Source organism: Coptis chinensis, chromosome 4, assembly GCF_015680905.1.
Source record: "Coptis chinensis isolate HL-2020 chromosome 4, ASM1568090v1, whole genome shotgun sequence".
Classification (NCBI taxonomy): Eukaryota; Viridiplantae; Streptophyta; class Magnoliopsida; order Ranunculales; family Ranunculaceae; genus Coptis; species Coptis chinensis.
This window is the reverse complement of record NC_141459.1, coordinates 23,824,161-23,896,249: the sequence shown is the minus strand read 5'-3', so window position 1 is coordinate 23,896,249 and position 72,089 is coordinate 23,824,161. Positions and strand designations below refer to the sequence as shown.

Sequence of the window (72,089 nt, the reverse complement as noted above, 5' to 3'; positions counted from 1 at the left end):
CGTTCAAATTTGGCTAGATCTAGTTTTTAGAAGATATATATTGAAGGAGTTGGGGTTTTCGGTTTTGTAAATGTTGTGGGGTTTTCCCCGAGCATTTTCGAGTAGATTAGGAGGGAGTGGCGATCGGATTTGGTGGTGGTCGGTTTTGGTGGTGGTGGAGAACCTGTGGGAAGGAGATGATGAAATAAAAGTTCGGTTTTGGGCCTTGGGCCAAACCTTTGGTTTTGTTGGGCCGATCTTGTTTTGTTTTGTTTGGGCCCTAGTTTGTTTAGTTGGTTGGGCGAAATTTCATTTTATTGTTTGGGCCAAATTCTTTTAGTGGCTTGGCGAAATTTCAGGGGTGGTTGGCGAAATTTCATTTAGTTTTATGTGGGCGAAATATAATTTAAGTGGTTGGGCCTTTTCTATTTGTTTTGTAATCTTTGGACCAGGTTTAATTAAGTTTTGTTTGGGCCTTCTCCAAATTATGTTTTTTGGCGATTCGATTATAAGTTTTGGGCCCGTTTCTAATATTGCTTGGGCGGACTCCATATAATTTAATATAGATCCAATTGGGTCGAATTAGAATAAATAAATGGACTTTTAGACTTAGGGTTCTAAGGTTTGTTTGGCCAGCGGTTAGGTCAAAACCATTACCTTAGTCACGGCAAATGAACCATGCACCTTAGCCATGAACCATGGCTATGACTCTGAACCCGCAAACAAGTAAACGCCCGTTTGACTTTGACTAGGACAGTTTGACTTTGACCATCGACCGTTGACTTTGACCTTTGACCATGGACGGTTGACTTTCACCTTTGACTTTGACTTGGACAGTTTGACTTTGACTAGGACAGTTTGACTTTGACCATGACATGTTGAGTTTGACCTTGACCATGAGGTGTTGACCTTTGACCGTTGACTTTGACTGTTGACCGTTGACTTTGACCGTTGACTGTGAATGTTGACTTTTCCAGTTTTTTTCATATGTTTGTTTATATGGATATATATATAGTAATAAAATACTGTCGGATATTGTATAACTTGGTTGGTAAATTATCTAATTTAGATTTGACGTGAGTAGTGTGTAAAGCATATTGGGCTTTGATTGTGGACTGTGGATTGTTTAATTGTACTACGTTTTATGTGTATATTATATGGACACATATAGTAATAAAATGCTGTGGAAGCTTGTATAACTTTGGTTGTCATTATCTAAGAAAGATTTGACCTTGATGATTGGGTATCTTTGTAAAACATAAGAAAGTAAGTTATGTGTGTTAGCTTTTTAACGCAAAAAGCCTTGATGCATTTGGACACCTGTGGAAAGCGTTGTGTCATTCGGAAGATAGTCTGTCAGAAATCTAGTTTGCTGAATATTAGGATTTTTACCGTTTTCGACCTAAGTTTTCTTCTAGATGGGCTGAGGTTGGGACTTCGAGTTCTACATAAAAAAAAGTATGTATATATACCTTAGTTTCTAAATAATTAAATTACATGTCATTTGAATGAATGTAGAAAAAAAATTATAGCCTTGACTATGTGGCTGTTAAGAACTACGAAGGCTTGATTCCAATCTTAAAAGATTTGGATACGTAGGCAGCTTTGAGCAAAAGTGCAGCCACTACACTATACTATATTAAATATTATATATTAGTTATTGTGGTAACTATATGTGAACGTGATTGTGTACGTGATTGTGGTTAATTAAAATGTATTCACGAAACATTTAACTAATGTGTTATTCCTGATTGAACCTTTTGATATCTATGATTTATATAATTGATAATGAGGTGAGTTGATTAGTTATTGTGTTTGGAATATTTAGTAATGAATTATTGTTTGAGACGATGTTTGTTTTGTAATAAAAATATTATAATAAAATGAGAACTCATGAGTGTTAAAAATCCGGTGTAAAAGTGTCCGGTGAAAGTTTAATGTGTCGCCCACATCTTTAGAACTCTCCACGCCTCAGGATTTGGTAATGAGATATTATGACTTGTGATGTCATGTGATAGATGGGTATTCATTGAATGTGCCATGAATGACCTTATTCATTGAATGTGCCATGAATGACCCAATCGTTTGGGCCCTAGAGAGGAACTAAGGTATTAAGCCTTGGGGTTGGTCGTATTCCTTGAATGTACGGGAATGTAGGTTTGGGTATTCCTTGAATGTGGCGGGAATGACTCAGGGCATTCATTGAATGTGCCATGAATGGCCCGTTAGTGTTATGATGGGTATTCCTTGAATGTGGCGGGAATGACCCAAGGTATTCATTGAATGTGCCATGAATGACCTGATATTTGTTATGCCCAAAGAGGCTTTGTGATTATGTGTATGGAAAGCCCAGAGATGGCTGTGACTCACAAGTTACGAGTTTACAAGATGAAAGTATGTTTCCTGGAGGCGATATCCCGCTTGGGACGTATGTCTTGTAGTGGTACTCGGTGTGAGTGAAAAATACGGATATGTGTGATTTGGCAAATGTGTGTAGTGCAAATCGTGGAGTAGGAACTAAAGGTTGGGCTGTGTCTTTGAATAAAGGAGTCAACAAGATAATTAATAAGCAAAGTAAAAATATTGATTTTACGTGTGATGGAGTTATGGCATATGATGTCTATGATTTCTTATGAGAAATGTTTACGTGGTTTGTATGAGTTGATACTCACAAGGGATGAATGTACTCCTTGGTTGTGACTTTTCCTCGTTCTCATAAGTAGACGAGTGATACTAAAGTAAAAGTATATGAATTGTGTGATGTTATGGATATGAAGTGTGACGGTGAATAATACTAGTAAATGATTGTGAGTTCTATGTGACTGTGAATTGACTATAACTTGATATGTTATTACGAAACTATTAATGACTTGTGATAGTTTGAGATCTATGATTATACACGCAGAAACTTTATGACGTAATGATGTCATATGAATGACTACCCTTGATATAGGTATTATGATAAGTGGTATTCCCCGAATATGCGGGACGAACCAGGTTATATCAATTAGACTTAAATGTCTTAAATGAGGTTGGGTCATGAATAGAATTTTGACTGGCTGAGATAAATCAATTTATTGTGATGACTAACTCTGTTTTGCAGGAGGGTAGGATCTATTAATCTTTTCTGCAGGGACGTAAATATCCTACCCTAAGACGACGTGTCGGCTTAAAGGTAAGGTATACCAAACTCATATTTAATTAGGTTATCAGATGTGCAGTTAATAAATGAAATGTAAGTGGTATTGTATTGTGAGTTAGTTTGGAAAGTGGGAATGACGAGTAATATTATATGAGATTCTTGGAATTTGTATGTTGGGGGTGAAATCTTACTTGGGAAGAAACTACACGCCGTTTTTGGAAAACGGAACTATATTGTCTTCCAAGTTGAAATTGTTTGTAATGTTATGTTATTCATTTGAAAGATTATTATATATATTTTGTTGTTAGTCTACTCATACCAGCAAATTCAATTTGCTGACCCATGTTTGCTTTGTTTTGCAACGTGGGTGTGTTCTTGGGAACATAGATGGTGGAGTCACGATGGATGAAGACCGTGACTTGGATTTGCTCTTGGAGTCTTCCGGTTTAAGTTTTTTAGAAAGTGTATAGTTTTGAATTGAAACAAAGGTAATAGAATTGGTTAGTAAAAAATTTTATTTGTAAATGAAGCGTTGTTCTTTCAGTTTTAATTTGATCACAGTTTTTAAATATTGTAGTTGATAATATGTTAGTGGGTTTTGTTTCACCCTGGGTTTCCAGATGATTGAATATCAGTTTTAATTTTTCTGGAAATTTGGGGTGTGACAGCTGTGTAAGTACCCTCCGTTCCACACTACAGTACACGTGTCCACATACCAGGTCGTCCTCCTCTAGCTCGTCCCACACAATCAGATCGTACCCACAACCCAACACCCAGATCATCCACAGCATCAGTTACAGCCATTTAAGGAAGCTAATCAACTAGCGCAATCTTGGAGCTCAATCAATGCAACAATCAAGGAGACATTTACTTTGTAACATCAGAGTAATGGTAAATCTGCAAAGATAGCACACAAGGTGGATCTACACTTCATAACGGCCTAGAGCAAATTGAAGGTCAGCTCAAACATCTATAAATAGAAAGAGATGAACTACGTAAGGCTTGATTCAAGTTTACCCCCAAGAGACTTGATACGCAGACAACTCTTATCCCAAGAAGAGTGCTGCCATTCCCTATCACCCAAATCATCAGGTCGTTATCTAGTAAACACAAACATCTACAGACATTATAAAAAATGGTTACTCTTCTGTAAAATGAAATTAATTGAGTTCGACGAACTGACAAGTATTTGTGGTATGTAGCAGTTTGGCTTCGATGGATTACAAGTCGCATAACAATTTCAACTCTGGTGAGCATTGTTAAAGGCTAAAAGCATCTGTTATCTGTAATAGGACTCGTTAAAATGTTGAGACCTCTCGTAGACTATACTCAGCATTCAAAGACCGTAGTTTGCAATTTTGCATAGTTGTTTGGTCTTGGTGCACTGCATAGACAAAAATCTTTTAGTCTACAGGGCTAGACTTATTGGAATAAAATTAAGGTATAGAAACTGCTGCTACTAAGGTTAAGTTACACCTCCCTGTTTGGTGGTACTTTTGGAAAGGCTAATTGCTACTTAGAGGATTTAAGCCATTTACTTCGACCTAGGTAGGCTCAATGAAGCTAGCTTTACATCGGATGCTCTAATGGTGGGGTTTTGACTTTCTAGGCTCACCAAATGTAGTAGTGCTCTAAGAGCATTCCCAATGCAAGCCACTTTTATTCACCTCCACGTCAGCTCTATTTTCCCTCTTTTTGGTGAAAAGCAAGGTGAGGCTGCCCAATGCAAATGTGACTATTATTTTCAGACTGGATGTTTGATTCCGTTTGAATGTAAAAATAAAAAAAAAAACGCCAGACGGAATGAAACATCCTGTCTGAAGTTAAAAAAAAAACAAAAAAAAAAAAGTCAAAAAAACACGCGAGACGGAATGAAAAAAAAAATCGAAAAAATTTAAAAAAACGCACGAGACGGAATAAAATATCCCGTCCGAAGTTCCCAACTCAGCTACTATCTCCGTTGAAGGTTTCACTATCGTTTTGACTTGGGAAAATAGTCACCTTGATATTCACCTTTGCATTGGGCAAAAGTTTTTGACCATTTGGAGGTGAATATTGTCACATTCCCTTGATATTCATCTGCACTAATACTCTAATATAAGTGGGTGGTTCTTTATGGTGTTGTTTTAGTGATTTGGTAAAAGGATCCCTTTGTTTTAGGGATTTGGGTAAAAGATTCTTTCTCAGTTTCTCACTACACAAACGATTATTATATGTACATTAATTATAGGGTTTATTCGATTTTGGCCCCACTTTTAATAGGGTATTCAGCGTTTGGCTCCTGTAAGTTGCTTAATTCATTTTTGGCCCTAGTTCGAGTCAACTTTAACTATTCCGTATCATATTTTTATAATGGCAATTTTACCCTTCACGTGACTTGCACATGGAACTTGTAAATTTCAGTTTCAATTTATTTTGATCTTGAATTCCAATACAATTTCATTTCGTTGATTTCGATTTAAATGACCATCTAAATTAAAAAATCGACGGCTTGGATGTTAGTTTTTACATATCACGAGACGTCAAGAAGGAGTTAGTTTATAATTAGGGTACTAAAATGACTAATTAACAATTACTCTAACAATTAGGGTTTAAGGTTACTTATAAAATCTGGGGGTTTTTTCCAATTATAATTTATTTGTAAAATTGAACATAAATTGTCCCAAATTATACTATATGAATTGGGGCTTTTGTCAAATTAGACTTCTATTGTGCATATTGTACATAAATTGGCCCCAATTACATGTACACAAATAGGGGCTTTCGTCAAATTAGGGTTATATTGTGTATATTATTGAAGATAAATTGGCCCTAATTACACGTAACAAATTAGGGGTTTTATCCAATTAGGGTTATATTTTGTAAAGTGAACACTATGAAGTCTATTGAATTGTGGGATTTTAGTATATATTTTTAAAAAAAATTCAATTTAAATATATTTTTATTTTTTACCCTTCTTTTAACAAAATTTTTAAGCTTTTAGCCCCTCCTCCATTAAAGGACTATGGGAGCAACATTCAAAACTCCAACAGTTAGGCTGTGTTTGATAGCCCCATTTGCCATGGTAAATGCAAATAAATGACACTATTCACTTGTTTGCCACTGTTTGATGTGTTTTTTGAGTCATGGCAAATTTTTTTTGGATTTGCAACAAGTTGTTATTTGCCATGATGATTTTGGTGCCAAAATTTACTGTGGGGGAGGTGAGTAAATTTTGCAACGACAATTTTGTACACAAATTTGCCGTGATTTGCCACCAATCAAAAATGAAAAAAAAAAAGCCCGATAACATTTATCTCTCTCCCCATACGGTTCGCTGATCTCTCTCTCTCTCCTTCCTCTCTCAATAATCTCTCTTTAATCGATTTGGACGGGCGAGCTATTTCATCGATTTGCACGGCTCAAGTACGTTCATCTCTCTCTCCATCTCTCATTCTTTGTTTATTCTTTTTCTTTTCTGTTTATTCTTTAGATCATTAGTTTAACAATTTAATTGGATCTATTTGTTCCCGATTAAAGTGATTGATGCGTAGGAGAGGATGAAACCCAACAAGAATCGTCGACACTGGACAAGTGGTCACTATTTGCTCCCGATTAAAGTAAAAAGTTGCTCCTGTTGTGTATGAACTTATAATTCGCTTATGCTATTTTTGATTGCTTCAAAAGTTAAAGATTATTGAGCAATTTTGTGTAAGGATGTCTAAATTGTTTCTCCTTGCTGTCTTGATTTTACAAGGTCTTCTACGCTTTCTTAACTTTAACTTGTGAACTCAGGTGGTGTGGAGGTAGGGGTGTAATACGGGGCGGGGTGGGTCAACCGCGGGTCAAATAGTGATGGGCGGGCGGGCGGGGTTAGGGGATACAAATCAATGGGTCCCGACGGGCCCAGTGGGCGCGGGTTGAAGTGTCATGTCTTAGTACCATCACCCGCCCGTTGGATCACCTTTTACGGGCGGGTTTTGGGCCCCATCCGGGTTAAAGGAAATTATCATTTTAACCCAATTTCACTAAAAAAAAAACTTTAATCTATAATTCTGCAAGTAATATATTTCCAATTCACAACATAGAGAAAAAATGGAATCAATCAATAAAAAATAAACAAAAATAAAAAAACTTGAATTTGAATCCAAAACCATATTTGTAAATTTGAAACTTATTTATCGTGATTTACCATTTGTAAATTGATTATTTTCCATAGCATGATAAAATGAAGATGGGAGCGAGGATCTATGGTACAAAACAATAAAATATAAACTAAAATAATTCAAAATGAATACAAGGATGAATGATTTATCTTCTCCAAAATTCAAAAGTTGAATTTGAATTTCTAATATTTTCCCAATATTCAAACTTGAATATGTGAAATTGATATTGAACTCATAAGTTTGTATTCATATCTCTCAAATTTCTACAAAAGTTAAAAGAAATTATAAACAAAATACAAAAATATTAGAGTTAGAGTCTTGAAATTTAATGTCAATGTCTAAATGGGTCAACGGCTTTTGACACGGTCTTGGGTTGATTTGATGGTCGGGTTTGAACATAGAACCTACACCCATAGCCCGACCGCGCATAAAAGCGATGTGGCGGGCGGGCGGTCTATTTTCGGTCGGTCTGGGGTTTGGGTGGCGGGTGAAGACCGGGTACCCTACCGGATGATGGGTCAACGGTTTTTTTTTACACTCCTATGTGGAGGAGTGGTGAAGAGTGTGCACTCAGGTGGTGTGGAGGAGTGGTGAAGAGCAACCTGTTAAGTTGAGCTGCAGTTTTCATTCCAAAGGGCATTCAAAGTTCTGTAATTGGTTTGTTAGTCTTCCCATCCTATGATCGATTGGTTTGGAGCAGTGAAACCAATTACGTCATTTCAACAATGACATTCTGTTTGATTATATGTGAAAGTCTCATTGAGAATACGGCTTCATTACCAAGAGTGCTAGTTGCCTGCATGGGAAGAGCTGTAAATGTTTGTTAATTAAAAATGTTCTCTTTAATAACCATGGTCGTGTATTATCATTGGACTAGGTTTTGTGAACCTTAGCTGGTTTAGAAATATGGATGTTAGACGGTCCGATTGATTTGAAGTTTAATCTCTATGCTGACTATCATTCCTTGATCCTTGGAGTTCCAGAGATGAATAACCTTGAGCTTTCTCTTGCCTCAAGTACTTCAAATTAATTTTTGTTGCATGAATAACTAGCTTTCTATATCAGGAAGTTAACAACTGTTCCTAAATGGCCGTGCATGAAAATTCTAGAAAGAAAACTATACTACTATAGTCATGCGAATGCTTTTGTATTGTGGACATCATCTTGATTCTTGTATTCTTTGTGGACTTATGCTTTTAGATTTGTTTATCAATAAGAGTTGTATCATTATCCTGTTCTGTTTTAATTAGTATTCCGGGGTTGGAACATGCAGAAGTTTCATAATGTGCAGTAGATCTAACTCCTAAAGTTCTTTCCTATATCCTTTCTCTAGCTTCCATTGATAACTGGGGTCTGTCATAGTTGGAACTACTTGGTGCTGTTGGCTTTTAAATTTACTTATCGTCGATTATAGCTGGGAAGTTTGTGGATTTCGTTTGCCTCTTCCTCTTCCATGCGTTTTAGCAAACTCTTTAATGTATTACCTATTAATTTTGTTTTTGTGGATATTTGGTGTCCTCTTCTCTCCATGGACACTTGCTAATATGGCTTCTTCTCGGTTTGCAGAGGGGATAAAGCCTTCTATAGTGCAGAATGTAGATGCAAACAGATTTTAAGTGATGAACGCAGACAGAAGAAATGTGTCAGGAGCACTGGAGTCATTTTATTACTCTTTATCTCCTTGCTCAGCTCCAAGGATCTTTTCAACAGGGGTGGCAGCAGCTTGATTCCCCTGTACGTCTAGTACAAATAATGGTAAATAAGACGGATAAGAGTATTTATTATAATACTCGGCAGTACAGGCACTCAGGTGGTGTGGAGGAGTGGTGAAGAGTGTGCACTCAGGTGGTGTAGAGGAGTGTCTGCTTCTTTACTTTGCTTCTTTGCTTCTAGGTGCCTTCTTTGCTTCGGTCGCAGCGTTGGTGGTGCGTGTAGGTGGTGTGTGTGTGTGTGTGTGTGTGTGTGTGTGTGTGTGTGTGTGTGTGTGTGTGTGTGTGTGTGTGTGCTGATGTGATTTTTGGTGGAGTGTGCGTGTGTGTGTGTGCTACCTCTGGTGCGGTGGTCTCTGTGGTGTTGTTGTTGTTGGGTGGAGTGTGTTGGGTGCTACTGCGGCTTTCTTCTTTGTTGCTTGTTGTCTTGTTTCTTTCTTTCTTCTTTGGGTGGAGTGTGTCTTTGGGTGTTGTTGTTGCTTTGCTCTGCTGCTGCTGTTTGGAGTGGAGTGTGTGTTGGTGTCTTTGCTTTTGGGTGGAGTGTGTCCTGGGTGCTACTGGGTGTTGCAATAGTTGCAACTAGTAGATAAGCAAACTAGTAAATTACCACATAACGGATCTTTAGCTCAAATGGTAGAGCACTTGGGAGATTGCATTTTCATGTATCCCAAGGTGGTGGTGGTTCAAATCCACCAAGATCCTTCATTCATTGGTCTTTTATTATGTAACAATGGTGTTAATGGATAAAACTATATGGTTGAATATGTTTTTAGTACTATTTTGCACAATAGTACATAAAAATTATTTAGTATTGTGTATGTTATCGTTGGTAGATTGTTGGTAGATTCTTGTTTATATATATATATATATATATATATATATATATATGTTTATATATATATATATATATTTGCTTTTTCTTATATTTCATTGAGTTTGAAAACAAAAAAAAACTAAAAGTTGAAATACTATTTGCCGTGGGAAAAAACCACACAAATAAAACCATATACAAATAAAATAAATTTACAAATAAGAGTAGCTATCATTTTTAAATCTTAAATATTTTAAAAACACAAAAAAAATGAAATATTTGCCGCGACAAATTTGGACAATCAAACAGCTGCAAATGGTTGCAAATTAGGGCAAATGATATTTACCACAGTATCATCAAACAGTGGTAATTTAAATTTGCCACAAGTTATTTGCAATTGTCACATTACAAATTTGGCAGTGGCAAATGGTGACAAAATTTGCCTTTGCCACAGCTCCAATCAAACATAGCCTTAGTAGCTAATAACCCTTGGATGCTAACCGTAAGATTTCGACATGTGTCATTTTGTTCTATTTAAAAAAAAAAGTCATGTGCGGCACATGTGAGGGGTATTTTGGCCATTTTGAAATTATGAGGAGCAAAACACACGGAACAGTTAAAGTTGACCTAGTCAACTGACAGAACTGGAGCAAAAATGAATTAAGCAACTTACAGAAGCCAAACGCTGAATACCCTATTAAAGGTGGGGCCAAAATCGAATTAACCCTTAATTATATATACTAGCATTGTGCATGCCTTATGGGCGTCAAATTGAACCAGTCTTATAAAGGCTACAAAGACATGATTGGGGCATGTTACACTGAAAAATACATATCACACTCTACAATGAACCAATTTACATTGGTAAAGCAAAGTAATTAAGACATTAAATAAACCCCAAAATAATGTTATAACATAATTACAACTATTAGCCCTCTTTTGTCTCTGCTACTCAAGAAAATCTTCTTTCTTATTTTACAATCTTTGTAGCATAGCTTTGACATCCTTGAGCAATACAATAGTAGTATGATGACGTAGTTATGTGGTCCCTCATACTTCATCCATAACTTGTATTGATCCTGCTTATATTCCTATTCCTATATACTTATACTTCTATCTGAGTCAACCTGATTAAGTGATTAACACAACTTCAAAAGGTATCCAGTGGCATCGTTTAGAGAAAGAGAAAACATATATAGCAACTTTCTTACCAGTAAAACATTAGTGCGAGTTATATATCCTGGTCCCAATATGACATTCTCAGCTCACATTCACAATTCATAAAAGACCTTGATCCGTACTCATAATTGCCCTATCTAAATATACATGAGATGGGTAAATTGCTAGCTGCAACAATAGAAAATTAGAGATAGGTCATTCCACCTAAGCCAATTGACTGAAACAAATGTATCATTTTTGCAAACACTTCACAGAATTATTCTGAAATGTTCAAACACTAATTAATCTTTAGTTAAAAAATACTTAAAACTGAACAAAATTTCATGTCATGGTATATATATATTTATTTATTTATTTTTTTTATATTGATCATGTTACAAAAGAACCAAAAATCTTAAACACTTAATGTGTCAACAATGTCAGTTGGGTGCACTAAAGTATACATACTATAGACATTTACACAAAAACTGGGTAATGGGTTACCATAGTGGACGTACTATCAACAATTTTATTATCATTGCCTGCCTCATGTCCCACTGAAATACTGTGTTAGCCCCATCAATAGATGGAGCTTACCACTTGCTTATTAGAACTAAGAGATACATGTATGTGATATTTAGAATCTTCATTTTGAATTCCATTCCAACAACTTTTAGGAGGGATTGCAACCACCGTACCAGAAATATGCAACTCTAAATCCTTATAAATATTTGTTTCACCAAATAGCCTGGTTTGCACCTCTGGAATCTCTGTGTTCTCCGAAGATGCAAAGTTCATGTTGATGTTTGTGTTATATTTCAAATTAGATATGTCTAATACTGTTAATAATATTTACTCTCAAAAACGCAATAGGGAAAAGTCAGGAAATTGACTGAGGAAGGGGACAACAACTCAATAGAAGCGCACCTCACATACAAAGATTGTACCGCATATTAGAAGTGGTTGCCACAAAGTTGTGGGCCTAACTTGCTATCTAGTACCTCTTGAAATTGAATTTCACTTGAATGACGTATCTCATTCGAATATGATTGACATTGTATATTTTGTACTCTTTGTATTGCAAACTACCCTGCAAGACATTTTCAATATAGGATGTGTATAAGAATGAGTCATATGTACCACACTACCATGGTATATATGTAGAACAAAATAGTACAGTACCTTGGGACCTCGTTACTCTTTGGGCTTTCCAAGGGGAATCTGGCACTGTTGCACCAACTCCTTTTGTGCTGCAAGAGATATCAAATGAGAAACCAACTTATCTTAATTCTCAAATAACATCAAACTATTCAGACCAAATTTCAAATATATTAAGCATTAGAGGAAAGTAGACTGCTATAATCTATTTATGCACTTAGACACTCAACCATCTAACAAAAAAGAAAATTTTGTACAGAAAAAAAGAAAGAAAAAAGGATCATGCACGATTTCAATAGATAGATATATAGTTATTAATGAAATAATTGATTGTTTAAGTGCATTAGTCAGAGTTGCGAAAGACAAATGAGCAAGAAGACGAAAGGTTGTATTACTAATTTAGATATAAATCTTAAATAATATAGTATTTGCATTCTATGAAGAAGCGTTGGAGCCTTGGAGGTAATTACAACATAGGAGCACAACATGTCAAAAAAAAAAGAATAATATCAGGGCACAACTCCAATTCTCCGAAAACAAAATGCTATTGAGGTACAAACAGAGTGATAGCAGTAAAAAGTCAAAAAAGAAAAAAGGGTTCTACAAATTTCCTGCTAACCGGCCTTAAGTTGGTCTGACAGCAATGCAGGAGATACTTTTGCAAGAATAAGTTGCAGGCTTGTTTTAAACACTATAAGTAGAGGAGCATCTCCATATATAGTCAAAGCATTCACTATAAGCAGCAAGATGAATTTTCCTGGTACTTCAATATTTACTGAGACTCAAAAGCCTTATCTTGTAATGCTTCTCACACAACTTCTGTAAGCTAGCATGGCCTTGCTCTTCAAGACAGCAATTGATGCAGGAATAACCCCTTCTGTATCTGTAACTTGCAGCCATCCTTTATACACCCATGAATAACACTTCTGCATATAAAGACAATAATAGAAAACAAAGTTATTGCATGAAGTGGATGTGTACACAGAAACAATGAATAATTAAGTAGAAAAGATAATGACCATACTTACATATAACAACTGATCATCGAATTGGGAAAGATGATGTTTACTGCCAGGAGCACATGAAAATGTAGAGTGCTTCGAAACATTCACCTACGTAGAACTTCTCTTAGAACTTCTCTGTAGACAACATTGCGTGTGTAAATGCCCTATTTGTCGTTCAAATGTCCATCTTTCACCAATATCTTGGTGTTTCTCTTTGACACCGCTCTCGTCAGAGCAACATAAAGTTGCCCATGAGTGAAAACGTGATTAGGCAGGTATATTCCAACGTGCGATATTGTCTGACCTTGGGATCTGTTTATAGTAAAACCGAAACTCAGACGTATTAGAAATTGCTTTCTCGTAAGTACAAAAGGAATTCGAGAATATTCGGAAGATCTTTGAGGTATTCGAGGCAAGAAAGTTGTCGAACCTGAAAAGTTTCCACTGACGATTTCAACAAATATAAAGTTTAAGTAGAAACCTTGACACAACAATCTTGTACCATTGCATAGTCTTTTACCCGAATTAATACACACTATCCTTATTTACAATGTCTATTAGGTTGGAATGATTTATCAGACAGCAAGTATCTGCATTGAACATATTGGGGGTTTTTCAATAAATAACCATATTGGAAGCTTTCAGCATATATTATTGGATCTATAGGGGCTAACTGTACTTTCTCAAGTAAAAAACACACCATATAGAATGTGAAAAGGTATAGTTTAAAGAATACCCACCTGCCAAGAAAAGTGGAATCCCAAAAAGTAGGATGTACAGGATTAGTCCAGCAATCCATACATCAACTTCAAGACCATATTTCTGTTTCAGGACTTCTAAAGCCATATAGTAAGGACTCCTGACTATATAATTCTATTTTAGGACCTGTGCAGCCATATAGTAAGGACTTCCAAGTATTTCGGTTAACAGCTCACCTATAAGAAGTTAAGTTTCTTATATAGTGGTAAAATAACCTACATATGCTCATAGTACATAGTTACTTTATAATATTATTTCTAGAAATTCAAGGACATAGAGAATACGTACCAGGACAGATGCACCTTGATGGAACACTCTGTTTCCCGTTAGCTAAATGGACTTACTTTATAACAACAACATTGTTCTTGAGTCATATTTTCGCGTCGATTTCTCTTTCTCTATCGCTGCCGCTCTCGATGATCATGAATTGCATTGTCATTAAGTAATAATAATGAGCTCTCTTGGGCAGAGTTCTCCATTTTGAATGCAACTGAATTATACGGTGGTCAAAAGATCACATACAACTTGATCACTAAATACAAACACCACTAAAATTATAACCAAACTAACTATCATAAAAATTAGTAAATATAAACAACACTAAAATCACAATCTTACCATTTTTGTCAAATATCTAACAGAAGGCTGGGAGTCGGTGTATAGTATAGAAAGTGGTATATAGAAAAACAAAGATTCTTAAGATACGCTGGAAACTCGCGACGCTGAAAATTAAGATGAATGAGGCAGAGACTAACACATATATTTGATATTTTTCTTTTACATTAACAGTGACCTTAACAACATCATTAAAACCTCAAATAGATTCGTATCCCCCGATACCTGACCAGGCGCATCTTGCATGAGCTTGCTAACCATGCCTCTATCTGCAAGTTTTAGCCAATTGATTATTCCGCTAGCAAGAAGGGTGAAACCCTGAAAGAATACACAATTATAGAAATCCCTTGTTTTACCGTTGTAAGTGTCTTGAAGAAATGTATGTAAAATGTAGACATGATACCATTTTGAAGCTCTTTAGGAAGTGGAAATGGACGAACCCTCGAACGTGTATATCTTGGGATTATACACTGAACCAAATCAAAATTCAAGCCAAAGTTTTCTCTTTTTCTTCTTCTTGTCTTCTCTTTTTCTGTAAGGGAAAAGATGGAGAGATTCTTAAACAATGGTTACATGCTCAAAAGGATGAGAAAAAGATCTTACCTTTTGAAAAAATCAAATGGCAACAGAGAGACTCTTTTTCAATAATCAAATCGCCAATATTTGAGAGAGAGAGAAAGGGGCGCATAAGAAGAAGAGAAAGAAAGACGTCTGGTTTATTGCATTTAAATTCGGTATAAATAGTAATAATTTGGCAATTAATGTGAGGGCTAAGTTGCGAACAATTGAATAGTAGCGAATAATTGATTTCCGATTTGAATTTACACATATGTCCTTAAGATACTATGTAATCTTAAGGGTATAAATGGTAGTAAATTTTGAAATGACTAAATAGCCATTCTTAAAGGTATTGAATAATTTGTTTGAATATTTTATCAAGGGTATTTAGTGGTAGAAGGAAGACTAGTCCAATTTAAATGTCCATGTTAATTATGATGTACTCTACTAATTGAGATATACATATACACACTTTTTGCACCTCCTCAGCTGAGTATGCGTTCAAACTTCAAATTCAACCCGTTAAACTACTTGATTTGATGAATAATCCCAATTCACAAACACTTTGTCTCTCTGAACTTCCTGGTATTCCATAAAGCCAACATTTCTCAGAAGACAAGCAGGTATTTTTAACTTCCTGGTATTCCAGAAAGGTATGATCGATTATATACAATTAAACTACAGATTTTATCTTTAGTAACACATTCAACAAAAGAATATAGACGTATAACAAGAACCATAGTATTATGGAAAGCCAGTTTGACATACAATAAGTACTAGCCATTACTAAACCTACATTAAGCCATGTTAGATATATCCTTGACCTAGAAGGTAGAAGACCAAAACCTATAGTGACAATAAAGGACATTCACAAACAAGAAGTGTGTAAAAAAGAAGAAGACTGACAGCAAATTAGCCCTGAATGCCCCAATACAAAAAATCTTATTTTCAGGACTACAACAACCAAATGTTTCGAACAATAAGCATCCATTTGAGCTGAAACACCAGGAGCTAACCTCCATAACTCAAATTACGGGGTAGAAAAAACATAAAGGCATGAATAGTTACTGTAGGGGAGCGATATCCTCATAGAGCATCGCACACGCGAGGAGCATAAGCGAACTGAAGACATCGACCTACAAAACCGACCTGCGAATAGCGCCCTGGTAAGCACACGTGTGCACAGCATAGGAGAACCCAAGGCGACCTCCAAGATCGACCTGCGAGCAGCTCCCTTCGAGTAGGTGGTGCGAACGAAGATATCTCGATCACAAACACTTTGCGGATCTGAGCGGCTTGGATAGAAACACACCCCACCAGATGTAATCATTGCCAAAATCTTATTTGTATTTCCCACCACCGGGAAATAGGGACGACCGCACCTACCCCCAATCAGAACACGGCTTATACTAAAACCAACCCAACACTCATTCGCGATCTCCACCCTACATTTGTACAAAAGAGTACACGTGTCCGAAGGATCTCCACTCCCGGAAGCCTATAAATACCACCTACTGGAACTACGTCAGACCTGATTCTTCTCTCCCAAAAGAAAAGGAAAAACGAGAGAAGATACGTAGGCAGCTCGCTCCTGAGCGACCTCGGTCACACCCAAAATCCAAACCCTTCCCATCCTTTTCTACGGTAATTAGGAGAAGATCAAAACGCTCCTTTACATTGGCGCCGTCTGTGGTTTCGATTACTTGAGAGCCACTTTAAACCAGATTCATCCATCTCTAACTCTCAAGCCCACGAAGCATGGTTAGCCTAGAAGATCAAGTCCGGACCTTGCCCACCAGTTAGAATAACGAATGAGAGCATTTCCTTGCTTTCGGGAGGAAAATGCTACTTTACGTGCTTTCGGTGGATAGTTACCGGCAACAACAAAAGTCGGCAACGGAGCGAGAACAAAGATCAATGGCGTTAATCACAGATTAATGAGTTATCCCAAAGGATTAGCGAGCGCCGCAAAGAAGGATTCGACACAGTTATTGCACAAGATGCTTAAGGCGTATCGCGCATCTCCGTTCACCCGGAGGTCCTCAATAAACCCTCTCCACAAGACTTTATCCAGCCACGCTTTCCATGTATGACGGCGACGCGCGTGCCACGGTCGACATGTGGCTCGCTATATTCGAGTTTGGCACTTTTTACTGACTCACGAGTTTGATCATCTCCACTGCAGATTATTTCCCAGCCAGCCTCAAGGATGGCGCTCTCGATTGGTTCTTTCATTGGAATCTGATTCTATAAAACCTTCAACGACTTCTTCGATTTGTTAAGCCCGGCCCGATCGTCCACAAAGCGGAAGAAGGCAGATCTTGATTCTTTGTTTCAGTTATCATTCAAGGAGGACGAAACTATTCGTGAATTCCTAGGACGGTTCAAGGCCGAACTGTTGTGCATGGAAAGTGGCTTGAAAGAATCTTTCGCCACACTGGCCTTTTCCAATGCTTGCCGAGTGCGAAACACCGACCTCTCCAGGTCGTTGATGAAGGAACGCCCAGAGACACTGTCCGAGCTCTACGCTCGCGTGGACAAGTACATCAAGTTGCAGGAAACTTTAAAACTCCACGGCTTAGAAGAGAACCAGGAGGTCGCAGCAGTCTCAGATCGTACCCCACGGGCCAAGAAGCGCGCCAGGTCGCTTGCACCCGGCCAGCTTCTCGTCCGCGATCGGACAACAACAGAGTTTTTGTCCGACGACCGACGTTCCCGATCACATCTTGGACAAGATTAAGCGCGCCTCATTTTTCCGGCCAGACGTCAGGCAGCCAGTAGATCGACCTGGCAAGCCATTTTGTGCATTTCACAAAGCGAAGTGCCATGAAACTGATGCATGCTGGGGGCTCAAGCATTATCTCCATGACCTTGTGGAAGCTGGTCATATCAAACAATACACTCGCATTCCTGATGGCGACCTGCGTCACAAACTGATGGCTCGTCGTGTACGTAGTCGATCTCCACCTCACCGTCACCACCAAAGGGTTCAGGCTCGTCCTCGCAGAAGAGGACGCTCCCGCGATCGTTCTCGTCACGAGAGAAGGCAGCACTCGTCTGATCGTGACAATGCTCGCACTATTCATGTGATTACCTTCCCGGACGATTCCGTGACCTCTTCCAGAGAGAAAAGACGTCGAGTTGGCGCTCTTCAGGAAGTCTATCATTTTACTTCACAGGCAGCCCACGTCCCGCGTGGTCCAGGTCGCAGCGCAGGCGATATCACTTTCACAGAGGCCGACTTAAGCAAAGTCTGCCTTCCTCATAATGATGCATTGGTAGTCCATGTCAAAATCAGCGACTGGACAGTCAAGCGCGTCCTGATCGACCCCGGCAGTTCCTGTGACATCTTATTTTACCACACCATGCAAGAGATGAATCTCCCCAAGTCCGTTCTCGTAGACCCAATTGCCCCCCTTTACGGGTTCAATGGCTCCAGGGCCGACCCCATTGGTGACATTATCTTGCCAGTATCGGTGGGATCTCGAGAGGATAAGATTACCTGTAATACACGGTTTTGCGTTCTCGACATCAAGTCGTCCTATAATGCCATACTAGGGCGACGCTGGATCCATCAGATGCAGGCGGTCCCGTCAACATTGCATCAAGTTCTACGTTTCCCAGGACCTCGGGGAATGATGGAGCTTAGAAGCAATCAGCTTGAAGCGTACCACTGTAACCAAATCATGTCAGCCTGTGAGACTGTCCGTGGACCGACCCCCATCATACACGAGCCCACCAGTTACACAATGGCACATGACTTAATGGCGAGTCCGACTTCGCGCCTAAGCGAAACGGCGGGAGCTCCAAAGCCGCCGACACTGCGATCGGCTCCCCAACTCATTACTTCACCAGCAAAGATATCCAACGTTGATACAAAGTCAGACGCCCCATCGGTTAGAGTATCAGAAGTCGCTTCAGATGGTGGTGGGTCACCACATGTGACAACAATAGCCGTCCCACCAGTGTGCATACCTCCAGTTCCGCATCCACAGCTCGGGGATATCCCCGTCAGCGCTGCCGCTCAGGTCGTTCTGACCCTAACTGCTAGCCAGACTAGCCCAGGGCGTGTCCAAGTCCCCCTCGAGAGCGGATCACCAAGCAGCGTTCCACCATCAGTTGCAACACCTCCGGTGGCAGAAAAAGAAAGAGTGAACTTAGGCACCGCTGACGACCCCAAATTTGTCTATGTAGGGGCCAACCTCGACCCCACAATAAAGACCCATCTTGTAAATTTTTTATCTATGAATAAAGATGTTTTTGCTTGGTCGTATATCGATGTGCCTGGAATCGATCCTAAACTCGCATGCCACAAATTAAATGTAAACCCCAATGCTAGGCCAGTCCGACAGCGACCTCGTCGACTATCCCTACGGTTTCAAAAAGCCATCAACGACGAGGTCGAAAAACTCAAGCAAGTCGGTTTCATCAGAAAGGTAGACTACCCAGAGTGGATTGCTAACATTGTCGCAGTACCCAAAAAGAATGGCACAATTCGCCTATGCGTCCATTTCACGAATGTCAACCAGGCCACGCCAAAAGACAGTTTTCCCCTACCTCGCATCGACCGACTTGTCGACCAGACCTGTGGTCATGAGCTTCTCTCCTTCATGGACGCGTACAGTGGGTACAACCAAATCCCACTCGCAGAGGAGGATCAAGAGAAGACCTCTTTCATAACAGAGCAAGGGATCTATTGCTACAACGTTCTCCCATTCGGCTTGAAAAACGCCGGAGCAACGTATCAACGCCTGGTTACTGACATGTTTCAAGACATGTTAGGTGACACCATGGAGGTTTAGTGGAGCTCGAGCTCGCTCTTTTTGCGCTTTCCTTTTTTCCCGGATTGCCGGTCCACCCTTTTCCACAAAGAAATGTGAAACCTCGGGCAACTTCGCTTGTTTTTCCACACGAGTCAGCCGGGCAAATCTTTCTATCTCCCCACGATCAGTTCGCTTTTTCGCAGAAAACTCTGCAGCCAAAGCAAAACAACGACCTGTTAGAACAAATTTCAATCGTTTAAACAGAGAAACAACACAGAGGTGTTCCTACCCACCAGATATGTTACAAATCCTAGTTTGCAATCTACACCCATTTGCACAGTAGTTGCCAACTAGCAGCAACGGCCTCTTGGTCCATCGATCACAGCAGAACGCGTAGTCATGGTTTGCAAGCTAAAGTTCAAGTTACCAGATCGCCTTACAACATAGTGCTCAACTATGTCAGATACCCTTATGTCATATTCCCCACTCGCATTCAGCAGGTCGAACACCTTAAATAATCGCCAGGTGTTACCTACGAACTGACAAGGAGACTTCCAACAAAGCGCCAAGAAGTCGCATACCGGTTCGAACGGTATGTGCATATCGCTCTCGGTAACCCTCATGAAATTATTATTCCACCATTCGGCGGGTTGTACTCCTCACTACGAACATTTTCACTCAATCGTGGTTCGTATATTTCCAGGTCAGGGACATTAATCCCATATGTTGTCCTCAGCTCGGGGAACGAGTTAGCAGCACGACAGTTTACACTTCTAAGGGGCACATCACTTGATGAAGACGTATCCCCTCGACCTGACGTACTGGCTACGTCACCTCCTGACCTAGATCGGGCATTACCCTCACCTATCCTATCCTCTTCTTCCAAATCAACCTCCGCGCCAACACTCACTGCCTCTTCACCCTCGTACTCTCCACAACTCAAGGATATCTCTCGGACCTCCTCCGACCGAGTGTCATCAGAATCAGACATTATGGCAAGTTTTTTTTTTCCCCTACCAATTACTCAAGCTGAAACCCTATACCCTTATGATGACCTACCTACTTAAAATAACGAAGGCGAACGAGAGGGAAACGAATGGAAATTGGAAAGATAACAAGAACGGGGCACTCACCGAGAAACCCTAGGCGGGCGTTTTTGCGGAAGAAGAAAACACGCAATAGCTTTTGGTATCTCAAATCTGATTTTGTATAAACCGCCCGTTCGGTTACCAAGAAGTTATGATTACACCTCTGCTATAGCCCGCATCGTGTTCCAAGCAATCATCGCTTTCGCCAGCTTCCGCATAACGCGCGACCGTTTCTTCCCAACCGCTACGATTCTGTCACGTGCAATTAAGGTAAAACTACCTTTTCCCGCCAATTCACCAGGCCACAGCATTCAAAAGTAGCGCCCTCCCAGTCGGTTCATCTACTACTGCTCGCTCATGCTCCAACACGGTCTTCCGATTCTTTTTCTCAGCAGCGCGTTTCCCCTTACATCAACGCCCTACTGAGAGGGGGCTGTGTAGGGGAGCGATATCCTCATAGAGCATCGCACACGCGAGGAGCATAAGCGAACTGAAGACATCGACCTACAAAACCGACCTGCGAATAAATACACGGTAAGCACTGCGTGTGCCGCGATAGGAGAACCTGGGCGACCTCCAAGATCGACTGCGGCGCAGCTCCGCCGAGTAGGTGGTGCGAACGAAGATATCTCGATCGAACACTTTGCGGATCTGAACGCTTCGGATAGAAACACACCCCACCAGATGTAATCATTGCCAAAATCTTATTTGTATTTCCCACCACCGGGAAATAGGGACGACCTCACCTACCCCCAATCAGAACACGGCTTATACTAAAACCAACCCAACACTCATTCGCGATCTCCACCCTACATTTGTACAAAAGAGTACACGTGTCCGAAGGATCTCCACTCCCGGAAGCCTATAAATACCACCTACTGGAACTACGTCAGACCTGATTCTTCTCTCCCAAAAGAAAAGGAAAAACGAGAGAAGATACGTAGGCAGCTCGCTCCTGAGCGACCTCGGTCACACCCAAAATCCAAACCCTTCCCATCCTTTTCTACGGTAATTAGGAGAAGATCAAAACGCTCCTTTACAGTTACATTGTGAAAGCAAGTATCTTGTGGCATCATCGGGGGACTTGTTGCAAGTTTCAAGGCGGATGGATGAGGATGACGAAACTTACGACACTAATAGATTTGATGTCTTTAAGCTGGATACAACTCGAGCCGAGTTGGTTGAAGTGAAGAACTTAGGTGGACATGTATTATTTCTTGGTGATAGTACTTCAGTGTCTCTTTCAGCTTCAAAGTTTCCTGAATGCAAACCAAATTCTATATACCTCACAGATGATTACCAAGATGGATATCATAATAGAGTATATGAGAGGGAATCATATGGACCGGGACCACATGACATTGGAGTCTTCAACTTGGAAGATGGGAGCATTCAATAACATTACCCAACGCAGTCAGAAATTATCATTCCTCCCCCTATCTGGATTGAGCCTACACTGTAAAACAGTTTCTCTGTGGTTGAGTTGAAAGTTGAACAACTTATCTTCCTCCATCAAGTCTTGATGCTGAGAACAGGTTGCTGTTGTTGGCATGTTTATCCGCTTTCTTGAAATTTCATATTATGTTGTGCCATGTCCTTCTGTCTTGGTCGAATGTTAGTTTCCGAATAATACTCGATGTTAGTATTGTACTGTCCACATACGTGGACAGACATTCTTTTGAACTGCTGCCAATATTCGAAATGGTTAGCGCTGCAGATGTTTTTAGGGCTGTGGATCATCAGCCTTATCCTATGATGTCAATGATCTCACCAAAACCAACAGATGGAGCATTATGGTGTGAATTCAAGGCAGTCTTGTCTGCAAATCCAACGTTGAATCCTAATTACGCAGTAATGGCTATCCATGGTGGACATAGAGATTTATCCTTCTGGAGGCCTGGTGACAAAGCGTGGACTACTCTCGATCTCAATGACACATCAGTCATGGATGTAATCTGTTACAGAGATCAGTTTTATGCTGTCGATCATTTGGAGTAGTGTTTGCCTTTGATGTGAATCGTCATGCTTATCCTAAAGTGTCAGTGTTCTCACCCAAAACCACGGATGGAACATTATGGTGTGAATTCAACTATCTCGTGGTAATGTGGTATCATCTGAGGACTTGTTGCAGATTTCAAGGGAGATCGATTTCCCCTCTGCATATTACCACTCCACTCTCGAATTCAAAGTCTTTAAGCTGGATTCAACTCGAATCGAGTGGGTTCAGGTAAAGAGCTTAGGAGGACATATGATAACGCTTCTATGTGTCTTTCAGCTTCAGATTATTCCGAGTGTAAGCCCAACAGTATATGCTTGACAGATGATTACCATGAAGCATATATGGAGAGAGTTTATGGTAGAAACTCATATGGAATGGGACCACATGACATGGGAGCATTCAACAGCATTACCAATTACCAAATGCAGTAGGAAATGAACATTCCACCCACCCCTATTTGGATTGAGCTGACACTGTCAAACAGTTACTCTGTAGCTTAGTTGAAGGTTGGAACAATTAATCTTTTTTGCACAGGTTGTCATGAGAATTTCTTTTCGTGGTAGCGTGCATTTGGAATGATATTAACTGGATTTAAAAGTTTGAGTGGTTTGTCTTCAGAATCAATCACTTTACACATATTGTTAAGTTTTAACCTTCCATAATTGAGTATGTCTAACTTTTTCAAATTTTAAGAATCTCGGAGTATGGATAATTCCATAGTTTACTAAATATTTTTTAATGAGATTAGACATCTTCAAAATGAATTAGATTCTTGTGAATTGATCTCTATCATGTGGAGAACATTTACACCAAAACTTCTAACTAATCATTTTTAGTTTTTTTAGAATTCGTTTTCGGTGCAGGTCTTATAACAATTCCCTAATGAAAAAACAATCAAATTAGTGGTTCAAAGAAACAAGACAATTGGTAAAATAAAAATTCCAAAGTATACTGACCTTCACTTGAATTTTGCTAAATATCTTAGTGGATTAGAATGATATTAACTTTCGCTTAAAATTTTATAGTTATATCAAATTTCCATAAATAATGTATACATTATATATTTCCATACAATTTCTATAATTTTTTTTTTATAATTACATCAAATTTTCCTAACGAAAATAGTACTATAAACCTTACATCAAATTTTGATACTTAAAAACAGCTAAATATATAAGTCATTACGCTTAAATCCTTGGTCAAGTCAAAATAGTTTCTTAAAATAAAGAGCAAAATGTTAGCAAAAACAAAAAGGTAGGGGTCATTCGTTTTTCACTTTTCCTCCAACAATCAACTAAAAGTGGCTGATTTGCCTCCACAACATGTTGCTTTAACAATATCCAAAATACAACACCACATTGGGTCCCTGCAACAGGAAAAACTAAGCACAACACCACATAAAAGACATCAAAAATTGATATCCTTAAGCACAACAAAAAATTATTTTTTTAAAGTACAACACCAAATTGATGTCCCTGCTACAGAAAAAGTTAGCCCAAAATTGGGCCACTGTAGTCTGCCACAGCCTTAAATTGGATGAGTTAAGACAGTAAAAATTGAGTTAAGACAGAAAAAATTGATGTCCTTAGGCATAACAGAAAGTTATTTTTTTAAAGAACCACTTCTTCATCTCAAAACCAGGTGCTAGATCATCAAAAAAACCCAGGTGCCAAAGACAGAGTTTGGGCTACCACAATATCCCTAAAACCTGATCCAGAGAAAATCAAAAACCAAAGACAGATTATTAAAATAATGGTATGTAACTGAAAACTCCACTTACAATAAAGGTATGTATCTTCAGCAAATCTACAATCTCTTCAGGTAATTTCAATTATTTCTTTATCAAATCTACAATCTCTTTATCAGATCTAAGCGATTTCGTTTAGATTTTAACATTTTTTAAAGATTAATTCATATAATCTTTAAACATGTAATCAGATTCGAAATTAGTTAAACAGAGTAGTATTGTAATCAGGTTCAAAATTAGTGATTCATTGATTTGTCAGCTGGTTTTGCGTTTGGTAATGAAACCTGGATGCATAATTAAAAGTTTAGAAATTAAAAATTACCAAATTCAACATTGTGATGATATTGCTGAGTATTATTTGTTTCAGTTTTCATGCCATACTCAGTTTTCACTTTTAAAATTTCAGCTTAGTATAATAGGAAATATAAAATTTCAGCTTAGTTTTTCTTCATTGCTGTAGAGGTTGTGTGCAGTGAACATTGGAGACAGTGGTTTTATCGTGATAAGGAAAAAAAGATTTATCATTCCCCTATACAACAACGCCATTTTAACTGCCCTTATCAATTAGGAAATAGCCCCGGATGTGATCGGCCACATTCAGCTCAGGTATTTAATTGGTTCACTTTCTAGCATAATTATCAAGTATACATAATTATCAATTATACTGCATCTTGTGGATGAAGATATGCCTGATATATAGCTAAACTAAGCAAGGATGTCATTTCAGGGGATTGAGTTTCAAACGAGTTGATGTATGTCTATTTGGACTACATGAGAAAAAGAGCAATGTGTGGTCCCTGCTGGAGGAAACCCTATCCTGAAATTATTTGTTACTAAAATTGAAATTGATATTCTTCTATTTCAGATAGCAGCAATCTCTGAATCAGCGGAAGAGCCTGTTAGTGGCCCTGAAGCATCATTTGTTTAAGATCTACTTCCGGGAGATACTGAAAACATACAAACTATTTTGTATATAGACTGCAGCAGGAACTGGAGCGTTTCTAGGTACGTATCAATTTAACTTCTTGTCACATTCAGATCGAGTTTTACGTGTTTTACATTCATCTTATGTATAGAATATGATTCTGATGTATTTAGTTTGACGTGGTTTGCTAAAGATTTTCTAGCTAAAGAGTTCATGCATCAGAACCAGTAGTACCACATGTGACGCATAGGATCCAAGAGTATATATATATGATCTGCTAAGCGAACGAGTCACTCACGTTCATATGTCATCTCATCACAACTCACAACCAATCTGATCTTAGCAACAAATTGCTAAGAACATCCAAATGGAATCTAAACTGATTGTCATTGACAATCTACCGCTCTCGTATGGGTTAAAGTCCCAGGCCTCCGTCTTGAATATTGGGAGGTCGTCATACTAATTGGCAGTGGGATTACAGGATGAACATTGGGCTGTCCTATAAGAGTTGTGTCAATACCAATGCCTAAAAGAAAGTTTCACTAGAGTAGATTTCACAAAATAGACAGTACTTTCATGTCTTGAGTTTATGATTTTCAATTGGCAGTAGCATCTCATTCTCAATTTGACACAATCCTATATGGTTCTATAGTTCTGTTCTGCTCTGCTCATTGTCCATCAGCTTCAAAAATCTTTTGTTCCAGTACCCCTATTATTTCAAATTAGAATCCATGGAGCACCATTTCCTCATTTGTGACAGCTAGGAGAACTTTCAGTAATTACTATTTCTGTAGCTTGGTCTTCTTTCAGTATATGTATAGTAGTAAGGTTCCACCAGGCCTAGACAAAAATAGGCATATCTTATCAGAGGTCAAAGGATGCTTGTGCCTCATAAGTGTCTCTGTTTCTTTAAAGAGTTCTGTTTTTAAAGAAACATCTTATTATCTGTTTCAGGTTCTACTGAGTTTCCATTAATGAATACACAACAAGAGGCGGGAAGTCGAGGACGCAGAATTCCATCAAGATCTGATGCATCTTGAAAGCAATTGGTACTAGAAGAATACACTATTTTCTGTTTTGTTTCTATGGATGGATATCCTGAACTTTTTAGGAACTTAGTACCATTTATCGACTAAATGTTTTGGTTGAGTTTTCTGTTTTGAGTTTTGGTTGAGTTTCTATGGATAGAATATCCTCAACTTGAATATGTTATGAGAATCAGTGGTAGTGTTAGTGGGTTGTAAAAGTACTAAAAGAAGCTGCGATGGTTTGTTAGTAGGAGCTGAGTAACTTCTTGATGGGAACCTTTATATTAACTGTTGCTATTAGGCTGAGACGCTGAGTAGGCTATAAAATTGTTTCTATTAGCCATTTCTAAAGCCACAAAAACTCCTCCCTCAAGTAAACAGAATTGTTATACTTAGGTAACCTAATAATATAAGATGACGACAAGGTATTTGTGCTCAGAATAACACATAAGAAAACACATTTAAACATCATAATACATTTTATAAATTTGTAAAAACAAATGAAAAAATAAAAATAGAAATTACCTAGTCCAACGCCCCGTGCCAATTGAACTGATGACAACACAGATCACAAATATACCCATAGCCCTTGTGACGTGAACTGTGAGATCTCATCTCATCAAGAGTATTAGCAACATTAGTACAAACGTTGCAGGTATGTTTTCCGTCAGCATTGATTGGATTTCTACTTTGGTCATCACCTATCACAGCAACCACGGGATTTTCGTAGTTTTTTATCCTCGTCATCGCTAAGCTCATCCCGATGACCTCAGGATTTTCAGGTGGAGAAGGGGGAGAGGTAGGTGGTGGAGAAGATGGTGGGGTAGGGTTTTAACTTTTCAGTTCTTTATATATTGAGACCGACCGAACTTCCCTATTGGGCCCTTTGTACCTTTTGATTCTTAATGACAGTGTTCTAAAAAAACGTTATGCATTAGTCGGGGCGGTGGGAGAGCGCCTAGCGCCTAGGCATTCAAGGCAGTGCCTAAACGTAATACACACCTATACTATAAGAAATGAAGAAAATTATTTACCACAATTCAAAAAATAAACACAAACAAAGATACTTATTACAAAAATGCGTAATAGTTGAAGAATATCGACTTCATATAAAAACATACTCTTTGTTATAGTGACATATAATTTACATTAGACTTTAGTTTTTAAACCAAGGCCCAAAATATCGATATCGGTTAATATATCGGTGTACCCAAAAACCGAGATATATCGGATATATCGGTTTTTTTGGTGACCAGTCCAAACTATTTAAAATATCGGAAATATTGGATATATCGAAATATCATAAATATATCAGAAATATCAGAAATATATCGAAAATATATTGGAAATATCGGATTTATATTTTAAAATGGTCAAAAAGTCAACCGATATATATCGATTATATCAGAAATATCAATTATATCGGCGATATAAAGTTTCATATCGGAAATTCCGATATATCTCGGAAAAAAAGGGGTTCAATATTCGGTGGATATATGTCGGAAATATCGATATCGGTGTACTAATTTACCGAGATATATCGGCGAGATATCGGATATCTCGGTGATATTTTAGGCCATGTTTTAAACTCATTCAAATCTTAAGCCTACACAGGCCTTTAATTTTCGACATTTAATCATTCAAAAAAAAAATGACTGGACCACTTAGAGCCCACCTAGACCCGCCTAGTTGGTCCACCGATTTTTTAAATGACTTGGGCCTAGGCGAGTCGGTTGGGCACCGCCTAGACCGATTTTTAGAACAGTGCTTCCAGATCACAAGTTTGTGGAAGTACCTGCGTGTGGTTCGGCCCAGCTTTAGCAAATGATAACTTGCCATGTGGGCCATTTCACTCTGTGTTGGGTTTCATCATGAGTTCAATTTGGTGTTCGAAATATTGTTGTATCTCAAAATATTGTCGATATTTGTGTTGAACTATGTATTTGAACTGTATATTGTATATGGTTAAGCAATACACAATATATCTGAACAAATATAGCAATCGATAAATTCAATATAGCAATTCAATTTGATTCTTATCATTGTGTATCTCAAATACACGGCAGCAAATTAAAGAAAATGGTGATATACATGGTAAGAGAAAAAAGGGCAAAGATATGATGTTGGAAGAGAAGGGATGAAGTCGCATGAACTGCATACCGCTTCAAGCTGGCAAATGCTCTGAGCAAGTAATATGACAGTTGGAAGTTAGAATAGTGTTATGTAGTAGAAGCACAAACTTATATATCTGACCATCACAATCCAATATGTTCAATATTTTACTTGCCAAAGCAACGACATTGATCCCAAATAGAAGAAGCACTAAGAGTCTTGCAACTGAAATACGAATTGTTGTTTTTGTTCCAAGTATACAATCATTTGGCAATTCAGCCGTACAACTGGACTGGGCCATTTTTCCAATGTGGTCTAAACTTGTATAGACAGTGGTTTCAAGTTCCAGAATACAAAAATGCATCTATAGTCTTCTAGCTGCAAAATAGTCAATCCTTCTTATCCAACAAAGTAATGGGTGAGTTTCTAAATACAAAATAATTTCAATTGCTCCCACATGCTAGAGTAACTTCTTCCTAACATATTTTTTACGAAGCTTACCAGAAAACTGTTCTGTATATTTGCTTAGGTATTGCAAAAACTTCCTCACCATCTTAGGTTCTAAAAACATCTGATAAAAATCAGACTACTGCTAGTGACTTTGTGCCCAGTTGCATCAACATATTATATTGCTTCATAGCCACATTCAAAACATTTCTGTCTAGGCTGGTCACGTTCAAAATATTATACTCGTCCGTGTGAGCTGGATACAATTTTTACTATCCATGAGCTTTTTCTCCTACTCATTTACTAAGACAGACTTAGTCTCCAAAAGAAACCTAATTATCAGAGAAAAAAGAAGAAAACTATTTATGAATGTTACCAGAAAAATATAACGACGAAGCAACAGTAGTGGTGGTGTTTCTTTAGTGACAGAGAGAGTGTTGTCAATGGCAGACCTATTGGGTATTATTATACACATAGAGTGCTTTCATGAACACATCAACATCTGGGTTAGTTGACTTAATATTTGTCGTTCTCTCTCTTCGGGATAGGTTTGATAGTATATCGGCAAATGATTCCAATTAGAAACAGATCAAGAAGTCTTTTCAATTTTCATACAAAGAAAATATTTATTGTTACTATTGCATCACTTGACATAATTATTTAGAAGTTGAAGTTACCATATCATGTTCCAACCACTTGGCATTTTGCGGAAAATGCTAAGTTTTCTCTCACTGTCGTTTCTCGAACGTGGAGATCATCCTGACTTACATAAGCAGAACTGCTCCTTGGAACAAATTCATTCATTTCATGTCCATTGTAGGTTATTATTTCTGAAACCTGCAATCAAGATAATTGAAACCAAACTTTGACACCTACAAATAAGACTGTATTTAGTAGCTTCAAATAAGTTGACAAAGGCATTACCTTAAAAAATCATCACTTATCATGAACCTCGCCCAACTACGTGTAGGATATGGACATGGTAAAATCTCAAAAGTAAATGATATCGCATCAGTACACCTGCAGAAATAACACGATGAACACAGATAAGCTAAGTTTAAGAGCTTCAAATGCGTGGCGATGTGTCATTGTTGCGTCATCCCAAATAATGAGACTCGCTTCATGTAGCAAGTGGGGAGTCTTTACCTATTCTACAGGTGGAAGTTGCAAAAGTAGGAACAGATATCTGTTAGAGTGTGTGGACCGAAAAGAGGAATAGTCCCACATTGAACAAGAAAAGAGTTTATCATGGGTTGATAAAGTGGGAAGCTCACTAACTAGTACCGAGGCCTTTTCGGATAAAACCCCACACCCATGGCCAAGATGTTACCCAAGCCCAATGGGTGGTTAAGTGGGGGACAATATTAGTACTAGTTATCCCATGGGCCCACAGCCAGAAAGGAGTTCATCATGGGTTGATAAAGTGGGAAACTCACTAACTAGTATCGAGGCCTTTTCAGATAAAACCCCACACCCATGGCCAAGATGTGGCCCAAGCCCAATGGGTGGTTAAGTAAGTGGGAGACAATATCGGTACTAGTTATCCCATGGGAGTGGAGGCCCAGACCTGGTGGGTGTGCCCAGTTCGTAACAGTATCTTGAATCTGGAGTGGGTTGTTCGGCTTCTTGGAAGCATGGTGGCAGCAAGACCTGAAATGGAGACCGCAATTGCAATGTGGCCTCTGTCCCTTAAATAAGCTAAAATAGAACGGTAGAGAAATGTCTTTCCAGTACCACCCGGGCCCTTAACAAAGTATATAGAGCTCTTGTTATGGATAACATAGTGCACAATGTCTTAAAAAGCATACATTTGGTCACTGTTTAGTCTGGCGATTGATGATATATATTCTGGTGGTATTACTACCGACCGTTCCTCAGCAATCAAATCATGGATATTGGAGTGATCATTTAAATCAGTACACAACGGCAGCAAATCATAATCAGACAACTTCTTATTATTTTCAGCCAACGATGATTCAATCTCCTTAAGTAAGTGGTTGGTTGCATGAGTCAAGCTAATATAATTGAGGATGGGTAATCCTCAATCATGTATGGGAAGAACTCCTCCCATAGATCACGAATATCTACAGGATTACAAAACACCTAAATAGAAGAAACTAGCTTTCGTAATGCGGAAGGCATGTGAAAAGCAACTGCTTCTTATAAGCAATCGTGTATAGCACTATCTTTCTCAAGAAGACCCTACTATTCAACAACTTCCTTGTAAGTGGAGTATCTGATTCCATCAACTGTTCGGAGATCTTCAAAAGAAGCAGGACCTCTTACATGGTTGAGAAGTAGTCGCAAGTAGTACGTCTCACTATCGAATGGATGCACAGTTCGCAGTCTACTAATCGCTTTGAATTTGCTTTTCCTTAGACGCCACTGCTTATCAGAATTGTTCCAAACATAATGCTCGGGAAGCTCCCTGTAGAGATACTGTCTTGCATCTAGGTCATTGCTATTTGCTCTAAAGAACTTTGTTAACATGGTTCGAGATATCTTCTCATTTGCTATAAGTTCTTTGAGATTGTCTCTGTCTGAGTAGACAACTTGATGCATTACATCAAGATGAACTTGTAATGCATAGACAACAGGGTATAGTCTGTTGAGAGAGAACTTAATTAAAGATCCTCCATAGGGATTCTTGGGGACATATCCAACGTCCGTCGAAGAACGGCTGAATTTCATCGTGGTTACTATGCGCCTTTGAAGCGACTTCCATTGATACACGATCCAAACCTTTGTACACATATTTGTACAAATACTTCACCGACACTACACCATAATAGCCTATTTGTAACGGATACACATCCATTACAAAAAATATTAGTAACGGTTATCTTGCGTTGACACAAAAGTGTGACAAATATTAGTAACGGATATTTATAACACTTATTATCCGTTACAAAATTTACTAACGGTTTTAAAGTGTTACTGAAATTAATTTCAGTAACGGATAACTAACCATTAGAATTTATTAGTAATGGTTACCAAATATGTTTAGCCTCAATTAGTAACGGATATAAGCGTCACTTTGATTTTATGTTTCTAACCGTACAGTATCCGTTACTAATGATTTTTCATTGTAAATGATTTTTCATTGTATAAAAAATATTTGTTGCTAACGGTTATGTATCCGTTACTAACAAATTTTCATTATATAAAAAAAAAAATGGTTTCTCTGGCCCTTTTATATGTGGGCCACCTGTACTGGTGCACCTAATGCATCTTGTTGATAGAGCAAAGATGAAACCAAACAATCGAATCTTTTATTATTATTCAGATTTCAGAAACACACAGATAAAACCAAAGGTTCACCCAAATACATTAGGACTAGAAACCAAAGCCAAAACATACACTATACGCTCTGTTCCTCTCCAAGCTTCAGGGGTATTTTAATAGATATCCATCTTATTAATGATGGCTTAGCAGTACCCACTTCGGCCTATTGAATCACTACAGAATCATCCATCAATAAAACAACTGTAAATGAAAGAATGACCAATGCACACTTGCATCTGTGGTATAGTGCATAGATCGGTCAACTGTTTTTGGTTTGGGGATCCTCTTAAGCTGCCAAGGCTCCTCCAGACAATGCAACGGCTCCAGAGTTGAGGATGTTCGTGTCTGGCACTGAAGTTTGGAAAATACCATAAGTTGTTGATGTTACTGAGATATACATAATAAAAATTATTTGGCAATTACGATTTTTCTGAATAAGAATTACCAAGTGGAGCTTTGAGGACGAAGAAACATGCTCCAATAATAACATAGCAGCACAGAAAAACAAAGCCTTTCAGATAGTGTGAAGTCCCATCCTACAAATAACATCGGAAAATGATGATTAACATATTAGCAACTAAGTCAAAACCAAGTAATTAATTATATTCATGGGAGGAAGCATAAGAAACTATGAAAGTATTAAAGGAAACAATGATTTGTATCACGTCCACAAGTTGCAAGATAACTTAGCATGCCACATATAATGCTCACTGTAATGTATGAAGATCCAAATAAAGGAAAAAGGAACATATACACCAGTAAAAAAGGTTTAAATATATATGAAGTGAAGCCTTCGGTGTTCCTAAAGAAAACTCATGCTAAAGAATATGGCACACACACAGAGTCCATTTTTATTGGTTGTTTAAAAAGGCATGCCAATAAATCATCATCATTTTCCATAGTCGAAAGAAATACCATAAAATGCCACCTTCCATTCTTGTCCAACCAAACAAAAATGTTTTTTGGATTGTTAAGTCAATCTACAACTATTAATCGGGTGCAGGTCTAAAAAACTCAAAAACAAAATTGTTTGCACTAAGGAAAAATCACATGCAATAAATAGTAATCAAACTGAAGAATAAACTCAGTACCCAAAAACAAAACATCCTTCTATTATCTACTTTTAATCCCAGAGAACCAACTGAGACACCAACGAATATAAAGTCCCCAAAAATGAGAAAAGAGTTTTTTTTTTTTCTAATAAGAATTAGAGATGGGGAACTTTTCATTTGAGAAAGCTTTGGAACAGGCTACAGAGATTGAACACAAGAAAACGATGGTATATATGTGAAACATAGTAAAAGTGGCATTATTTCTATGTTTTGAAAACTTAAATACCAAGATTAATATTGGCAGCCATAGTCTACTAACCCTGAGGTTAAACACTAACTGTCACATCTTTGGCGAAAACTTTGTGCTATCAATAGTAATCATATCCTGCCATCTCAAGAGCGACTACTGCTGGAACCGCATCCTCTGGCCAATGTATCATTGCACCATCCTAGTAATGATATTGAAAACAGAATATGGTATCAGCAATAACAATAGAAATAAACAAGGTGAACTAAACACTATCACTGCAAAGAAATTATATCTTAAAGTTTCTTTAGTAAGCTGCCGCCAGCAGGTTTTATCAAAATGCAATAGGTTGCTCAAATAAATTAAAACAATTACGTGAAGATCCACATAGGCTAGAATAAGTTGAAATACCAAGCACATACACACAACCCCAACTACCTCACACCCTGTGGTATATAGGTGTGACCAAAACGTTATGTACACTACATGTTGATTAACTAATGTTTTTGGATATTTATTAAACCTGCCATGACTAGAGCCTAGATTTTAAGTTTTGAACGTTCTTACTTCTCTTCCCCCAAATCCATCATGGGCTTCAGTGCTGGGCAGCCCTCTCCTGGGTACACCCCACGTATATCCCTCAATCAACATTTGAGTAAAATAACATATTTTCTTATCTGTACCCAGACTATAAGTGCCCTTGCATCTTAATATGTCTGATTATCTTCTGTTTGTTATCATTTAACTTGTAATGATAACTTGATGATATAAGGCATTCTATTTTGTTATAATGATAACTTGTTACTTGTGAACCAATTCTAATCAATCATACAGTCTATTAGTAGTAATCAAACACAGTAACCACTAACGAAACAAGAAACAAAAAGAAAGCAAGAGTTGGTTTGAAGTATGAAAATGGATAGGATTATATAAAACACAAATTACAGCGTCAGTGACAGGTGCTAAGTCACAAATTCAGGTTCAAAAGGAAACAAAATTTTTGCATGGATCATAGAAAGAAACAAAATACATGTAGCACTACTTTAGATACAAAATATCCACTGACTTACACAGCTGCGAGAACTAATATGGCGGTGAATACCCACTAGGCCAACAACAAGAATGGGTATAAGGGCATGGAATAAACTCCTAAGTCCCCATGTCCTAATCACAACCATGTAGTGTTTCTTTGCCATACAATATATTTACTGGCTATTATAAGCTCGAAATTATAAGCTCTTGATTGGTTTCTGCCAAATTACCCGAAAAAATCAAAGGGGAGAATGAAAAAAACTATGATTGATTCCATATTCAGCCCCAAGAGAAACACCTGTAATCAAATTAGAATGAATAAGAGACATAAGATATTCACCATTCATTGCTAGGTTGGCAATAGCACCAGCTGCTACTCTACGTATCATCTCATCCTCTGAGCTTTTAAGAAGCAACAACAAGGATGTCAAACCACCAACTTCAACAATCTTCTCTTGATTTGCTTCTGCAGATACACAGAAAAAATAGCACATAGAACACAGGTGAAGGTGAGCAACAAGAGTGATCTCTAGCATGTCGAGCCCGGCCTGATTTGCGAAGGTGAAAACAGGAGAAGCCTGGTACAATAAATTACATCCACATCAACTTTTACATTCGTTAAATATTTCGGCCAGACCCGGGACTTTGTCAGTTAGCTAAGGTTTATCAGTTTATGTCAGAAACAGTTGGAAGCGTAGGCAACCGTGACTCGTGCCTCTTATGTTTCTCCCTATGTCTGTTATGTTCTCTATCTCTTCTAAGGAAGTATATTTCTCAGTAACTTTATCTGCTTCGAAACACATACTCATCCACAATTTGAAGGTTAGAAAATATTAACAATTTTTCTGTAGCTGTGTCATTTGTAGTTACTATGAATGTGTACACACGTATATATGGTACATTGGTGCATATTATGAGTATCATTTCCAAGTATCAGGAGGCTGGTAAGAGTAGCATAAACTAGTTAAGTACTACATTGACACAATGTCAAACATAAACCTACATAGTAACTTTGCTACTTACTCTACACAGTGCTGCTTACTCTAGACGCATGAACCTACATTACCCAAACCACAAATGCATGTCAATGAAACATCCAGTGGTGGTGAGAAGTTATTACAAACCTGTAGCTCCTACAAATCCACCATGCTAGCGTGACAACCTTAGGAGACCCAGGCAATGATTTTGGCTGGGAGCTCAGCCTGGATGGGGAAATAGCATTCACAACTCTCTGAACAGAACCCACAATGCTCCTTACATATTGCCGAGCCATGGCTACCACACTTATCTTGATAGTGGTTCTCAAAAAGCTTAACCGAATGCAATGGTCGAAGACTAACCTTAGGCTATAGTTGTTCAATGTGGTTTCAAGAACGGGCGTCCTCCACTAGGACCCGATTCAAGGAGGAAGCCAAATCCGATTAATGGGGCGCTTGCACTATCATCCTGCAGTACCAAAAAAAAAAAGGTTAAGTAGCACAAAATATATCACAATCTGAATAACCATAAATTGAAGTTTAAGGCTGGTACTCAACTGTTTTAGGGTCCAATGGTATGACATGGAAACCTGATGGTAGCAATGTTACGTTTTCAGCAAAAGATTCATCAAAAGGTGAAAAGACAAGTTGAGCAAAGGCACCCGCTGCATTCTCATCCAATCCACTACAAAGCTGAAAAAAAATAGGAACTAATAAGACAAGGGATAGCTATGTTTCCAAACATCAGCCCGGATAGCTATGTAACGACTACCAGAGTGTTGTTGCCTGGAAAGGTTTGGAACATTCCTTCATGGGTTTCCTAGGGGAAATCTTCTAACAACTACCGAGTGTTCTTTGGCACCTTATTAGTAAAACTCTTGAGTAAACAAGGTAATGAACCAGATTATGTATTTACTTCAAACCCATAACAAATATATAATGGTACACTCCTAGATTGATATCTTGAACACTGTAATAAATACATATCTTGTAGTAGAACATCATCTTGGGGAAAAGAATGGCCTTCAAGGCGAATTTGCTCATCCAAACTTTCTGAATTTGCTCACTCATTCTACAATAAATCATGTTTATATATAGTTAAGGAATTTAAGACAAAATAAGTAAATAAGTTCCAATCATCCGATTATATGCAAACATACATGTAACACTTAAACACTCATCCAGATCATCAACTACCATACTATACTATGTAACCACAAACAAAAAAAAATGGGGTTTCTGTAATACTTAACAGTTAAAACTTTAAACATTAAGTGAGACCAGAGGGGTACTACTGCAATTGAGAAAACTTCGGAGTTTGGTTGACTTGGATCGGGACCGAATACACGCGACTCGTTATTTGGTAGTGTTAATTTATGTTGTCTTCGCTTGTACAAGGAAATCATTGACTTGGCTAAATCACCTTCAAGTGCAGGATTTTCAAGAGACAAGAAGCATATAAATATTCCTCTCAAGAATGATGGGATTTTAAGCGAAAATCTCCAAAGGAAATTGATCGAGCAAGTGCAAAGGTAGACAAAAACTTCCCATCTAACAAAAAATGAGTGTAATTTTGAATTGCCTAACTCGTCGATGAGGTCTGTGAACACAAAGTGTAACATACAGAGTCCATTTTCATTGAAGGTTGGGAGGTTTCAGAAGTTCAGCAGAGTGTGACATAAAGAGTCCATTTTTATTCACCCAAGCTTTTCATTTAAGTCGTATTTAACTTGACAAATGAAAATGCACAGAGTGCATGGTTACTGTGCTGGTGAACAAAGTTGGACTTTTCAATCAAATATAATATATCATAATAACCAGCATTTCAAAAACAAAAGGGGAATGAAACAAACAAACACACAGACATACACGCACAGAGAGAGAGGGAGAGAGACAAGTTCTGGACTCGACCACAAAGATGGTTCACTTTCATTGTATTAATAAATTTGACATGAACAAACCAAAGGGTTACTACTGTTAATTGTAAAACAAGACAAAATATTAAAACAAGTCAGATATTGCATTTAAGTTTCAAAAATAACACTATGAACCATTAATAGTGTTAGATAAAACATCGATCTAACACTAACACTGAGTAAATCAAGTCACAACACATGAGAGTAAACAAATCTAACAAAAACAAGCACCTTTTATATAAAAGATGATTCTTTTATCTCAAAATCGAAAGTTGGACAAAACCCATAAGCAAGAACCTCACTTTTTAAAAAAAAAAAAATTGATGAGTAAATTAGTTACCTTGAGCAGATCGAGTGACAAAAGCAGTGATAGCTCGTTTAATCTCTGAAATAAAAAATTTAATTAGAACCCAAAATCAATCAGGAGAGGAGGAACAAGAAGGGGAAGAACACAAGAAAAACAAGAGAGAGGAAGAAAAGACGACTTACCCAGTGAGGAATCGAAACCTTGGCCGGCAACACCACTCCACCACTCTACTGTTTTCTCTTTCTTCCTATTATTTTCCTTTTCTTTCACTTGTCATTGATTTCTTTTTAGGGCATCGTGATTTAGATGAGCGGCGAGAGCAAAAACAAATCCCGCTTAAGTTTTCGTTATATTTTTAGCAAAGTGATTTTTGTTTTTGACAATTTAATTATCTTCCCTTTTGTTTATCAACTCTGTGACGTATACACAAGCGTTATAAAATATACAACAAACGTTACATAATATTTACCAATATTTATTAACGGATATTTGTATTGCTAACGGTTATTAAAAGTTGGCAATTACCTAACGGATGTATATGTGTTGGTAATGAAAAATCCCAATGGTTGCAAAATAGCCCAAATGGTATAGTGCGACTTGATGGAGGATCAAATCTCAACGTTGATATGACAATCGTACTTCCTCAACATAAAGGTACAACCCATCGATTATCAATGGAAAGATCATCATTTAGCATAACTCTCTTACCATTATCATGCCTCTGGTAATTAAATAGCATAAAGTCATTGCCCTGGATAGTTATTGAGGCAAATTCCTTTGAAAAATTTCATTTGCATCTTCCATTTTTCATGCAGACGGAATCTGGTTTCAACTCTCCACATGGACAGTGAATCATGTCTCATGACAATGTTGTACAAATCAGGTTCATGTTGGGAGATTTCACTAGGAAGTCACACCTCAACCTAGTTATTCTTTATCCCAAATGACTTCTCTTGGAGCTCACACCAAGGAAATCACCCACCAAAGACTTTGGTAGTTATCACAATAAACTCAATAGAACAAAACTATTAATTTATCCACAAACAATCAATAGAAAACAATAAATATAAAAGTAAATGCAAAGAGACACAAGATTTAAGGTGGTTCAGTAAATGTTACCTACATCCACACAAAAGCCAAGCTTCCACGTACTATAGTAAAGATTGGATAGTTTACAAGTGTTACAAGAATCAAGAACAAGCAACCTCATTCAAACCCTAGCTCAATAGAGCTCCCACTATTCCCTTGAAAATGAATCTCTCAAAGTTATCTCAACCCTAACCATAAGTTTCCTTTTATATATGGGGAGAAAATTTAGTGAGAAAATGGGATTGGGCTTTAGACCGAAATTTCAACAAATTTCAACAAACTGTTGAAATTTCAGAATATCTCAAATAGGGGTTGGTTTTGGCCGATGCCTACAAGTCGTGGGATCAACTACGACACGGTACGGTCGTTCAAGCATGTTAGTCGGACACCGGAGGGAAGCTCGACGGTTCCATAACCCAACAATCTCCCACTTGGAACCTTCAAGATTCTACATGCACATCACATCTCAATTGTAATAACTCCATCCAATTCCAATTTACTAATAAAACACTCGGCTCATCCAACATGATCTTCAAGCAAGAAGACCTACCGAAGTTGAACACAACTACAACTTCTTCTTCACAACACCCCTACCATGACATAGACATGTCTCCGTGGTACTCCGTGAATAACAACATATCCATTTCACCACTTCCTAATGATGTTTGCCAAGATTATTAGCCATAAACCTCCAAGCAACTCCCACTGCATGAGATATATCCGGGTGCGTGTAATCCATGTACCACCGCCTAGGGACTTGGTGGAAACCATGCAAGCTCTTTCTCAGCTTGTATACCATTTTCTCTCTATCCTTCCGTAAGATACCCACCGGTTGCCGCATGTAAATCTCCTCAACATGGTCATAATGGAGGTAGGCAATTTTCATATCTAACTGCTTAAGATTTAAATATTTCGCTACAATAATACTAACCACTGACTGAAAAGTATTTGGGGAGAATATCATTACCATATATCTCTTGGAACCATCATGTTCCTTCTTGACTCGATACACCCATTTGCTACATACAGTTATGTCCTTGGGTACTTTGGCCAACTCCCAAGTGACACTAGAGACGAGGGACTTCGTCTCGTCGTGCATAACAAGCTCCCACTTGCTAGCATCACCAATCTCCAATGCTGCATCATAGCAATGGGGTTCACCATCATCAGTAAATAAATAGGTGGAGGAAGGATACTTCATGCTCGGTACAAGTTGCCTGGATAAACTCCTTAGTACACAAGGTGGAGATAGACTCGGTGGCGTAGTATCCTCATCCAAGTCACTTCTATCATCATCTGACTGTAGAACTTTCATAACACCACGACTCATATCAAAGTCTTCCAACTTAACATACTCAATGCCACTTTCTGTAACCGGCTCCACGGGCTGTACTTCATTTATGTCTTTGTACAAAACCATCTCACTGAACACAACATCTCTTTTTTGAATAACTTTCCGGTTTTGATCATCCCAAAAATGATAACTAAAATCATTACTGCCATATCTAATGAAGGTACACTTGACATCAAGCTTACGCCTAGCTTGGTCACTAGTGTGCACATAAGACACACACCCAAACACTTGCTCTCAAATGGGAAAGGTTCACATCCTTCCCGCTTCCACACTTCCTCTGGAATCCTGAAATCTAAAGGTACTGACGATCCTCGGTTGATTAGGTAAGCTGCTGTGCTAACACTCTCTACCCAGAATTACTCGGGCAAGCCTGCTAGTGTACGCATACACCTAGCCCTATCTGTCAATGTTCTAATCATCCATTTTGCGATCCCATTCTACTGAGGTGTCCTTCGCAAAGTCTTTTCCATCTTGATGCCGTTGTAAGCACAATACTTCTCAAAACCTGAATTCTCATACTCTCCACTAATATCGGATCTCAGCTTCTTAACCTTGAAGCCTGTCTCATTCTCAACCATGGTCTTCCACATCTTGAACACTTCCAATACCTCGGACTTGTGTCTCAAGAAATAGACCCACACTTTCCTAGTATGGTCATCAATGAAAGTCACAAAGCATGACTTCCGGCCAAGGGAAGAGACATTAGATGACCACCATACATCCGTAACAATAAACTCAAGTTTCCTAGCTTTCAGATTTCGATCCATCTCCTAAAAACTCACCTTTCTCTATTTTTCAAACATGCAATTCTCACAGAAGTCAAAGTTTGTCGACTCTAACGGGAGTTTATGTCCTATCTTTCAACTTGACACGGACATCACCTATGCCAACAATGGCACAAGATTGGTCATCACCAAGAAAGACCTTTCCAATGTCACCTTTGGTGTAGTTCTCAAAGAACTCTCGATTTGAGGTCACATGGAATGATGCGCTAGAATCTAAAACCCAAGACTCCTTGTTGTTCTACATCGAGCATATCAAAGCATTGTCTTCCGCTTCAACTACATTAGCTTTTAATTCTTCTTGTAGTTGTCATTCCTTGGCGTTTGGCATCGGTTACTATAGTGGCAGGCAAACCACAATTATAACATATAATGTGATAAGATAATTTAATAGATGTAAAAATAGTGTTTAAAACAGTACTAAATCATGCATATCAATATATAATGACACCCTCTAAACATTATAGAATAAAGAGGAGTAATTGTGTTCTCCACTATTCCTTGTACGTACTTGTAACGAATCTAGACTAGCTAACTATCGAACTAATGAGAAAGTAATAATATGCTAAAAACAGTAAATATAATATGTGAAAACATTAAATAATAAATACGAAACAATAGATTAAATGATGAGAAAGGGTATAGAGAAGATTCAATCCACCATGCAATTCGATTGACCATTACCTTGTCACGACATCATATCTCTCCACCCCATTTACCCACAAATTCTTCAATTCATCTATCAATGGCTGCAAATACACATCAATATCATTTCTTGGTGATTTATGACCAGGAATAAGTAAAGACATGAAGATGAAAGGCTCTTTCATAGAATTCTGATAAAATATAAAACAATAGTTTTACCTACTCTTAACTAATTAAGCTATGAATAAGTAAAACTAAAGCTAGATAGGATTCTATATTATCAAAGTTATCTACTCTCGTCTATCATGCAACATGTGGAGTAGAGAATTCGTTCCACTCTTAATTTCTTAGAATTCGTTCCACTCTTAATTCCTTAGACGCATGCAACATGTGGAGTAGAGAATTCGTTTTCACTCTTAATTCTAACAAATCGAATGAGAGTAATGGATTTAATTATACTAATACGGGGATTGTAATTATGATAAATAGATTAGACTATAACAATTAAATACTAAGGTTTGAATATGGAGAAGAGATTAGGGGATTCAATTCCACTTGATGTGTTCCTAATATGCTAGTGTAGATTATTATAATCCTAATCAATTAAGATTAAGTGTTTGATCCCTAATTATTCATAGCAATCTCTGCCAACTAATAATTAGCATGTGAGGAAGTTCTACCCATTCTCATGGCGAATCAACTAACCTACTAGAGTAAACTCTTAAATGCAATAAATCTAATTAATTAGCACATCAAGTCTTCATCAAGCTTCATCAAACCCCTCTAAGGGAGGTTTAACTAGAAGTCATTAGACTATCATGAATATAGAGATAAGAAGAAGACATAATGAAGAACAAATACTTTCTTTTATTAATCTAACTGAAGAATGAAGAACAACAACTAACTTAAAACTAATGAAAGAGTTATATCAATTAAAACTAAATTATTCTAGGATTTAAAAGTAAGTAATAACTAATTATTCTAACTATTCTAGGGTTTCTTAAGAAAGCCTTAGTCCTCTTTATATAAGAGAAGGCTAGGTTTACAATTTTGTGCATGGGCTTTGGAGCCATGTTTTGGGAAGCCCAAAACCTAATTACTTAAGTCCAAAAAGGGTTTCTCTATTGAAAATTACTTCAACATCCTTTTCGTCCACTTTTGCTCCAAGGTGGGTTAGGTTCGCTATTAATGGAACAAGCATTATTCGACTGAGTGGGTGGTTGTTCATAGAGGAGAGGACAATAGGAGTCAGAATGCTCCAGGCCATAACAGAAATTACATGGAAGAGTGTTGACGTTAATAACAGGAGTAGGCTTGTGTTGGACAGAAATGGCTTCTACCTTTTTAGTGAGAGATTCGATTAGAGGTCTAAGCTCGGGATCATATTTAACCTCAAACATACTGACAGCCTTAAATGTGGAAGAAGTATTATTGGACTGGGGGACGTCATTACCCCCCAGTTATTTTGACGTTTAGATTGATCTTCCAAAAACGTATAAGCCTCTGAGGCACCTTTACTAAGGAAACTTCCCCCAGTCATTATATCAAGCACCTCTTTATGGTGATGTAAAAGCCCTTTGAAAAAGGCATGCACAAGCGTGTCTTCCGCAAGATTATGATGTGGACACTCTATGAGAAGATCAGTGAAACGATTCCAGGCCTCTAAAAAAGATTCATGAGGATTCTAGCGGAAGAAATGAATCTTTTGAAGCATTTCATCTGTCTTCAGAGGTGGGTAAAATTGTTCCATGAACGATTGAACTAGGCTGGCCCATGAGTCCACAGAATTAGGTGATTGGGCATTTAACCAAGATGCCGCCTTATCGGCTAGGGTGAAAGGAAACACCCTAAGTTTAATTTGCTCCGAACCAACGGTAGGATGATGAAATGTGGTAAGAACTTGTTCAATCCTATGCATATGCTGATAAGGCTTCTCGTGGTCTAAACTATGAAAAACGGGTAACAAATTAAATATATTCGGGGGGATTTGAAAATCTCCCTCTGGGTCTGCAAGAACGATGCAAGACTTAGGGCTATCGTTAAGGGCTTTATAAAAGTCAGAGAGAGGACTCTCTGTTTCTTCAGCCATTGTTGCAAGTGTAGTGTGTGGAATTCTAGATAGGCGTGTACGTTGACATTTGAGATAAATAACAGAAGATGGTTTACTAGTATCGGGCCTCAATCTCATGCAAGGCTAAGGCCAATTGATAAGAGTCCAAAACTGTAGTTTTAACCCCTTAATATCATTATATTTAGACCAATTATGTGTATAATAAATAAGAGTTAGTACTGTTTACGTGCTTTTGTGTATTTCAGGCATTGGAGTCAAATATGTGAAGAAACATATCACTTTTGCGAGATAAAGGAGCAAAGGTTGGTTGCTAAGAAGTTATATGCTTAAAGGCCAAGATTCAAGGAGAAAAAACCTTTTTAAAGCTCGGTCAAAGCTGAAAAGTCAAAGTCAAACGCGGGATAGAACAAAAAAGTCAACATAACTTCTGCAGACTGTATCTTTGGACTCATACTTTGGAATTGGGCCTATTATATGTTAAAACGACCGGCTCGGAAAGAATTTGCTAACGGTCTAAACCTTAACCCAATCAGAGGAGCAAAAGTGGACAAAAATGTTGTTACAGTAATTTCCAGTAGAGAAATCCTTTTTGGACATATGTAATTAGGTTTTGGGCTTGATTTAAAGGAACAAAACATGGCTCCAAAGCCCATGCACGAAAATGTAGACCTAGCCCTCTTCTATATAAAGAGGACTAAGGCCAAACTCTTAAAGATACCTAGATAGCTAGATAATTAGACATAAACTTATTTATTAATTAGTTTAGACCTAAGTTTTAATTCATTAGCTCTTTTATTAGTGTTAAGTTAATTATTTATTCTTCATCATTTAATAAGATCAATAAAATCCAAGTTTGTTCTTCATTATGTCTTATTCTTATCTCTTTATTAATGATAGTCTAATGATTTCTAGCAAAACCTCCATTAGAGGGGTTTGATGAAGCTTGATGAAGACTTGATGTGTTAGTTAGGATTATTGCTTCTTAAGAATTTCACTCTAGTAAGTTAGTTGATTCGCCATGAGAATGGGTAGAACTTCCTCACATACTAACTATTAGTTGGCAGAGATTGCCATGAATAATTAGGGATCAACACTTAATATTAATTGGTTATGATTGCAATAATCTACACTAGCATATTAGGAATACATCAAGTGGAATAAAATCCCCCTAATCCCTTCTCCATATTCACATTTTAGTATTCAATAACCATATTAGTATAAGTACACTTCATTATTCTCATTAGTTTTGTTAGTATCGATTGAACTAGGAAACCTTACGTTTAAACAAGCTAGCTAGGAGTGGAACGAATTCTCTACTCCACGACGCCATTTGATATAATGTAAAACAATAGTTTTACCTAGACTTAACTATTTATGCTACGAATAAGTATCAAAGTTATCTACTCTCGGTTATCGTGGAAGATGTGGAGTAGAGAATTTGTTCCACTCGTAGATTGTTTAAACGTAAGGCTTCCTAGTTCAATCGATACTAACAAAACTAATGAGAGTAATGAAGTGTACTTATACTAATATGGTGATTGAATACTAAAATGTGAATATGGATAAGGGATTAGGGGGATTTGATTCCACTTGATGTATTCCTAATATGCTAGTGTAGATTATTGCAATCATAACCAATTAAGATTAAGTGTTAATCCCTAATTATTCATGGCAATCTCTGCCAACTAATAATTAGTATGTGAGGAAGTTCTACCCATTCTCATGGCGAATCAACTAACGTACTAGAGTGAAATTCTTAAGAAGCAATAATCCTAACTAACACATCAAGTCTTCATCAAGCTTCATCAAACCCCTCTAATGGAGGTTTAGCTAGAAATCATTAGACTATCATTAATAAAGAGATAAGAAGAAGACATAATGAAGAACAAACTTGGATTTTATTGATCTTATTGAATGATGAAGAACAAATAATTAACTTAACACTAATGAAAGAGCTAATGAATTAAAACTTAGGTCTAAACTAATTAATAAATAAGTCTATGTCTAATTATCTAGCTATCTAGGTATCTTTAAGAGTCTGGCCTTAGTCCTCTTTATATAGAAGAGGGCTAGGTCTACATTTTCATGCATGGGCTTTGGAGCCATGTTTTGACCCTTTAAATCAAGCCCAAAACCTAATTACATATGTCCAAAAAGGGTTTCTCTGCTAGAAATTACTACAATAGCATTTTTGTCCACTTTTGCTCATCTGATTGGGTTAAGGCCAAGACCGTTAGAAAACACTTTCCGATCCGGTCGTTTTAATATATAATAGGCCCAATTATGAGGTATGAGTCCAAAGATATAGCCTGCGGAAGTTCTGTTGACGTTTTTGCTCTATTTTTTCCCGCGTTTGACTTTGACTTTTCAACTTTGACCGGCCTTTAAAAAAGTTTTTTTTCCTTGAATCTAGGCCTTTAAGCATAGAACTTCTTAGTAACCAACCTTTACTCCTTTATCTCGCAAAAGTGACATGTTTCTTTCCATATTTGACTCAAATGCCTGAAATACACAAAATCACGTAAACAGTACTAACTCTTATTTATTATACACATAATTGGTTTAAATGTAATTATATTAAGGGGTTAAAACTACAGTTTTGGACTCTTATCAAACCACCCCCAAACAGTATTTTGCTTGTCCTCAAGCAAATATGAGAAATTAGAATAAGTGATCGAAAATGGAGTTCTAACTAATCTCGTTTCGCTGAGTGCGATTGCATTGACCATATGCAATAAAGCCTTAAACCACTAGAAATTCCCTAGTGGGCGAGTTATAGCCTCGTGAGAGTTTTCCAGATAAGGTACTTACAAGCTTCATCTATATTACAATGACTAAGAAATAAACATTACTGTTTCCTAATTTATTCTCAGATATCTATACATCTCACTAGCAATGAATACAGAATAATCAATTCGAAATCTAAGTTAATACATGCATAATAATCAATCATCTACGGATAAACATATATATAATGAACTATGCTATGAAATGCAATAACAGGTCCGTTTCTGAAACTTTGGAATAACGTCCTTAAGTAGGTCCTCACATATATGTCAAGACAAAAACACTATGATTTTTCCGCTCAAGTTTTGCTCACTCATGTGCGTAGTGAGCACACTTTACCTTACAATCTCAATGACACACAAGGAAGTCAAAGTCGATCAAACACATCTGCCACTTACTATCACACTAACCTATTCCTAATTAAGCTAAAGGTTTTTATTAGGTGTTACGGGGATTAGGTAATGGTTTAAGAATGAAGAAAATGGATATTCAAAAAGAACAAGTCTGAGATAATAGAGTCTTCATATTATGTAACTAGAGAAAATCTTGTTCTTACTTTGCTTCTACACTTTGTTTCCATCCTTAGCCATTTTTTTTCTTTTTCTTTTGGCTTTTGACTCCTTCAATTCTAGCAGAGTGGTTGATAACGCCGTAACTATGCCTGTTGTTATCCCACTAGTGGTCCCTACACCTGATATTTTACTAGATACTGAAGTAGTAACTGATGATCCTACTCCTATAGAGGTACCAGTTAAACCTCAACCTAAGAGGAAATCGACCAAGGTTAAATCTCCTATCGATTCATATGCTAAATATAGAGAGAACCCACCGTTTCTACATAGACTAGCCATGTTACACAAGGATACTAACTTTGATAAGATTAGGGAAGTTTTTAAAAATCTAACGATAAACCTACCTTTTCTTGACGCTATTAAAAAGTTACCACAATATGCTAAGTTTCTAAAATAGTTGTGCACTACTAGGCGGAATACCAATATACCTAAAGACGCCTTTTTATCTGAACAGTTCCCAACTATATCTGAACATAATGGAATCGTTAAGTACAAAGACCCTGGTCATGAGACTGTACAATGCACCTTGGGGGATACCCACATGATGACCGCGTTATTAGACCTAGGGGCGAGTGTTAACTTACTCCCTTATTATTTATATAAACAAATAGGTCTACAAGAGATGCAACCAATGAAAATGACGTTTGTAACGCCCGTATTTTTAAAATACATTTTTATCTATTTAATTAATTAATTTAATTATTTATTTTCAAAATTCGTCGGATTGGACTCGGGACATGTGGGCCTGATTTCTGGGCCCGAGTCTGTGTTGGGCTTGGGTTTCGGACCCAAGTATATAAACACATTGTTCTAGAGAATAGGGTTTTAAAAATAATGAAAATAATGAAAATGGAGGCAGAGCTAGAAGCTTGTTTGCTGGAGGTTGGAGCGCGACGATTCGGACTAGGAGGATTCGTCGAGCTGTTACGTAAGGTGAGTAGCTATTTTGCTATTTCACCGAATTTGTAGTTTTCGTATGTCGGTGTATACGGTCTACTGTTTCTATTTTTTTGATACTGCTCATTATCTTGTTGTATTGGACTTCGTGCCATTTGTTTTATTAAACCTTGTTGAATTTTGGATTTTTGTATTTGAAAACTGTCGGAACTGTTGGAACTCGGAAGTCGCGAGTCCAACAGCGAGAAAACGACAGTATTTCTAGTTGAACCTTTATTATTATGTTATACTGTGTTACTGTGTATATTTTCTGTCGACATTGAAATGGGTGGGTGAACTGTCGTGGTAGTGGGGAGTTTGGGTGTTGCTTGAAACGTCAAGGACGTCGAGATGGAAATTAGAGGTGCTGCCAAAGCTTGAGAAGGCTTTAATGGCGCCGAACGCCATTACTGTCATACTGTGGGTTGAACCGTTATGTTTTTTGTTGTGATGAACTATTTTGTTGGTGTCGTGGGTTGTTTGTTTGAGGAATGGGGGTAGTGAGGAGGCTTGAGTGTGATGGAAAAGCTTGGAAACAAGCTTTAATGGAGGCCGAAATTTCTCCCAGATCTAGTTTTGGGTGAGGTTTGGATTTAACAATTTGGGGTTTTCGCTTTCATTAATGTTGTTTGTTTTTGTATGGGGATCAAAACCGACTTGATGAAATGGGAGATGGTGGTGGCCGGAAATTTGGGCTGCTGGTGGTGGAGGAGAACTGTTGGAGAAGATGACGATTTGGGTTTGGGCCTGGGTCGGTTTCTTTGGGCCTAAACCTTTTGTTTGGTTGGGCCAAAATTCTAATTTTATGTGGGCCGGATTCTATTTTAGATGGTTGGGCTTTAGTTCTAGTTCTTGGGCCCTAGCTTGTTTTGTTTGGGCCAGACTAATTTGGCTTAGTCTATGGGCCAGTTCAGTTGATGTTGGGCCCGGTTTCGTTTTAAATTTGTGGACCAGTTCAATTTAAAGTTTTTGGACCAAACCACTTAACTGTTTTGGGCCAGTTTCTAATATTGTTCGGGCCAGTCCGTAGGACTTAAAATAGATCTAATTGGGTTTTTAAATGTTTAGACTGTCGGGTTCTAAGGTTTGGGCTTGTCCAGTTGGGTCGGAACCATTACCTTAGCCATGACACGAACTTTGACCTTAGCCATGAACCATGGCTATGACCCTGAACCTGTCGAACATGGAAACGACAGTTTGACTTTGACTATAACAGTTTGACTTTGACCATGATAGGTTGACTTTGATTTTGACAATGGCATGTTGACTTTGACTTTGACCATTGACATTTGACTTTGACCGTTGAATGTTGACTTTGACCGTTGACTAGGAAATGTTGACTTTTCCAGTTTTTCACATATTTGATTATATGGACAAATATAGTAATAAAATATTGTCGAAATTGTATAACTTGGTTGGTCATTATCTAATTTAGATTTGACGTGAGTAGTGTGTAAAGCATATATATATTGGGCTTTGATTGTGGACTGTGGACTGTTTAATTGTGCTACGTTTTATGTTGTATATTATTTGTACAAATATAGTAATAAAAATGCTGTGGAAGCTTGTATAAATTTGGTTGTCAGTATCTAGGAAAGATTTGACATTGATGTTGTGTATTTTTGACACGTGACGAGATAGAAACTTTAGGAGATATAATATTCCTAAAATGCAATATCTTGGAGAAATTTATATAAACGCTCCATTATTATATATGTGAGATGCTACTATGAGGTAGTATAGTATTGATGAATATTTGCCCACGGGAGTGTGGTGAAGTGCAATAATATATTGACATATGAAAGAATGAAAGTAGTTATGTGAAATAATTGAGATATGTCTAAATATTATGGTTTAGTGCAATAAGGTAATTGACCTGCACGTGATATAGTGGAATTTTATTATGAGTCATTAATGTATGACACTTGAATAAATTACGTAACGAAAATCCTAGAACCTAGCTACCACAACTCATGTGATTGGCCCTTCTGGCGTTTCAGTTAATCTGAATGGCCTTCGGGCGTAAGTAATGTGATTGGCCCTTCTGGTGTTTCAGTTAATCTGAATGGCCTTCGGGTGTAAGTAATGTGATTGACCCTCCTGGCATTTCAGTAAAGCTGAATGGCCCTCCTGGCGTAGCCGAATAGTGGCTTGATTATTCCGTTCGCAATATAGAACGAGATGCGCAATATTTTATGCCGAATAGTGGCAGTACTTACATATATTTGGCTTTCGTGTGAGGATTTACCTGGTGTGCGGCATCCCGCTCAGGGTGGTTACGCACGGAGTGGTTCATTATGTAAGGGGAGGCATGTGGATGTACATGTTCGGCGTTGGGTAGCGATTGTGGTAGCCAGGGAAACTAGGTAAGACATAGATACGACGTGATTTTAGGGACACGCAAAGAAAGCCTGAAATAATCTAATTATGGTAATATGCTTGGTTGGTTATCTGTTTAGTTCGAGCCTAAGGCGCCTCGATGGAGGAACTACATGCTTTATTTATTATGCGTATAGTTTGTTGTGTGGTTAGTGGGAAGTTAAGGCGCCTCAGTGGAGGAACTACCTGCCTTAATTATTGTGCTTAAGGATGTTGTATTAGTCGTTGAAAGTTAAGGCGCCTCAGTGGAGGAACTACCTGCCTTAATTATTGTGCTTAAGGATGTTGTATTAGTCGTTGAAAGTTAAGGCGCCTCAGTGGAGGAACTACCTGCCTTAATTATTGTGCTTAAGGATGTTATATTAGTCGTTGAAAGTTAAGGCGCCTCGGTGGAGGAACTAACTGCCTTATGGATTGAGTATATATATGTATAATTATATGTTGTATTTTAGAGCTACTCACACCAGCATTTTTATAATGCTGACCCGATTTGCATGTTTACTTATCGGGTGTGTTCATTAAATGAACATAGTTGATAAGTCTTGACAGGTTTAGTGTTGAAGAAGGTTGGTTGCTGCTTGTGGTTTGCGTTAGCGTTGCATCTCAGGATATGTTTTGTTTTCCCTTGATGTGATATAGATTATCAGTCTAGACGATGTTTTACGTATTTTCATTTGTAATTTTTAATTAAAGAGTTATTGAAAAGAGATTTGTAACCTAATCTTATTTGTAAATTTTTGTAATGAAGAAGACTTTTGTTTAAGTTAAAATTTTTATTGGTTTTTAATTATCCGCATATTTAAACTGTTTATGGGTTTTTGGAAGTGGAGAGTGCGTCACACCTCGGAGATCGAAGAGTCGGGGACAAATAATGTTTTTCCGAATTCTGTCGAAATTCGGGGTGTGACAACGTTGCAATTAGCAGATCGTTCTATTAAGTATCCTAGGGGTGTTGTTAAGGTTCAGGATTTTTACTACCCAACAGACTTCGTTATCCTAGACACAGAAGTCGCTAACGACCACTACAACAGAAAGGCTCAATTGCAACGCTATCCGTGTCGCTTCACAGTGCGAACAAAGCGCCAATGATCGGCTGGCAACGCCAATGTAAAATCACAAAGCCGCAAAAAAATTGGGTCATAAAAACTAAATTGAGACGCAACAATTGGCGTCGCAAAAGCTTGAAGGTTATTGCAACGCCTTGTGCCATTGCTATTACTTTATTAGCGTTGCTAAAGTATTTTCCCAAACTAAAATGATTTTTAAAATATTTAAACTATTTGCAGCGATTGGCGTTGCAAAAAGTTCTTTTTAGCTGCACCTGCTAGCGTTGCAAAAGGGTTACTTTTAGTTGCACCCTCTGGCGTCACAAAAGAAGCAAAACATTAGCTGTAGCGTCTTTGTCGCAAAAGGTTTAAACCATTAACTACACCAAGGGCATTGCCAAAAGTGTGTTTTTAGCTGCCCCACTGCTGTGCTGGTGGTTTTAGCTGCACCAATTGTGTTGGTAATTGTTATTCTTTTACAACGAGCTTGGCGTTGCAAATGGGATTATTTTGAATCATTTCAATTTATATAAACCTGCCCAATACAATTTATGATTAAACTAAAAACCCCAATCAGATGTATTCAGTCACAATAAATTATAACAAAATATATTTCATTAATTAAGATCATCCAAAAACATTATCTGAGCATCCATACAATTAGCCTCTACCAATATACTGAATTACATAATCTTCAAAGCCATCAACTAAATAAGATTAGTTCTTCAAAAAATAAGATTGTGGCCAAATTCCAATAATCTGCCGATTCGAACAACATCCACCCAAGTTTTCCTTATCAATATACCGCCAACCAATCAGACAATCTAGTACAAACAACAAATTGGAAAAGAAAAGACATTAGTATACTTATCCAAATTAAAAGAAGATTAAAGCAAAAATGCAAAAATGCAAGTAAGCAATGCATGTGAAATATTTTTACGTGGTCAAACTATGGTCCCATCAACAACATAGAGATGCGTCATGCAAAGGAAGTCAGATTATTCCTGGAACAAACCAACTCAATACGGAAGGGAAGGCTTAAAAAAAGGTAAAGATCCTCTAGATTGATATTTAGTTCCAGATCCCAGGATCTCTTGTTTCATCGTCACATTTCATGACTATTACTTGGTGGAAACAACAGTTAAAAAGAATACAAACTCCAAGACTATAATAAGAAAATAAAATAACGACAATGATTACCATGCCAAACAAAAATAATAGGCAGGAAAAATGTAACTCCTCCAAATCCACCTCATATCTCGAGGACATGGAGACGTATCTCGAGGACTTACTCATATCCAAATCCAACTAATATCCCGCTAATAAACTCGTGTGTTGATTACTAACTAAGAAACTAGCTATTAAAGTTCCTATGGTTCCAAACAATAATTCTAGAATGGTACAAAATACCCAAGCTTCATACTTCATACAATTTCAAGTCCTAGGCTGCTATAGGCCATTTGTTGGGTTGTTTTTGCATGCCGCTTCACTAAGGGCTGCCCTAGCCCAATTCTAGGCTCGACAAGCAGTCACTTCTGAGGGCTTTATTTTCATGTCAAAAATTCACTTTGCATGCCATATTTCTAGCCAAGTGCAGGCCCATTTCCAGATAGATATTTCAAGAATCTTGTGGGCCATTCGTTTTTGACTTCTTTGACATGCCGTTCACTAAGTATGCATATTACTTCCTTCAAAAACCAAAAATCAGCACCACACAATCCACACAATTATCCTCTATTTCTACCTACACGTCAATCAAGCATATACAAGTACTCACAAACCACCACAACCCTTATCTCATATAAAGATTCCTGATTCACTTCAACTCAATGTCATAAAGGAACATGTCAAAAATTCTCTGATTGGGAAGTTCAAATATCCCAACTGGTTTGATTAAAACTAAGCAAAAGAGTAAAAAGAACCAAGTATATATTGAGTTTACAATGACACAAAGAAGAACTAAAGTCAAGAGAGTTTTTACCTACTCACCAATTGATGATAGATATTTGAAGCTATGGCAGTAGCAAGAGCTTTGAAAATGAGCTTTGAAGCTACATTTGAAGCTCATTTTGTAGCTCTTGAAAATGTAGCTCTTGCTACTGCCAATCAAAATTTTAAGCCAACTTGAAAAAATTTGAAGCTCAACCCAAAAGTCGAAGCTTTGAAGGAAACCCAAAACCAAAATTCGAAGCTTTTCAAGCTTTAAAGCGAAAAAAAGAAAATAAAAAGAAAAAACACTTACTCACCGCAAAAAAAAGAGAGAGAACTAAATTAGAAACTTGTCAAGCTGGTCAATTTTGTTGCTTTAGTGGTTGGAGAAAAGAAAGTGTTTAGGGTTTCCAAATTATTAGTTTTTGGTTCGAGCGGCAAAAAACGAAAATACCCCGCCCATAAAATGCCCAAGAGAAGCACCCATTCTCGTCACAGTAAGGATATACCAAATACCTTGTTTTAGATTGGTACAACCTTAATTACCAAAAAAAAAGGAATTGGTACAACCTTGTAACAACGACGGAGGCGTGGCAACTGATAAGCCATAACATTACCAGCGAAAGTGGCATCTTAATTGATAAAGTCCCAATAAAAAAATTGCATTTATTTTTTTCAAAAAATTTAGTTACACTAGTTGTCACGGCTGAGGCGCTGCAATTGATAAATCCAAACTGATAACACGGTGAACTTTTAGCAGCCCCAAGAGGCGTTGCAATGGATGACTTGTAGCAACAATTTTTAAGCTTTAAAAAAAGTCTTGCGCTAAAAAACTAAATTTTTCAAATGGGAAGGAAAACAAACTACAATCAAAACCGATTACAAATGAGAACAAATACAAACTGAAAAATTAAAGCTTCAAATTCCTCTAGAAATTAAGTCCCCAAATTTGTTGTAGTGGACTCTGTTCTTATCATTTTAGGGCGTCCTTTCTTAGCAACTGCCAACACGCTCATAAACTGCCGCGATGGTTCGATGTCCATGTCCTTTGGCCATCTTTCTGTTGAGGTAAATGTTTTCAAGATGATGAAACAGTTACCCAATTCGTCTATAGATGGGGAAGTTAGCATGATCGAGAGCCTAGCTCAAGATTATTTCAACAATACGTTTCCAGAAAATCAGATGCACCAGTTCGTTTCCTTCAGTAGTTTCGAATTCGACGATGACTCCTACTTAGAGGATGTTAGTGCCCTTATAACACCCCGTGTTTTATTCTTTTCTAATAATAATAATAATAATAGATAATAGATAATAGATAAATAAAATAGGATAAGTGTTAGTAGAAATAAGAGACGTGGGTTTATGGGATAAACCTTCTTCCCTATTTCGGGGGTTTTGTTTTTTTTAACAGAAAGGAAACAGAATAGGGTTGGTCAAAAAAACACAGCGAGAGTTTTATAGAGAGGAGAAAAAAAAAAGAAGAAGAGGGGGGATTTTACTGAAAGAAGAAAATGAAGGTTTTTCTGGTAGCTGGTTGATAGTCGGAGCGCGCTAAAGGTGAGTAGCTATTTTGTTTTTATTAAACCTATAGTTGTTTTACGTGTATACAGAGATATTTATTTCTGTCCAATGTTTCCGTTTTATTTATGCATTTTCTCCAGTTATTATTAAAGGCCACGTCGTGTTGTTAAAAACTCGTGAAACTCAAAATCGAGAATTGAAATCGTTGGAACAGTTCGAACTCTGGAGCTTTGTTAATGGAGGCACGAGCCCGAGTTGTTGTCTGTAGATTAGTTGAACTTGAATACTTTGTTGTGATTGTTGTTGTTTTGATTGACGGCGATTTGTTGGTGTCGCGAGATGGTCATTGAAGCTCGGAGGAGCAAGTAATGGCAAACAAACCAAATTCATTATGATTTTTATTGTTGGAATGATTTGTTTTGTTGGTTTTGTTGTAAGGTTAGGTTGTAGCTTTGATTGTTGATTTGTTGGTGGTTGTTTGGGTGCTAGAGAGGGTGTGGTTGAAGCTTTGAACAAGCTTTAATGGAGGTCCTAAATTCCCGGATCTAGTTTTGGTTGAAGGATTTGAATTTAAGAATTGAGGTTCTTGCTTTGGTTAATGTTATAGGGGTTTTGAAGGGGAGCATTTTAGATTAGGTGGGGGGTCATGAAAGTGGTCGATCCGGTGGTGGTGGCCGATCGGTGGAGAGAGTTGATGGCGCTGGTGAGGGAGACAACCCTTGGTTGGGTTTGAGGTTGGGCCGAACCACTCATAATGTGGTTTGGGTCAAACCATGAGTCTTGTTAGATGGCCGGTGGTGGTTGCAGGTGGAGGAGAGTGGCTGGAGGAAGAAGAAGATGAACAGTAAATCTCGATTTGGGCTTGGGCCCAATCGTGGGTGGGCTTATGGGTTTTAGTTTAGATTTTCAAAATTTGGATTTTTGTATTAGACTTTGGGCCTTTGACTTTGGGCTTTTGGGTTTTTGGAGTTAGATAAGTTTAGACTGTTTGACTGCTGTTGACCCTTGACCGGTTGACTGCTGACCAGTCAAACATTTGACCAGGGTTGACTTTGACCAGTTGACCCAAAAGTTGACTTTTTCCTAAAATTATGATTCGGTCTATTAGGATAAGTCTAGGACTATTAGCATGTTTGACTTAGGCTAAGACCTTCCTAAATATACTTGTGTATGTGTATTTACTGCTTTGTGATTTTTCAGTCTTTTACGATACACAACGTTACGACACTTATACATCCATGAAATTAATAACGCGTAAACCAAAAATACATGAATCAAGATACTCCTTCGTTCTCGGAGATAATATATGCAATAAAATCCAATAATGCGTAAACAAATTTACCGCACTCTTTTAGAACTCTCCACGCCTCAAGTTTTGGAATTTAGTTTTATGACTGTTGATGTCATATGTTAGGTGGGCATTTATTGAATGTGCCATAAATGGCCCGTTAGCGTTATATAGGGGTATTCATTGAATGTGCCATGAATAATCCGGGTATTCATTGAATGTGCCATGAATGACCAGATTCTTTGGACTGCCTTAGAGAGGAACTAAGGTATTCGCCTTGCGGGTTAGTTGTATTATTTGATTATGCGAGTGTTTGGGTTTACTTTTGAATACCTAATATAATATCTACGTAGGTTATATAGAATTTCTAACTTTCTTTTGTAGGAGGGTAGGACTTAATAACATTTTGTGCAGGGACGCGATCCTACCCTTATCCAAAAGTGGATATCAGTAAGTTTTAATTCAGTTACCTAGTTATAATAACGAGTTATGATAATGAGTTAATAGAATGGAAGTCTTGCTTGGGAAGACACTATGCCGGTTGAAATGACGGAACTACCTGTCTTTCCAAGCTGAAAAAGATTAAGTTATGGGAAATATAAAGTGATTGTTTGGATAATTAAAGTATGATAATGGTTTTATGTGGTTAGTCTACTCATACTAGCAAATTCCATTTTGCTGACCCATGTTTGCTTTGTTTTGGCAACGTGGGTGTGTTCTTGGGAACATAGGTGGAAGCGATGGAACCGGCAGTGATTTGGATTCTTGCCTGGAGCAGTTCGGGAGGTTATTTTATTAGGTCTGATCTTTTGAAAGTATGTAATAACGTAGTTTTCTTTTCATATGACATGAAAATACGATGTTGAAGACCTGTTATTCTTAGAGTGGTTTGATGTTTTATTGGGACGGAAGATAGACTTTTTTATAAAGTAATAAAGAGAATTTTGGAGATTATTTTTGTTGTTAAGATTCTTTTATGATGTGGGTTTTCGGTTTTGGCATGTGTAGTATCCACCCCGTCATAGCCTGGGTTTTTAGACAATTGAATATAGTGATGTTTCAGATATTTATATTTCAAATATTCATTTTTTTAATTGTTTAGAAATTCGGGCTGTGACAGCCTTTTTCGAGTCTACTTCTATTTTAGATCCTTCTGTCGCTCTATTTTCCGAGTTTGAGGACCTCTTACCTAAACAGGTCTTCACTACTCAAGACGTGGATCCTTCGGAATCCTTTCCGAGTTACATACCCTCCTTAGTAGTAGAATAACAAAGTGTGGTTGTATTTCAGAATATGGCAACACCACCAGTTACACCTGCTATTACTGTTCCTACTGTTGTTCCCCATTATATATGTTCCTCATGGGGAGAAGCCTAAAAAGTTCAATGGAACTGATTTCAAGTGCTGGCAACAGAAGATGCTCTTCTATCTGACCACCCTTAACTTGGCAAGGTTTTTGTGGTATAAGGCTCTTGATGTAAGCCCTGATGAAATCGACAAGGAGAAGGTTTTGGCCAAGGATGCTTAGTTTCATGCTGATTTCTTGTGTAGAAATTATGTCCTTAACGGGTTGGCTGACTCATTATACAATGTGTATAGTGTGTTCAAGACTGCTAAGGAACTTTGGGATTCGTTGGACAAGAAATACAAGAATGAAGATGCTGGCGTGAAGAAATTCATAGTTGGCAGATTTCTTGATTTCAAAATGACGGATAGTAAGATCGTCATAAGCCAAGTCCAAGAACTTCAAGTAATCCTCCATAATGTCATTGCTGAAGGAATGACCCTAGGAGAATCTTTCCAAGTGGCTGCTATGATTGAGAAATTACCACCATCTTGGAAGGATTTTAAGAACTATCTTAAGCATAAAAGCAAAGATATGAATCTTGAAGAACTGATTGTTCGTCTAAGGATAGAGGAAGATAACCGCCTATCTGAGAAGAAGGGCAAGGATCCCATGGTGGCAAAGGCCAATGTTGTGGAAGGATCAAGTGCTAAGGGAAAGAGGAAGCGCCAATTACATTCTCAACAAGATTCCTAACAAGAAGACGCTTAAAGCACCATACGAATTGTGGAAAGGCCATCAGACTTCCTATGAATTCTTAAAAGTGTGGGGTGTCTTGCTAAAGTGGAAGTCCCTAAACCTAAGCAATGGCATGAGAAATTTGACAATGCAATGTTGTCAAATGGTTTCAAAATAAACGAGTGTGACAAGTGTGTCTATGTCAAAAGCACTCAAAAGGGATGTGTCATTGTTTGTCTCTATATAGACGATATGCTAATTTTGGGTAGTAATATGGATGTCATAAAATCTACCAAACAAATATTGTCTAGTAAGTTTGACATGAAAGATTTAGGTGTCGCTGATGTTATCCTAGGAATTAAGATCTCTAGGATGGAGGATGGACTTGTTCTATCACAATCTCATTAATTACATTGAGACGATTCTTGACAAGTTCAAGAAATATAACATCACACCAAAAAGGTCACCAGTTGACGTAAATCTTCATTTAGCTAAAAATACTAGAGATAGCATATCTCAACTAGAATACTTTCGTATACTTGGTAGTTTAATGTATGTCATGAACTCAGATAAGGCCCGACATAGCATACTCTGTGAGCAAGCTAAGTCGATATACGAGTAATCCTGGCAGAGATCATTGGACTGCCATATTGAGAGTTTTGGGATACTTAAAGTATACTCAGAATTTTAGTTTGCACTATACAAGATATCCAAACCATTCCGTATGGTATGCTGCGATGCTAATTGGATATATGACACTAAAGACTCAAAGTCCACAAGTGGATATGTCTTTACACTTGGAGGTGTAGTTGTTTCCTGGAAATCCTCAAAACAAACGTGCATAGCAAGGTCACTATAGAATCAGAATTCATAGCATTGGATAAAGCTGGAGAAGAAGCAGAGTGGCTTCAAAATTTCTTAGAGGATATTCCAAACTGGGCTAAACACGTTGCCCGCGTAGTGTGTATACACTTTGTGATGACCTAATCTGCTATTGGTAGAGCATAGAGTAGCATGTATAACGGGAAGTCTCAACACATCGCCGTGGACATAATAACACGCTAGACAATTGCTCTCAAATAGAGTTATCTCAATCGACTATGTAAGGTCAAAAGATAACATTGCGGATCCGCTTACAAAAGGTTTAATAAGAGAGCAAGTAGAAAGATTATCAAGGAGAATGGGCTTAAAGCCTTTGAGATAATCAATCAAGAGTCATCATAATGGAAAAACAAACCTAGTTGACTGGAGATCCCAAGATCTAGGTTCAATGGGCCAACTGAATTATGTTTGTGACTCAGTTAGCACTGGAGAGTAATATTATACTCTAACCCATTCCTATATAAAACAGTGCATATCTGCCGCGAGAACCAGGATAAGTCAAGCTTTTAATGATTTATTATATCTTGGAAAATTATGTTATCCAAGTGGAGTATTGCAGGATACTCTTTATAGAAATCACCTATCTTAGTGCGAAGTGGGGCCGCTTCTATGAGAATTTTAAGACAAATGTCTCAAAAGCACTCTCTGAAACCAAGAAGTGTTCAAGGCCAAAATGAACACAAACGTGAGAACCAACAGTATTCGAGAAGGTATTGCGTGAAGATGATTGTCTAGGTTTGTACAAACGGCTGACAGTTCAAGGACATTAATTGAAGTCTACTGATCGTACAATTAAATCTGATCGTCTTTCACTAAGGCAAGTTCAAGGTCTCTCATGCTACTTGACCTGATACTGTATCTTTTCATTTGTAAAAGAACAGAAATCCGATGTTTATGCTAGAAGAAGCCAAATTTTCATTCATGTGGGGGATTGTTAGAAAAATGATTTTCTCAAATCCATTTGAGATATGAATGAGTAATTTGTCTCCCAAGTTGTCCCATATTGATATGAAATGGGTTTCTGAAAAGAAACAGTACGTAAAGTGAATTAAACCTTTTCGAAAGGGTGCACTGGTTTGAAATAGTGTACTATGCCGAAAAGGTGCGACCTTTCGAAATGTGCACTGGTTCGAAACAGTGCATCATGCCGAAAAGGTGTGACCTTTCGAAATAGGCATCGGTTCAAAATGATGCTTTATGCCGAAATGGTGTCTTTTCGAAACATGTGACTTTTCAAGGAGTTGCTTACTTTTTCCCAAAGAGTCACCGTGTTGTTTCAAGAGGCACAACTCACCTATAAATAGTGGATGAATTTGGAGAGAAAAGACACACCGGATCACACGAGTTCGATATTTCTCTTCTCCCCTTTCTTAGTCAAATACTATGTTGTGTTCGCTGATTCTATAGAATTGAAGTGCTAGCTTTCTATAGAAGGAAATCCGTTCTATCTTGGGGGACAGTTTCCCATCAACCTTCAAGCACCGTGAGGGGAAAAATCTGTCTTAAGGACATAGTGTATCTACACTAGGCTCGGATTTAACTAAGAAATACAAAACACGTACAAGACAAAAAGTTTGTATAGGTTGGTAATTTGTAAAGAGTAAGTACAATTAAGTTGTATATTCCTAATAGTATGGTCCCATGATTTATATTCAATAAATGACTTGTTTTATTCAATAAATATCTTGGAGTACGCTTAATAAAAAAAAAATGTAATTTATGAAGCGAAATGTGTCTAAAATCATTTTATTTATTTTAAAGTTGGGGTGTGTCCAAGATCACCCTTAATCAAACATGGATAACCATATGTCCACACTTTAAAAAAGAAATAAAATGTGTTGCAAATATGAATTAGAAATTTAAAAAGATACTGATCCAAAAACAAGGTATGACTAATAGCAGAAAAGACAAAAACTCATTCTCAGCTCTCATACACAATTCTATTGCATGGCATAGGTGAAAGAAGGGTTCCAATGTGAAGAAATGCATCAAAATCAAGATTCCGATTGCCTAAAAATCGGTGGAGTCCAATTTCCCGAATCTTCCTACTTTTAGGATTATATGAAACCAACTTCATGCCATTATATTGAAGCAGAATTTTTCCACACTTGAGAAGGCACAAAAGCCTCAGCTGAAAAATATCCTCCTCATCTATCGACATCACATACTGTTTTGTCCAAGACTCCTTCACACCAAGTTGCTTCAAAATCCATATCTGAATATGACGAGGGAAACTATAGTCGACCGCAGAAAGACAACCCCACAAGCTACCAATGCTATAACGATTACCACACGTGATCTTTCGTGGTAATGGCGTAAATTGAAACTCCTTGTTATTCCCAATAACAAAAGAACATACTCCGACATATACAGAATGTGGATTTATGTCCTCCGACAACCAGTGAAGAGCTCCAACTGTGGAAACACAGTCGGTTGAGAACTTTGGCGCAAATGGGACCTTTCCAATTCTTCTCCATGAACCAGAACCAAGTGTCCACACCTCAGCTTCTAAATTGTTGTCACTACCATTGGTGTTTGAAAACAAACCGAATAATGTGTAGTCATTAAGAGAAGAATTGTGATCAAAACCAAAAAATATGCTTGTTTTACTCATCATGGTTCTGGGAGACGGAAGCCGTAAGATTTCTCCAGTACATGGATTCCAAACATAAAAAGACTTGCTACTCGGAGTCCAAGAATTTGTCAACCATATCAATCCATCAAAAGAAGCCTTAATACAAAATGCAAAAGGATTGAGATCTATGGGTGGTAGTGGAAGAGGCTTCACTGCCTCATCGTTACACCCAATGTTCTCAACAGTATACAAATTCTTCCGAGTTCTGTAATTGCCACTCTCGTCATCCTTTTCATATTCATTAACAACGAGTATGAGATCGGGCTCTTTACCCTGGGGGTGGGTGAGGTGCATAGAAACAAGGTAAGGGTCGGAGATTAAAGTATGCCAAAATTTACATACGCATCTGCATCGAATGAGATACCTGATGTGCAGCCTGGAGAATATGTTCAAGTATATTTCTTCTGGGAGACTCCATGAACAAACTCTGTTTTGCTCATTGTTGCTACCTTCATTGTCTTGCTGTTCTCCTCCCTTGCTCATTTTTACCAATAGGAGTTTGAACCACTTAATTGTCGAACGGTCGAACCACTTTTGTGTACAACTCTAAAAAAGGAAAGTAGGAACTTTTCTTTCCCCTGTTGATATCACTACTTCATTTGATTGCAAAATCTATTTCATTGCAGAAATCGCCCTATGAAAAAAATCGAGTAGATCGATCCATCCACAGAAGTGTAATTGAGCAAAACAAAATAAAAGAAGTCCAATGGAAGCACAAATAGGCCGGCAACTAAGAATAAAATAACATGGGCTACTACGTTTCTGCCCTGACGTCAAAGTCTTACTAATACAGTAATACCAGACCTTAACTATGGCCTAGTAATACTATGCTCTGTAGATAAAATCTATTTGTCGATATGGGTTAATGAGACATATAAGTTGATTTTAATCAATTTAGCTTGGCAGGTGTGATGTCAAAAGCTTGCAATGGAGGCATGGAGCTAGCACTTCAGTCATGGAAACAGTCAAACGGTTAAAGAAAGAGTTTGTTGTTGAACATAGAACCCACCTAAATTCGGTCATCCTCTCCTTCAAAACTCCGGCCATCACATATAGCATAGGTGAAGATAGGGTACCACTGTAAACAAGAGCATAAAACTTACAATGTTCAGTTCCTTGAAGCTGATGGAGTCCAATTTCCCCTAAAAACAAAAACCACTTAAATTTGTTCATACTCCCCTAAAAACCCTCCATTACAAATGCCTTGGAATTAAAAGTTGACATCCTAGGAACCTTTACGCCTACTACACACGGTTTTAGGATCATACAACCCAACTTATCCCCACTAAAAGAGTAGAATCTCTCCAAATGTTAAAACCATAGTTCGGAATTTCAAAAGAATTTCGGAATTTTCGAAATTCCGACAAATTCAAAAACCGAAATTCATTAAATTTCAACCCTTGTTGCATTCGGAATTTCGGATAATTTCGACTCTATATTCGGAATTCCGTTTTTTTGAAAAACCGAAATTCCGGATGGAATTCCGGAGTTTCGTTCGGAATCACGAACTATGGTTAAAACACACAACAACTCCACGTCCTGCTCCTCTTCTAACGATATCACATATTAACGATATCACTCCAAATTGCTTCATTATCTATATGTCAACGTTAAAAGGAAAAGCATTGCCGGTGGCCTAAAGATAACCAATTAACCAAAGTACCAACGGCTATCTTGCATGATCTCTAGAGGGACTGGAGTAAGCAGTAACCTCAAAACTTATTAAATACTCATCTCCTAGAAACCGTTGAGCTCAATATCCCTGGTCCGGCCACTTTTAGGATCATACCAAGCCAACTTATCGCCACATTTCAAAACACACAATAGCTTCAGGTGATATATATCACATATCGTTTAGTCCAAGACTCCATCACTCCAACTTGCTTTAACATCCATATGTCAACAAGGTGCAAAGGGGAATCATAATCAAGTTAGCGGAGCGAACGTTCTGGGCTGAGGGGGCTATGCGGACAAAAAATAATTTGGTTGGTTTCTGTCATTCCTCATTCCTCATCCCTCTCCCACTCCACTCCTCCCTCTCTCTCTCAACTCTCCACTCTCCCTCTCCGCTCACGCCCCCAATGCATAGCAGTATACTAGTCATAGTCAGCAGCATAAAGACAACCTTCCAACTAGCCAACATTTTATAATATATGATTTTACCAACATTCAGACCGCCGTCGATGTATTATTAATAATGCTACAAAATGCCATTACATTTTACTGATATTTCACACCAACTCTTTCTATTTCATATATCTACTGTTGAAATATCTTCTGTTTTGATTTCAGATATGCCGACATATATCGTGACTATTGAAGATTCAAGTTAGGGTTTAATAAGGGTTTTAGCTGCGTTCGTATCTTGATATCAAAGAGAAAGAGATGTGGTACTTATGCGTGTTCTTTCACAGATTATTAGACTACAGAAGACCAGAAGTTGAAGCACTTGCTCAACTTTTCGGGGCTTTTGAAGACGGGGATGATAAAAACACACTAGACTGGAAGCTTCCAGAACTTCATCACCCAGATTCTCCTTTTCATCTCGTCAATCTCCCTTCTGAGGACATAGCTAAAAGCATAGCTAATCGAAGTAAGAAAATATTTTAATTATTGTACTAGTTATATTTGTATGAATTAATGATTGGGTATTTTTGTGTTGAAAATTTTGTAGGTATACTAGTGAAGGGGATATATGAACTATGGGGAGAAGGTAGTAGCTATGAAGAACTAGAAGAGGCTATAAAAGCATACCCAGAGGAACGCAAGTTACCCTACTTGGCATCCGGAACGACATTCAGGATAATTGTCGATAGTTTTGGGAAGGCGATCAGCTTTCAAGAGCAGAATGAGCGTATTTACGGGTTCAAATATATACCTTTCAAGGTTTGTTTCAGTTTACGTTGTACCATTTATATCTGGAAAATGTAGTACCTTTAGATGGAGTTTTCAATCCAGTGAGCTGGAGGGGTGGTAGTTGGCACCAGGCATTCACCTGGTCGAAATGCTAATACTTCTTGGCTATGACTTTTATCTGATTATATTAAATTGATTATAAAGTTGGCTATGGTCTGAGATTCTGATATGTCCCACAATACAACATCTGTACTCTTAACTGGAGTAATGTATATTTCCACCTGCCTGTATCGGATGACAGGTGCAGGTTCTCTTTGTTTCTTAATACCTTTTTAGGGTGTGTTTTGTTCCTTGGCAAATTTTGATGATCGTGTAAATGGTTGTTCTGTCTTTTAACTGGTGCACCTTCTAATTTGCATTTTTTTTTCAGGGTCGAGTCAATTTAAAGAATCCAGAGCACAAGTTCTGGCTTATAGAAACTGATGAGTACGGATCAAACAATGGGCTTCCACCTGTTGTTCAAAGGCGGATCTTTTTTGGTCGGGAGGTTGGGGCTGCAGATAGGAAGCTCTTACCGACATATGAATTGAAAAGCCGTAAGTACTTGGGCCCCACTGCCATGGATGCAGAAATGGCTTTTCTTATGGCCAATCAAGCCTTGGTGACACCAGGGAAACTTGTATATGATCCATTTGTTGGCACTGGGAGCATTCTTGTTGGGGCTGCACACTATGGGGCAATGACAATGGTCTGTGCCTCTCATATTTTGTCATCATTTCTCTTTCAACAATAACCTATCCTCTCAACCTGTGTCTTTATACAGCGTGCATTTTCCACCTTAAATGTGTGGTCAGTGGTATGGTTTGATTAGACTGACATTAAATTTTCAGGGTGCAGATATTGACATTAGAGTAGTACGTGATGGGCGTGGCCCAGAGTGCAATGTTTGGAGCAATTTCGAGCAGGTATTTCACTAGATTGGTTATGCTACTCAACACTGTCACTATGACCTGCCTATGTTAGTTCAGAGGATCTGAATGTCAGGAGATGTATTTTTCCTGCATGTGTGTATGGAGAGCATATCTAGAAAGTTTAAATCAAGAGTTCATTCGAAAAAATTTGATGTTAGTCTGCATGTGAAAGGAAAATTGATATCGATCCAACCATAATGGGAATCTGTATATATTTCTTTGAGTAGCCTTGACGAGTTTGTTAAAGTTCTGTGAATACATTTTTGCTTGATGACTAATAGAATTGTTAAAATTTGGTTTGTCAAGTTTAGACACATTCATGTATATTGTTCGTATAATATTCATGCTTTGTTTTTGCAGTATGGGTTGCCAATGCCAGTTTCTTTGTTAAGGGCAGATAATAATCTTCCTCCTTGGCGTCCTGGACTAAAAGAGGTAGTTCCTTGTGCTTTCATGTTGCTCATCTAAAATTATGTCTCTATCTGTTTTCTCATGTACCTAAATGGGTGTCCTTGGAATGCAATTCCTGCTTCAACCTAAGTATGTAAAGAGAACCCCAAACCTATACTATTTGCTCATAATTTAAAAACCTAACAATTTCTTTTTCGAGTATGATATAGTATGAGCCTTAACACAGTCAGATCTGCAATTGAACCAAATCATTTATATTTATTTGAATATGAGTCTGATCTACCCCGATCTCCCCGACTGTTCTGTATTACGCCCAATAACGAATTCTGATGCTTTTGTGCTGTAGCCTAGATGTGCATGTGTATGTCTGTCTCGCTTTGCCAAGTATATTTGTTAGTGATCAACTAAACCTGCTACCTGTTTTGTATGATATTTCTTTGTTAGGTGTTCGATGCCATTATATGTGATCCTCCTTATGGGGTTCGTGCTGGGGGGCGTAAATCTGGTGGCCGCAAATTATTGAAGGGTACTGTTGATCCATATACTGTTCCTGATGACAAAAGGTTAGACCACATACCATCAACTGCGCCTTACAGCTTAGCTGAGTGCATCCACGATTTGTTTGAACTTGCTGCTCGGATGCTTGTCATGGGTGGGAGGCTTGTATTCTTTTACCCAGTACTAAGAGAAGATGGTTCCACAGACACCCATTTCCCTGAACATCCATGTTTCACGTTGGTTGCTGCTTGTGAACAGATTCTTAGCTTCCGCTATAGCCGTATTTTACTAACCATGGTGAAGAAGGGACCTTACAGTGAGGATATTGCAGAAGCAGCTGTCAAAATGCATTTAGACTTTAGAGAAAACCATCTGAAGTGGCTGGAAGATGGAAAGCTTCATTCTGCTGTTTTTAGCCCAAATGACTCTCAAACTGCATCTGCGGAATCCAAGTTGAATAAGGATTCAAAGCCAAAGTACAGAGGGAAGTATGTCTAGTTACACCTCTAGCATTTTTGACTGATTGACGAATATGCTCATGTCATGCATGTGAAGGGCATGTAGAACTATATGTTGTAGTCTTGATTAATCTAACTTTTTCAGAATATAAAATTTAGTGCAAGGGAATACCCTAAGCACTGCCCTTTTCTTGTCAGTCACTGTAAATCTGAGTTGAGAATTACTTCAGCATTTACACATTCAACTTTCTCCATCAATTAAGGCTATTCAAGTGAAAACCAATGTGATTATGTAAGTTTCCAATGTATAGTCGTTTATCTATTTCTTTAGATGAACAGAAATTGTGAAAATGAAAATTACCATGGATCTTTTACCTTTGTTCCCATCCTTATATTTTATTTTTATATATGCTAAAAGATTTTGAATGAGATAATCATCATCTTGTTTTTAAATGTCAAAGCTCTGAACAAAACGTGCACTCTTGAAGTGTCACACTTATGACTTATCCACAAGTGAAAAAAAGCCTCAACTGTCCAAACGTTTGCTAAAAGATGATTTGGAACCCTTCGTCTGGAACGGACTGCAGGGTGTATGGAGATTGTACCGAGCACAACGGTCGCCGCCACTGCTTGAAGTCAACCCTTATTGGCTGAAAACGTGGCGATAAAAACAAAACGAAATTCTCGCCAGAAAAAGTGGGCTGTTGAGATTTATCTCATGCAGAACCAAGTACTTGTAACAGTAACAGTACATGCATTTCACGTGCAAACTCTGGTATGGTCGTATGGAGGATGGTACGATAAGTTCAGTGCATGATTGCATGCAGTATCAACTTAATCCCCATGCCTAATTATTTTTTTATGATGTTGACTGCAGAGATTCCATGACGTATAATTCCAAAAACTGGCTAAGATTAATTTTGAGAGACACCTAATTGAACTTTCCTTCCTCCTCAGCACCACAACACGTATACACTATACAGTCACCTTCATGATAAGGCCAACTCATTTTCTTCATTATCACACCTTGGCGTTTCTCATCATGCACCATCGCCTTCATGATAAACTTCTTTTCTAATCACTTATCTAATTATCTCTGATATCTTTCAAGTTTTTTTCCATGGCTATCTGGTTAACAAGATCACGAAATGTTACCTGTCATCTCAACATAAACTTGGGTCTGTTGAGAATTCTCACACAGAGCTATGGTCGATCTTCACTTACAACATCAGCAACCGGTAGAAATGTTAGAATCCCACCACATGTTGGTTTGCTCAATTTAGCAGCCCTTTTCTCTTTTCAGCGTTTTGAATCTGTTAAAGCTGAAAAGCAACATGATTCAGAGGACCATGGGGATGAAAAACAGGTAATTCTCAGTGTGGGTGTTCCTGATGTTTTATTTCAATCTAAGGATTTATAGATGATACTGGTTAAAAAATTTTTTACGTGCATGCTCATACAGTCATTGGTAACCAGATTGATATTGTACCATTACAAACTTTTTTTAGATGCGTTCAGTGGTACTAATTTTAGTTTCGATCAGCAAATATTTGCTATTTACCAAGCACAGCTTTGGTGGTTCCTTCACACATTGACGCATAAGCTAGTTTTGCAATTATGGATGCCAAATGAAGATCGATTTCCTTCAAGTAAATAACATTGTAGCCTGAGAAAAAGTAATCCATGTGCATAATCACTTGTACTTCTGAAATGTAAACTTAAGACCTTACAGCCATTATTTCCTTCTTGGCCTATCATTTAGGAATTTTTTTGGTGTAGGCCTTGGATTTTCCTGGGGGACGAGTTACATTCACCTCGCACTTGAGATTCATATCCGAATCACCCGAAAAGCGGATACACTGCTATCGGGTTCTTGATGACAATGGGCAGACAATTATTGGAAGCAATTTTCAGAAGGTGCCTCTCTCTCTTGAAGCTTGACATTTATCTTTCATCATATACACCCATCCCCTGGGATATATAAAGGATGATCAAGGAATTATTACTTTTTATTTTTCTCTTTCTACAGTATAAATTTGTCAACATCCTCTTGCCATTAAATCTATCAGGTTAGCAAGGAGATTGCTGTAAAAATGTACAGCCACATGGTCACCCTTCAAATTATGGACACCATATTTTATGAAGCGCAGAGGCAGGGGCGCATTTCCTTCTATCTCACCACTATTGGAGAAGAGGCCATAAATATTGCATCAGCAGCTGCGCTTACGCTGGACGACATCATATTTCCTCAGGTACATTCATAAATGTACCTCGATCAATGAAGGTCCTAGACTGATTATTAGATTGGTTCTACATAGGAGATCCATACGTCAAATGACCTATGATCCTCACACTTTGACATGATTGGTAAATCTGACATCTGTTTGTTACATTCTTCTTCTTATGAGCTGAAAAGATTTTATAAGCGTCTTAAGAAAAATCCTCTTGACGTTGGTTGATAATTGTCCGGTTTGGATTGTTTGTCTTTGAGTAGTACTTATTTCTTATTGCTATGGTTTGTCTTAGTGTTATATGACCTCGTAAAGGCAGGGTAGCTGCTCCCAGTCCACCCTGATGTTAGTTATACCAACTCTCCAAGTCTTTTCTTTATAGATCAAACTTTTTACGGGAAAGAAGCTGATCTAATTGCAGTATAGAGAGCCTGGGGTTCTTTTATGGCGTGGGTTCACCCTGCAAGAATTTGCAAACCAGTGTTTTGGGAATAAATCTGACTATGGTAAAGGGCGGCAGATGCCAATTCATTATGGATCAAACAAGCTCAACTACTTCACTGTGTCATCAACCATCGGGTAAGCTGACATTACGCCTGTTTATATTTAGCATTTCTGTAAGGATACTCTAGTAATTGTGGTTGAGGTTCGTGCTAGTAATCTTTCCTCTTGTTTGTTCTCTTCAGCACACAACTTCCCCAAGCTGTAGGAGCTGCTTATTCTCTGAAGATGGATAAGAAAAATGCTTGTGCAGTCACTTACTTTGGAGATGGTGGGACAAGTGAGGTAAAACACACATTAGGGTAACCTTGCTTCGTGTGGAATACTCGGATTTTCAATCTTAATTTTCTAATACCTCTGCCTCTGTTTTAGGGAGATTTCCACGCTGCCATGAACTTTGCAGCTGTGATGGAGGCCCCTGTTGTTTTTATCTGTCGGAACAATGGCTGGGCAATTAGTACCCCCACATCAGAACAATTTCGAAGTATATCTCATACACCAAGCGTCCACACTAGTAGTCAGAATCTAGACTCCCTTATTGAACCATAAGGCTCATTAAGTTTGGCTATTCAATTGTCAGGTGATGGTGTCGTTGTCAAAGGTCAGGCTTATGGAATCCGTAGTATCCGTGTGGATGGGAATGACACTCTTGCTGTTTATAGTGCTGTTCATGCAGCCCGAGAAATGGCCATAAGTGAGCACAGGCCCATCCTAGTTGAGGTGCAGTTGATGTTCTTCTTGATTTACAATAACTGCTTCCTTTTACCAACTCTACAGGTGAAGTTATATGCGCCACTTGTTGACTGTTTGGTTTTTTCTGAACCATCAGGCACTTACTTACCGAGTAGGACACCACTCTACATCAGATGATTCCACTAAGTATCGTTCCCTTAATGAAATTGAACACTGGAAAATGGCACGAGATCCTGTTGCAAGATATAAAAAATGGGTCGAAAAGAAAGGTTGGTGGACTGATGATGATGAAGCAGTGCTTCGAAGCAATGTGAGAAAGGAGGTATGGTGTTACAAATCATCTTCCATCAGAGTTCAAGCTAAAATCAGTTTTCATTTGTCTCTCATTAAACCTTCCAGAAATTGACTGATTACATTTGGGTGCAGATTCTGCAAGCAATTCAGGTTGCAGAGAAAGTAGAGAAACCTCCACTGATGGACCTATTCACCGATGTTTATGATTCCCCCCCACCTAATCTCTGTGAGCAAGAGAGATTACTCCGAGAAACAATCAAGAAGCATCCAAAGGACTATCCGCTTGATGTCCCTGTTTAGACCACCATTGTTAAGAATATCCGTGGAGGTACGTCTTATGCAAATAAGAAGTTCTCCATTTCCCTGTTGTTAATGTAACCTCTTGTACTCCGTTGAAAGAAACGGAAAAATCTCAGCAAGAATACTCTTTTTAATCTTGAGGGTGTGAAAGAGTCTCCATCGATTTTAGCGATACCAAGGTTTTGTCAAAACCAAATTGGTAATCATTGTAAAAGCTCCTTGTTTCCCATCCAAGGACTTACAATACCAAGGTTCTAACTAAAGCAAAATCGCAAACATTGTAAAAGTTCCTTTTCATCAAAGAACTTACAATACCAAGGTCATGTCAAAATCAAGTTCTTCTTCATTTCATGCTATTAAAATTGAGTTCTTGTTTCTTACTTCATTTTCGGTACTCTACTTTGATTCTCTCCTTACAATGGCAACGATGGTTGATTGCATCAAATCTACCAATAACTCTAGATTAAAGGGATTTTCAGAAGCAGAAGCACTAGTTAGCACAATTATATATCCTCCAAACATCATGCATTATCATGAAAGAGCAAGAACAATCATAGCATCACTTGCAAAGGTAATATTTAAAATAAATAAAATGCATTATCATGAAAGAGCAAGAACAATCATAGCATAACTTGCAAAGGTAATATTTAAAATAAATAAAATGCATTATCATGAAAGAGCAAGAACAATCATAGCATAACTTGCAAAGGTAATATTTAAAATAAATAAAGGGGTGGGACAGAGTGAATTCACTCACATTGCCAGTAAGTGCCCGATGAAACATGAAGTGATTCTCCAGCAGGGACAAGACGAAAACCAGCATTTGAACCATGGAAATTTTCAACTTCAATCCCAAACCTGAGATCATAAATATATTGTATTCCGAATATCTCTACTGCGTTATACAAAGTGTGTCCTACAGTCCACAGCTGCGTGCTGCATTATACAAAGTGTGTCTACACGGTTAGTTTCGA

At 37.9% G+C, this 72,089-nt stretch overlaps 4 protein-coding genes and 4 long non-coding RNA genes across 16 annotated transcripts; 4 read left to right on the top strand and 4 right to left on the bottom strand.

The window, feature by feature from the left end:
- The first annotated feature begins 6,441 nt into the window (after positions 1-6,441).
- Positions 6,442-9,112, top strand: LOC147502779 (uncharacterized). The gene is made up of 3 exons (XR_015220059.1): positions 6,442-6,526; positions 6,641-6,720; positions 7,841-9,112. It is a non-coding gene; the product is annotated as an uncharacterized LOC147502779 (long non-coding RNA).
- Positions 9,113-24,591: 15,479 nt separating this feature from the next.
- On the top strand, positions 24,592-26,894 carry LOC147502778 (uncharacterized). Of its 6 annotated transcripts, none has more exons than XR_015221799.1 (4): positions 24,592-24,643; positions 25,109-25,241; positions 25,501-25,640; positions 26,515-26,894. It is a non-coding gene; the product is annotated as an uncharacterized LOC147502778 (long non-coding RNA). The 6 variants fall into 6 exon arrangements; XR_015221798.1 differs by having other exon boundaries at positions 25,096-25,241; XR_015221800.1 differs by having other exon boundaries at positions 24,592-24,675.
- A 4,458-nt stretch (positions 26,895-31,352) lies between these two features.
- Positions 31,353-31,838, bottom strand: LOC147502777 (uncharacterized). Its single transcript, XM_086604611.1, has one exon. The coding sequence runs from the start codon at positions 31,836-31,838 to the stop codon at positions 31,353-31,355; it is 486 nt and encodes a 161-aa protein (XP_086460737.1).
- Positions 31,839-32,399: 561 nt separating this feature from the next.
- Positions 32,400-36,060, bottom strand: LOC147502776 (uncharacterized). 3 transcript variants are annotated; one of them, XR_015220057.1, is made up of 5 exons: positions 35,888-36,060; positions 35,104-35,341; positions 33,804-33,933; positions 32,878-32,968; positions 32,400-32,783 (listed from the first exon to the last, which is right to left on the bottom strand). It is a non-coding gene; the product is annotated as an uncharacterized LOC147502776 (long non-coding RNA). The 3 variants fall into 3 exon arrangements; XR_015220058.1 differs by having other exon boundaries at positions 35,104-35,229; XR_015220056.1 differs by having other exon boundaries at positions 35,104-36,058.
- A 143-nt stretch (positions 36,061-36,203) lies between these two features.
- Positions 36,204-38,464, bottom strand: LOC147502775 (uncharacterized). Of its 2 annotated transcripts, none has more exons than XR_015220054.1 (3): positions 38,146-38,464; positions 37,997-38,041; positions 36,204-36,433 (listed from the first exon to the last, which is right to left on the bottom strand). It is a non-coding gene; the product is annotated as an uncharacterized LOC147502775 (long non-coding RNA). The 2 variants fall into 2 exon arrangements; XR_015220055.1 differs by lacking the exon at positions 36,204-36,433 and adding an exon at positions 36,711-36,812.
- Positions 38,465-61,188: 22,724 nt separating this feature from the next.
- On the bottom strand, positions 61,189-62,385 carry LOC147502774 (F-box protein At3g07870-like). Its single transcript, XM_086604610.1, has one exon. The coding sequence runs from the start codon at positions 62,383-62,385 to the stop codon at positions 61,189-61,191; it is 1,197 nt and encodes a 398-aa protein (XP_086460736.1).
- A 1,811-nt stretch (positions 62,386-64,196) lies between these two features.
- On the top strand, positions 64,197-67,375 carry TRM11 (tRNA modification 11 protein). The gene is made up of 6 exons (XM_086607614.1): positions 64,197-64,495; positions 64,577-64,788; positions 65,189-65,506; positions 65,649-65,723; positions 66,090-66,164; positions 66,585-67,375. Exons 1-6 carry the CDS (start codon positions 64,288-64,290, stop codon positions 67,134-67,136), a joined length of 1,440 nt encoding a protein of 479 aa, XP_086463740.1. The 5' UTR covers positions 64,197-64,287; the 3' UTR covers positions 67,137-67,375.
- A 643-nt stretch (positions 67,376-68,018) lies between these two features.
- On the top strand, positions 68,019-71,500 carry LOC147502772 (2-oxoisovalerate dehydrogenase subunit alpha 2, mitochondrial-like). Its single transcript, XM_086607615.1, has 9 exons — positions 68,019-68,462; positions 68,876-69,013; positions 69,166-69,348; positions 69,749-69,906; positions 70,014-70,113; positions 70,201-70,312; positions 70,409-70,548; positions 70,658-70,843; positions 70,948-71,500. Exons 1-9 carry the CDS (start codon positions 68,217-68,219, stop codon positions 71,113-71,115), a joined length of 1,431 nt encoding a protein of 476 aa, XP_086463741.1. The 5' UTR covers positions 68,019-68,216; the 3' UTR covers positions 71,116-71,500.
- Positions 71,501-72,089: the final 589 nt, after the last annotated feature.

Bases quoted from the DNA above. Each gene is read 5' to 3' on its own strand.
- LOC147502777 (XM_086604611.1), bottom strand. From the start codon at position 31,838: ATGAAATTCAGCCGTTCTTCGACGGACGTTGGATATGTCCCCAAGAAT.
- LOC147502774 (XM_086604610.1), bottom strand. From the start codon at position 62,385: ATGAGCAAGGGAGGAGAACAGCAAGACAATGAAGGTAGCAACAATGAG.
- TRM11 (XM_086607614.1), top strand. From the start codon at position 64,288: ATGTGGTACTTATGCGTGTTCTTTCACAGATTATTAGACTACAGAAGA. The intron at 64,789-65,188 runs GTTTGTTTCAGT...TTTTTTTTTCAG, and splicing joins TCAAATATATACCTTTCAAG to GGTCGAGTCAATTTAAAGAA. The intron at 65,724-66,089 runs GTATTTCACTAG...TTGTTTTTGCAG, and splicing joins TTTGGAGCAATTTCGAGCAG to TATGGGTTGCCAATGCCAGT.
- LOC147502772 (XM_086607615.1), top strand. From the start codon at position 68,217: ATGGCTATCTGGTTAACAAGATCACGAAATGTTACCTGTCATCTCAAC. The intron at 70,114-70,200 runs GTAAAACACACA...CCTCTGTTTTAG, and splicing joins GAGATGGTGGGACAAGTGAG to GGAGATTTCCACGCTGCCAT. The intron at 70,313-70,408 runs GTATATCTCATA...TTCAATTGTCAG, and splicing joins CACATCAGAACAATTTCGAA to GTGATGGTGTCGTTGTCAAA.